The sequence below is a fragment of the Neltuma alba genome, unplaced genomic scaffold, assembly GCF_004799145.2.
Source record: "Neltuma alba isolate B1F8T4 unplaced genomic scaffold, ASM479914v2 tig00012187_pilon, whole genome shotgun sequence".
Classification (NCBI taxonomy): Eukaryota; Viridiplantae; Streptophyta; class Magnoliopsida; order Fabales; family Fabaceae; genus Neltuma; species Neltuma alba.
In genome coordinates, this window is record NW_021636728.1 from 362,024 (window position 1) to 433,133 (window position 71,110).

At 33.9% G+C, this 71,110-nt stretch overlaps 8 protein-coding genes across 10 annotated transcripts; 1 reads left to right on the forward strand and 7 right to left on the reverse strand.

The window, feature by feature from the left end:
• Positions 1–14,621: 14,621 nt before the first annotated feature.
• LOC114724430 (probable disease resistance protein At5g63020) lies at positions 14,622–17,261 on the forward strand. The gene has a single exon (XM_028910778.1). The coding sequence runs from the start codon at positions 14,622–14,624 to the stop codon at positions 17,259–17,261; it is 2,640 nt and encodes an 879-aa protein (XP_028766611.1).
• A 3,183-nt stretch (positions 17,262–20,444) lies between these two features.
• On the reverse strand, positions 20,445–25,564 carry LOC114724396 (MACPF domain-containing protein NSL1-like). 2 transcript variants are annotated; one of them, XM_028910729.1, is made up of 7 exons: positions 25,124–25,564; positions 24,222–24,460; positions 23,543–23,747; positions 22,893–22,976; positions 22,608–22,794; positions 21,766–21,938; positions 20,445–21,305 (listed from the first exon to the last, which is right to left on the reverse strand). In XM_028910729.1, the coding sequence occupies exons 1-7, from the start codon at positions 25,379–25,381 to the stop codon at positions 20,595–20,597; spliced, it is 1,857 nt and encodes a 618-aa protein (XP_028766562.1). In that variant the 5' UTR covers positions 25,382–25,564; the 3' UTR covers positions 20,445–20,594. The 2 variants fall into 2 exon arrangements, with proteins under 2 accessions (XP_028766562.1, XP_028766563.1); XM_028910730.1 differs by having other exon boundaries at positions 21,023–21,277.
• Positions 25,565–30,992: 5,428 nt separating this feature from the next.
• LOC114724431 (protein FAR1-RELATED SEQUENCE 2-like) lies at positions 30,993–32,259 on the reverse strand. The gene is made up of 4 exons (XM_028910779.1): positions 31,591–32,259; positions 31,290–31,514; positions 31,143–31,203; positions 30,993–31,000 (listed from the first exon to the last, which is right to left on the reverse strand). Exons 1-4 carry the CDS (start codon positions 32,257–32,259, stop codon positions 30,993–30,995), a joined length of 963 nt encoding a protein of 320 aa, XP_028766612.1.
• Positions 32,260–32,460: 201 nt separating this feature from the next.
• LOC114724432 (protein FAR1-RELATED SEQUENCE 5-like) lies at positions 32,461–33,615 on the reverse strand. Its single transcript, XM_028910780.1, has one exon. It carries the CDS (start codon positions 33,613–33,615, stop codon positions 32,461–32,463), a length of 1,155 nt encoding a protein of 384 aa, XP_028766613.1.
• Positions 33,616–38,422: 4,807 nt separating this feature from the next.
• On the reverse strand, positions 38,423–39,174 carry LOC114724404 (protein E6-like). The gene has a single exon (XM_028910742.1). The coding sequence runs from the start codon at positions 39,163–39,165 to the stop codon at positions 38,458–38,460; it is 708 nt and encodes a 235-aa protein (XP_028766575.1). The 5' UTR covers positions 39,166–39,174; the 3' UTR covers positions 38,423–38,457.
• A 3,716-nt stretch (positions 39,175–42,890) lies between these two features.
• On the reverse strand, positions 42,891–46,563 carry LOC114724402 ((+)-neomenthol dehydrogenase-like). Its single transcript, XM_028910741.1, has 4 exons — positions 46,173–46,563; positions 44,881–44,955; positions 44,130–44,306; positions 42,891–43,422 (listed from the first exon to the last, which is right to left on the reverse strand). The coding sequence occupies exons 1-4, from the start codon at positions 46,452–46,454 to the stop codon at positions 43,045–43,047; spliced, it is 912 nt and encodes a 303-aa protein (XP_028766574.1). The 5' UTR covers positions 46,455–46,563; the 3' UTR covers positions 42,891–43,044.
• A 3,228-nt stretch (positions 46,564–49,791) lies between these two features.
• LOC114724401 ((+)-neomenthol dehydrogenase) lies at positions 49,792–56,265 on the reverse strand. Of its 2 annotated transcripts, XM_028910740.1 has the most exons (5): positions 56,066–56,265; positions 53,194–53,515; positions 51,910–51,984; positions 51,153–51,329; positions 49,792–50,443 (listed from the first exon to the last, which is right to left on the reverse strand). In XM_028910740.1, exons 2-5 carry the CDS (start codon positions 53,473–53,475, stop codon positions 50,066–50,068), a joined length of 912 nt encoding a protein of 303 aa, XP_028766573.1. In that variant the 5' UTR covers positions 53,476–53,515; positions 56,066–56,265; the 3' UTR covers positions 49,792–50,065. The 2 variants fall into 2 exon arrangements, with proteins under 2 accessions (XP_028766573.1, XP_028766572.1); XM_028910739.1 differs by lacking the exon at positions 56,066–56,265 and having other exon boundaries at positions 53,194–53,611.
• A 5,096-nt stretch (positions 56,266–61,361) lies between these two features.
• LOC114724408 (nicotinamidase 2-like) lies at positions 61,362–62,316 on the reverse strand. The gene has a single exon (XM_028910755.1). It carries the CDS (start codon positions 62,114–62,116, stop codon positions 61,511–61,513), a length of 606 nt encoding a protein of 201 aa, XP_028766588.1. The 5' UTR covers positions 62,117–62,316; the 3' UTR covers positions 61,362–61,510.
• Between the last annotated feature and the right edge of the window lie 8,794 nt (positions 62,317–71,110).

The following is a 71,110-nucleotide window of genomic DNA, read 5'->3' on the forward strand; positions in this document are numbered from 1 at the left end:
AATGGTAATCAGTCTGGTAGCACTTGTCCCTATAAAGGCTTCAAAAAATGGTCAGCTTTGTGGGCACAAGAGAAAAAGTCAGGGGTCCGCACCTTTGAAAAATTATTCAGGTCACATGCAGTTTCTTCGAAAAAGTTAAACTTTTGCAGAGGCCTTGCAGTTTGTGGGTTCCATTTTCCATCTTTTTTTTTGTCCTTTCTATTTTTCTCTTCAAGATAGAGTCGCGTAAAATGCAATTTCTCTCTGTTTTTCCCAACTTTACTTTTCTGTCTCCTCCACTTTAATTTTCTCTAAGCATGCATAGAAAGAACAAAGATTAGACTGTCCATTAATTTATTTTAAAATATAAAATATCTTCTTTATTACACAATATAGACAAACAAAAGGAAAATCAAATGCCAACACGTAGTATACTACAAAAAAATCTCGTCGAGTAAAAAGTTCTTAAGGGATTTTACCGATACAAATTCCCAAAAGTGGTTTTCACTCAATAAATTAAAATATTAGCATATATAGAGATATTATTTTCTCTTAGAGGGAAGGATAGCCATCAATTTAAATAAAATTAAAATAAAACAAGGAACGTAGTTTTAGACCATTGATTAGGAGTGTTCAAATTGTCCTTCCCGGTAGGTCTGTCATGGTCTCGATAACTTCGGAACGGGACGGGACAAAAAAAATTCCAGAACGGGATAATTGCTGAATCTAAAAACATATGGATAAACATTCTATTAATAAGTGCTTTAAATAATAAAAAGGCATTATTTAAATAGGAGATTAGTAATTTTTCAGCTTTTGAATAATAGTCCCTTTCGGAGTATCTTTTTATCAAGAATTTAATTTAATTTTTTTTTGGTTTGCTTAAGTAATTAAAATTACGCCCACCAATGGCGGTTCAACTTCATCATATTCTTCAAACTTCAAAATAAATTTAACCAAAATTAATTCAAGACAATGAGAATAATTTTAAATAATATCTTCACAAGCGGAATTACCAGTACAAAATATAAAAATAATATAATGAATCATCCTATAAGTGTAACTCCTTTCAATTTTTGTGTAAAACCACGGAAGCCGCACCTTAGCTATGCAACAGGTGACAAGATACATGTCATTATAATTTAAGAGAATTATATTGAATATACATACATACACACACATATATCTGTGTGCATGTATATATTAATTAACAGCTTTCAATTTATAGCATAATGTACTTGGCTCAAGTTTCACATAAAGTAATTAAATGAACAGAAACCAAATCATCAATTAATTTATTTTAAAATATATAGAATATCTTGTCCAGTCTAAGGTTTTCAAGAGAGGTTTTATAAAAATAAATTCCACAATGTTGTTTTAACTCAATCAGATGTAACTTTATAGAAATATTATTTTCTTTTACAAGGCTACCCATCAACTTAAATAAAATTAAATAAAATATGTATCACTGTTCTATATTCTAAAAACCAATCCGAGGCCGGAGCAAAGTCCTCAAATCGCAATTCCTCCTTTTCAATGTTCGCTTTTCCCTTTAATAAAAGAGAAGAGGAAGAATTTAAATCTTTTTCAAAAAAAAAAAAACAGAGAGAGAGAAGACGACAAGACACTTATCGTGCATAAATAATAAAAGTAAAGGAGCAAGAGACTAGTCAAACATTGCTCTTCACCAACCTGAAACATTATTCATCGCATTTGTGTCTTTGTCCTTCCCAAACAAGTGAATATATTGTTCGTGACAAGTGATTTTATAACTTCATATCAATGATGATTGACTTTTAATAACTATTCTATATCATATTATAAAAAATGGATTAGTTTTGAGGAATTAGTAATATTGTATGACGTTGTATAACATTATGTAACGAAAATTATATTTTTTTAAAAAATTTATATCAGCACATTAATTGACAACTGATGGTGTAGTGAGTGACAAGTGATGAAGCATATATTGACAATGAAGGGTGCGGATAATGACAAGTGACTACGCATCAGAATGTAATACACAGCTAACTTTCGTTTACAACTTCATATACATGTAATTATACCGATTTTATAACTCCATTTAAAAAAAACATATAGTTGCATATATCTAGTATCAAACTAATTATTTGTGTGTGTTGTGACATCTACCAAAAAAAAATTTATATCACTTCTACTTACAAAAAAATTCTTTTGCCATCATTTGTCTAGGATCAAAGTGGCTTTTTTTTTTCCATGTTTTTTTCTTTTGCCTCATGTAACTACTCACCCTTCTTTGTTGCCTCTTCTTCCTCTTTTTATGACCTCTACCAATGAGTCAAGGGTACAGAAGGTCATGGCTTGTGTGTAAAAAATTTAAATAATCAGTTAATGTAAATCTATACAATGCTGTTACTATTGACAAGTCAAAGAGTTATATTGACAACTGTCGCGGCCCACATTGACAACATATTTTTCTATTTCGTAGTGAGGGTTTCTAATCACATCAACCTTCATCTTTCTCGTCAATTCCCCTTGAACCATGTCCAGACAGAGCAAGCCCACCTTCAATCCGCCCACAATATACCCAGAAACAGAACACCCATAATCACCCTACCCATCTATAATAAAACCCCAACTTGAATGACCAAACACACACCAAACCAAAAACACAAGTGATTTTTGCCAATGATTGACATTAATGGAGTGGATGAGATTTTCAGATGGGAATGGGGGAAGAAACAAAATGAAGTTTGGGTTTTTTTCCTCTTGCTTCTTGTGTATAGAGTGCTTATTTTCAGATTGAAAAACAGGGCAGCTTTCAATTAGTGTGGGTGCATCTCACCAGGGGCAAAGGTGTCTTTTTATAATTCACCAAATGGCACTCAAGTCCCTTTGGGACTTTAGAATCATTACCAGATTTCCTGGGACATTTTTGTAGTATTTTGTGTTGCATGGGACCTTAGTGTCATTTTCCTTTAATTGAATTTAGATGATAGATTTTGAGGCCGAAGGCCCTGCTATTAAAGTATGATTATTTGCTTATATCTGTGATTGATTAAGCGCATGAAATGCTTAATAACCATGTTAGATTGACAGTATTCCTATCTAACATGATTTTGCATACGATAATTCTTATGAGATAATGATAATACATGGTGTGATAAGCCAACTTTTAATATTCATGATAGGTGATCATGTTAGTGAAATCATGTTCTAATTTTGATAGTGTGTTTGTGTATGCAATGTCATTTTCTTTTATCAAGGTTAGCCAATGTGTATTTGTGTTTTATTAAGTTATTGTGGAATTTTAGAAAGGGTGTTACAATGTGAGTGAAGCAGAAGCATATGGGTTTCCAAAATCAATGACGGCCAGCCTTCTTTAAGTCCCTAATCTCCTCGAACAAATATGCAAGTAAAGAGATCCCACAAACTAGATTGGTGCAGTCCTCGGCTAATGCATGTCATCCTTGCTTGCATATGTCTTGTTTATAGGCTTCAACACAAAAATGAAGAAAAATAGTAAATCTGCAAATATTTTAACATATAAAAATAAATCTGCTTGTGCTCTATTATTTGGTTCATAGCTTCTCTGAGTTACTGTGAGCTAGCTGGTAGTGGCTTTTGTGCCATTTTGTTTTGTTTTAGCTTGGGCCTTTGTAAGATCTGTTTTTATTATTTAGTTGAAAAAAGTTTGCTGAGTATCAGGCCGAGAAAAAGTGACATGAATAATTCTTTTTCATGCCTCACTAATTTTATTACATGCTTTTTTTTTAATTTTTCCATGGTAAATTTTTGTAGATTCATTCTGACGGTCCACTCCCAAGAAATCTCTGCCCCTTCATATCCTATGGCCATCTACGGTTTCGCATTCGCACTGCCTCCTTTTCATAAAACTAAAATCTAATCCCCATTCACTTCCTCCATATAGCTGCCTTACCTAAGGACTTTCTGGCAAGTTATTTTCCTCTCTGATTAACCTTCGTTCATTGTCCCATGAAATCCTTGAGCTCAAAGCCATTTTCTTGTTCTCTCACCTACTCTTCAAGTTATTCCATGCTCCTATGCCGGCGGGAAAGTGAAGATTTCTCGCTGCTGCCTAAAGGCTGACAAAGTTTTCCGTCTCGCTTCAGTGATGAGTTGCGATTTTAGACAATGGAAATTTTTCTTGATTCCTTGATTTTGTTTTTGCATTTTCTGCAGGTAATAGGAATAGTAGCTGGTGACTGTAGTTTTCTTGTTTTAGTAGTCTCATTGAGTTTTCTGGAAAAAAAAAGAAGGAATTTTATCAATTTGATTTGCACTATGTGAATTTGGGTTCCACTTGTATTTGTGACACATGCTTCTTTTGGTAAATTCATATCCATTGAATTCTGAAAATGAAGTAAACCTGCACAAATTTAGTACTCCAAAGAGATAGTTTGCTTGAAATAATAGAGAAGATGAAAATGATTGTAGAGCTCATTTCCTTCTTTGTTAATCTTCCCTCTCCCATGCAGCGGCAAAAGATGCACAAAGTGAGTCCCCTTCCCGTATCTGTTTCTTTTTCAATCTATGAAACCAAAATAGTCTTTTTATAATTGTAATATTTTGCCCTCAAGTTCCTGGAAACCTAAGAACAATTTAATGATTTCCAGGCCCCTTGGATGAATAAATTATGTTCCTTAAGACCTGTATGTAATTTTTCTTAAATTATTTTTTAAGTGACATTCAATATTCTAAAGAAACTTTTTTATGCATCCGACTTTCTGAAAGATTTTTCACTTGCGCTCGATATCCTAAGTTTAGGATACACATTACTTAAAAAAATATTTTAAGATATTAAATATACTAACAACTAATTTAACACATTGTGCGCTACTAAAAAAATATTTTACAGGCTTATGAATAATGAGTAATTTTTATTATGGTAAGCCAAAGTGTATAAATTGCATTACACATATTTATGAATTAATAAGATAGAAAATTGAGAAACATCCATTTAAATTTTATTAGGTTAAAATAAGTAATTTTTTATTAGCTCCCTCTGATACTCTTCTAAGCAAGTATCAGTAACAAAGCCCAAACGCACAAATAAGGACCCAAATCAGGGAGCTGCCATGTGAATCAGTAAATTACCTCGAAACAACGATATTTTCATGAAAGATTTCTGGAAATTTCATTTAGAAGGTACGACGGATTGAAGGGCCACGCAAGAGCCTAGGGGAGCTCGACTAGGCGAGAATTAATGTCTTTTTATTTAAATACTCTTCCGCGAACATGTGATCAATCGAAAATAAAGAAGTGAGGTTTAAGAATATGCTGCTCTCTACCGGGAAGACCGCTCTCATTCCTTCTCCTCAAGAAGACGATGACCTGCTAGTGCGAAGCTCTAAAAAGATTAAAAATGCAAGGAATGTTGGTGCGATGAATATTCTCGGTGGTCATTGGCCTCAACTTGGTAGTAAAGTTCCTGAGTACTCTGTAGGAGGCCCTTCCTTTGCTGATAAATTGAAAGGTGTCGATAAGCAAAGTGAGGAACAAGATGACAGTGAGAATGACTCTGATACTGATTCAGAAACACATATGTCCTAGGATTCCAATCATGATAGTGATAAGGAACCTCTGGTCAAAACTATTGAAAACCCCGACAAGAATTTTCCAACGTTCTGTTTCTTAGGGAGGATGAAGAAGAGGCTGTACAAAGCCTGGAAGAAAGCAGTCATCGTGAAGTTGCTGGATAAAAGCATTGGGTATAAAGCATTACTGGCTAGATTACAAGTGCTATGGGCAAAACGAGGAGTCATTAGCCTTATTAACATTGGTCATGGTTTCTTTGTGGTTAAGATGACCAATAAAGAGGATTACTTCAATGCCTTAGTTGATCTGGGGAAACAACTCATGTCGGGGTTCCATCTTGATGGTGAGGATTATTATCTTGAATACGAAGGGCTTCATATGCTCTGCACAAAGTGTGGATTCTATGGCCACCGAAGTGAATCTTGCCCAAACAAAGTGAATTCCACGGAGAAGAATGCTAGCAGTGAGAATAAAGAAGACAATGAGCAATTGCAGGGAGAACAATTGTGGTCCAATCCAAATGTTGCCCAAGATCATTGGCGAGTTGTTCAAAAACCTCGCCGGCAATGGAAAGCAAGGATGCCAAGGCAGAGTCGTCGAAGCGGAAAACAGGGGATCAAGATTTGGCATTCTAGCTGACGTGGCAGCAGGGGAGAAAGATGAGGATTTGCCTATTATTCCGTATCCCGTACATGAGGTGGAGCAGCAACTATCTTCACCCCAACGCACTACCCCCTTGCGTCTCCAGAGAGCAAAATCAGGGAGTGTTGCAAAAAAGCAAAATGGGACCAGTAAAGGTACAATGGTAGTGGTTCCAAGCAAAATAGCAGAGGAGCTGCGGGAGGAAAAACGAGCCAAACGCTTGGAGAAAAGGACAAGAGAAATGATGAGGAATGAAATGCGAAGCGGTGAGATTATGATGTTAACACTAGAGAGTCAAAAGGAGGATAGTCAGCTGGAAGGTGTGAATGGGCAATCAATACGGGCTACAGATGATGAGCCAGATTCTGTTATGGATGACTAGACCCAATATATTAACCAGCATTATGACCCAGGGCAGACACAAATGCAAGTAGATCCTGGAGATCAGGCTAATGGGCTGCGTGATGAAAGCCCAACGGGGAATGGAGTGGGCGAGAACTTCAGTGGTATAGGAACAATTGTTCCAGAAACCCAGTTTGAGGCCTAATAGGCCGAGATTCCTCCTCTCTTTCCTTTCCAATTTTTTTTTTATGGATAGTCTCCTATATTGGAATATTAGAGGAGCAGGCGGTAGAGGACTCCTCCATAATATTAAGCCCATTTATGATGGGACCAAGCCCATTATTATTTTCTTAGCTGAAACCAGGTGCCAAAATGAAGAAAGGTTTCGCTGTCTATCCTCCCTAGGATTTGACAAAGTGCGAGTAATTCCTAGCAATGGCCAATCTGGTGGAATCGTGATGGCGTGGAAGAGTCACTTGATCAGAATCTTAGTCCTCGAGGAAAATCACCAATTTTTTCATGTTGATTGTCAGATACCTAGGCGAAATTCCTTTATCTTGACTGCACTGTATGCAAAACCTCACCATGACTACCGACAACAGCTCTGGCGAAACTTGTTCAATCTTTCACAGTCCATTTCTAATGCATGGGTTGTACTTGGCGACTTTAATGATATTCTAGCTACCTCAGACCGCATAGGAGGTGCTCAAATTCCTTATAATCGAATTGATTGGTTTCAAAGCAGAATCAGGGACTGTGGTTTAGTTGATATGGGATTTAAGGGCCCTAAATTCACCTGGAGGGGTCCTCGGCTCAGCGGATACAGACGGCTGTATGAGAGATTGGACTGAGCTTTGTGCAATTCTGAGTTTCTCAGTTCCCTTTCAAACTGCTACTTAAAGGTACTTCCAAGAACAAATTTTTCTGATTATAACCCAATCTGTCTTCATTTTCATTCATCTCACTCTGGTGATGTTGTAAAGCCGTTTCGCTTTAAAGCTATGTGGCTTGAGCATGATGATTTCAATCGCTTCCTTTCCAGTGAGTGGAATAGTTCGGACAATTTAAATGCTTCCCTTGAAAAGTTCAAAACCTCTATTGCCAATTGGAACAGAAATGTGTTCGGTATTGTAGAAAAAAAGAAAAGGATTATCCTGTCCAAGCTTAATGGCATTCAAAATTCTCCTGCTTACCCCCATTCTTCCTTTTAAACAATCTAGAGACGTCGTTGCAAGCTGATTTAGAGGAAATTCTTAAATTAGAAGAGATGAAATGGTTTCAGAAGTCTCGATCAGTTTGGATTACTAAGGGGGATAGGAATACCAAATATTATCATATGAAAACTAACATGAGAAGAAGAAGGAATAGAGTAGTTACTCTAAAGGATGCTGGGGGTAACTGGTTAAATGATGATGAGGAGCTCAAGGCTCTAGTTGTGAAATACTTTAAAGAACTCTTTGAAGATGATAATGTTACTTCTTGCCTGCTTCAAACGGATATGCAATTCCCGCAGCTCAGTGGTACTCAGATTTCACAATTAGGGGCTACCCCTACTGATGAAGAGATAAAAGAAGCTTTATTTGCAATGGGGCCTTATAAAGCTCCTGGAATAGATGGTTTCTCCCTTATTTTTTACCAAGCTAATTGGAATACTGTGGGAAAATCTGTCTATGATTTTGTAAAATCTGTCTTCCAGCAGAATTGTCCTTTGAATGATGCTAGTAGGACCCTAATTTCTTTGATTCCTAAAAGAGATACTCCAGAAATAGTGAGTCACTTTCGTCCCATATCTCTCTGCACTGTTCATTACAAGTGTTTAACCAAAGTGATCACTAATAGATTGAGAGGCATGATGGATGATCTGATATCCCCCTTTCAATCTGGGTTTCATCAAAGGAAGACATATACAAGACAATATAATTGTGGGGCAGGAAATTATTCACATTATGAAGAGAGCTAAAGGAAGAAAAGGTCTCATGGCTATGAAAATTGACTTAGAGAAGGCATATGACCGTCTAAGATGGGCTTTTCTTCAACAAGTTCTAGTGGATTTGGGTCTGAAAGAAAATTTCGTGAGACTAATTATGAATTGTGTTGCATCGGTTTCTTATAACATACTCTGGAATGGGTCGCTTACAGAATTCTTCTTTCCTCAAAGAGGGCTTCGTCAAGGTGATCCAATCTCGCCACTCCTTTTTGTAATCTGTATGGATAGGCTTTCCCATATTATTAATGATGCTGTCAACAGGGGTACTTGGAAGCCTATTAAAATCACTAAGAACGGGCTAGCTATCTCTCATCTCATGTTTGCGAATGATATACTTCTTTTTGGGGAAGCAACTGAAAGACAAGCTGAGCGTATGATGACTTGCCTGGAGTCTTTTTGTGCAGCTTCTGGTGAAAAAATCAGTAAGGATAAATCTTCAATCTTTTTCTCCCCTAAAGTGCCCACAGACTTAAAGAATACTATCTGTAGTATTACTGGAATGAATATTTCCTGTGGAATAGGAAAGTATCTTGGGTTTCCAATCTCCAGAAGGAGGAGACCCAAAGATACTTATCAGTACATAATTGATTCTGTCAAGGCCAGGTTATCAAATTGGAAAGAGAATTGTTTATCTATGGCAGGAAGAATTGTGCTGGCCAAATCAATTATTGGTGCCATACCAATTTACCCAATGCAAGTAGCAAAAATTCCTGTTACAGTCTGTCTAGAAATTGAGAAATTACAAAGGAACTTTATTTGGGGAACATCTAATAAGAATCATGGCTTCCATCCAATTGGATGGGAACAAATTATTCTTCCAAAACTACAAGGAGGACTTGGCTTCAAAAGACTCACTAGCCTTAATCGGACCCTTGGAGCTAAACTGACGTGGAAACTTATTTCAGGGGAGAAGGGATTATGGATTGACGCTCTGTTCAAAAAATATATGCTTAGAAGTGATTCTAATCTTTTAGAAGCCCGAAATGGTGACTCTCCAGCTTGGAAATTCATTGCACAACAGAAAGATATTGTTGATATGGGCTCTAAATGGACTATTAGGAATGGTCAATCGGTAAGGTTCTTTACTGATCATTGGATTTTTCCAGATAAATCCATCAAGGAACTTTGCCTTAGACAACTCTCAGTGGAGGAAGAAGAGAGTAAAGTGGCGGACTGGGTAAGCTATGGCACATGGGACTTCTTGAGTTTATCTTTGCTAGTCCCACAGAATGTATTACATAAACTGATCGCAAGAATACCCCCAATGATAGAAGCTGGTGAGGATTTCTTATCATGGAATGCAACGACTGACGGCTCCTTCACGGTGAAAAGTGCTTATTACATGCTGGAGCGTTTCTTTGACACAACTAATAGCAGTGTTTACAAAGCTATTTGGAAATGGAAAGGCATAGAAAGAATACGTGTGTTCATGTGGCTAGCAGTCCAAAATAGATTACCTACAAATGTGTGGAGGAGTTTCTGGTCATCTAATTCTCCTTTATGCTCCCACTGTAATCTGGTGAGGGAAGATACTATACACATCTTGCACGACTGTGAGTACGCTAAATACTTATGGAAGCAGATTTTACATCCAAGGTATCACTCCTCTTTTTTTGCTGCTAACATTAAAGATTGGTTCGCTCTCAATTTGAAAAGAGACTTGGGGGTATTTAATGATGGTAATTGGGAGTTGATTTGGGGAGTATCTATCTGGAAGCTCTGGAAATGGAGGAACGAAGCTACCTTCAATCCAAACTTTGTTAAACCTGATGAACCAGCTCTTGTTATTCTGAATAGCTGGAAGCACTTTGTTCAGTATGAAGTTGAATCTCACAATGAATACTCTGCTAGTAGCACTATTTTCTTAGCTTGGCAACCACCCCCTAGAAATTGGATCAAATTGAATGTAGATGGTGCTGTGTCTAACTCGTCTGCTAGAGCAGGATGTGGGAGAGTCATCCGAGATCATAATGGATTATGGATTGCTGGATTCTCCCATTTTTTGGGGTCTTGTTTGGCATCAGATGCAAAACAATGGGCTATTTATAAGGGCCTGCAACTTGCTTGGGATATGGGTTTCAAAAACGTCATCCTAGAGTCTGATGCTCTGAATCAGATTAATCTTCGAAAATCTAATGGACCCTCTCATAATAGTGGTCTTTTAGTGTTGTAAATTCAGAAGATGATTAAACTGCCCTGGAATGTGGAGATTACTTTCATCGGCAGAGAGAAGAATCGGATTGCGGATCACCTTGCGAAAGAAGGACTCTCTACCAGCTCGCTGTTAGACTCTTGTTCGCCTAGGCTTCAAGACTTAGTAGCTTCTGAGTGTATGGGATTCAATCCCCTAGATGTTTGATTTTTAAGTTTTTGGGCTTTGCCCTCTCTTGTTACCAAAAAAAAAAAATACTCTTCCGGTTCTTAATATAAGACCCAATTCTTGAGTTGATTTTGGTCCTTAATATAAGACCCATTTTTCATATTTATTAATTTTTTCTAAATTATCATTATAAATAATATCTCAACCATAATTAAGTAGAAGAGGAAGATGGGGTATTAAGAAAAATGATTATGGTGTTTTAGGAAAAATGTGTTACTTTTCTCATAATTAACTAACTTACCTAACTTCATTAATCTAATCAAATTAGTTAAATGGGTCTTATATTAAGGACCGAGGAGTATTATTTTTATTATAAAATAAAATTAATTGTAAACATTTTATATATTATATTTAATCATATTATTTTAATTATGGCAGGTCTAGTTGTAATTGTACTGTTGCCTGGACCGATTGAATGATGAATCCAATTTTCAATAAAATGTTATCCCTGGGTGAAATTACATCCCGATTTCGATTTCTTGAGTCATTTTTCCTGTAAATAAATTCCAAGAGGATATATATAGTCAACTAAATTTGTACATAATAGTTAATAATCGTATGAATTATAATCCTGAAAATATATCTGTGTAATCAATGTAAAATCCACTTCTCATAAGCAGAAAAAATGTAACGTTACTTATAATTTTAAGATTTCTTGCTTGTGCAAATTAGTCGATCGATGTTCCCCATACAGGAGTATATATAGTTTGAATGAGAGATTATGTTTGTATAAAGATTAGTTTATTTCAGGTAATTTTACACCAAGTAATGTAAATATTTGGGGGAAAAAACTGGTTTCACAAAGTACAAAAGATTTTTTCCCCCCTTAGCTAAGGTGAGCAAGGAAGTCCATGTCGTCATCCCATCATTGAGAAGCCTACTGAAGATAAGCAAAAAATCAAAAGCGGGGCCCACACCTTGGAAAAATTATTCAAGTCACGTGAAGTTTCGTTGTGTTTTCCATCTTTTTTTCGTCTCATTTTAAAATATAAATTATCTTTTTATTACATAATATAAATGAACAAAAGGAAAATTAAATGCCAACACATGCTAAAAAAATCTAGACCTATTCAAAATGCTCGTAGTATCAGCTGCGAGACATTACAGATTTCAAGAAGGATATCGAGATTTTAATGGAAATAACTTAGTATAATCTTGTATAGTAAAACATTTTTAAGGGATCAATACAAATTCCGAGAAAAGTGGCTTTTCACTCAACAAGTTAAAATATTAGCATATAGAAATAGTATTTTCTCTTACAGGGAAGGATACCCATCAATTTAAATAAAATTTAAAGAAAACAAGGAACACTGTTTTATGCAACTTCTGATTAGTTCAAATTATCAAAGACTGTTTTCGGTAATTTTTCAAAAGTTGATGGATATGAGACCATGACGTATCAGCATGAGAGGGAAGAGGTGACAGTCATGAACATAACACATGACCGTAATCAATAATAGTTACCAAGTGATATTTTAAAATTATAAAATAAAAAAATTTAATAATAGATTAGTAGCGAAAATTTTCGTCACCAATTTGTAACGGAATTTTCTATCACAAATCCGTCACTATTTTGTGACAGAATTTTTACGAAATATCCGTCACTAATTAATAACGGAAATTAATGACGACAAATTTATGTCACTAGTTTCAATCGCTAGTCTGTTAATAATTAGCGATGAAATTTTAAATTCTGTCACTAACTATTTAGTGAAAGTGGAATTAGTGACACAAATTCCGTCGCTAACTAAATTTTATTACTAATGTATTACTAATTTTGATTAATGATAGAAATTTCGTTATTATATTCAGTCGCTAATTTATTATTATTATTTTTACAGTGATTTAGTTATAACATACTGCCGGGTGATATTTACAAATCATGCTTTTTGTATTGTGCCTTATTCCCTGGGTGTTATAGCTTCATCAGCGAACAGTAACGAAACATAGCGACAGAATAATATTTGGTCAGTAACAAGCTGTTGTTTTTTTTTTTTTTTTAATTGTGTGATGTGCCACTTCTATTCAAAACCATACCCTTTTTGTGTAAAATATTTGAGCTTTTTCAAGATAACATTCAACAATCTAAATTTTTTTTCAACAAAACCTGGTATGTTAAAATAATCTTTTGTGCACTCATCATAGAAAAATATTTTTTTTAATAACAGCTAGTATCTAGCAACTTACGCGTTGAAGTATATGTTGGTATAAAGATTATTTTATTTCAAGTAATTTTATACCCTCTAATGTAAATACTTGAGGAGATAAAAAAAAAACAGGTTTTTTTTTACCGGCCAAAAAACCAAAAAAAAAAAACCGGGTTCACAAAGTATAAAGGAATTTTTCTTCTTAACTAAAGTGAGCGCTGAGGTCCATTTCATTGTCACATTCTTGATATTGAAAAGTCTACTGAAGATAAGCATGAAATCAATAGTGGCTTATAATGGGAACAAGTCTGGTGACACCTGTCCCTATAAAGGCGCCAAAAAATTCTCAGCTTTGTGGGAACAAGAGAATAAGTTAGGGGCCCACACCTTTGAAAAATTATATTTGAGTCACATGCAGTTTTGTTGTCGTCTCCTTCTCCTAGAAAAGTTGATACTGATGCGTTACGGGTTGCTTTGCAGAGGCCTTGCAATTTGTGGGTTCCATATGTTGTTCTCCATCTTCTTCTTTTTCTTTTTCTTTTTTTTTTGGGTCCTTTCTAGCAACTTGTTCTGTCTGTTTTCCCCAACTTTTCTGTCTCTTGATCTCTTCCACCTTTTTCATTACATAATATACACAAACAAAAGGAAAATTAAATGCCAAAATATGCTTCAAAAATCTAAAACCTATTAATGCTAGCGGTGTCAGCTGCAAGACATCACGGATTTGAAGAGGGATAACGAGATTTTTATGGGAAAAACCAAGCAAACTCTTGTCGAGTAAAACACTTTTAAGGGATCAATGCAAATTCCACGAAGTGGTTTTCACTCGATAAATATTAGCATATAGAAATATTATTTTCTCTTACAAGGAAGGATACCCATCAATTTAAATAAAATTTCTGCGGAGGATTCCTGTGTGACAACAATGACCAATGGATTCGTGGATTTAGCTGCAAGTTGACAACAGTTCCCCCTCCGATTGCTGAACTAATAGGGTTCATCCATGGTCTCAGTATTTGGTGGACTAAAAAATATAGGAAAATTTTCCTCTTTTCTGATTGTATAACTGCTATTAATTTTGCTATTAGAGGCTGTGACATTAATCATCCTTTCACAGATGTTATAGATAATGTTAGACTTTTATTGAATAGGGATTGGCAGGTCATAATCTCTCATGTTTAAAGAGAGAATATGGTCATGGGTGATAGGCTAGCAAAGTTCTTGCATAGGATAGAAGGAAATTTTTCGCTCTTTGATTACCCTTCCCCTCTTAATCAGCAGGTGGAGGTTGATAAAGGATATGATTGTTGGCAGTCTTATGTTCTCTGATTTTTTTTTCCCAGTTAGTTATATAGTTCTTATTCCCAAAAACAAAAAAATTAAAAGAAAACAAGGAACGCCGTTTTATGCACGTTTCGAGTAATTCAAATTATCAAAAACTGTTTTCAGTAATTTCTCAAAAGTTGGGTTGGGTCATCCACTTCAATAATTGTCCTCCAAGCTCTCTCCAACTGATAGCCAAACATTGCTATTCGCCGTTCATTGCATCTCTGCCTTCTTCTCAATTTCTATATCCACTACTTCTTTGGTGCGTCCAAACCAAACCATGGCCGAATTTATTACTCCAGTCATTGACGTCCTGACTTGTTTGTGCAGTTGTTGCGCCAAATGGGCAGATCCAATATGCAATCTAGGAGACAACCTCATCTCTTTGAGAAATGCTTCTAACCAACTCAATGACATGTATCTTGATGTCAAGATGAAGGTCGAAACGGTAGAGAAGGCTCCAGATCCAGAGTTGACGGTTTTGAATCAAGTAAGGGGTTGGATGGGCAGAGTAGAAGCCCTACAAAATGATGTCCAGGCCATTCTACAGCAAGGTGATCAAGAAATACAATCCAAGTGTTTTGGAGATTGTTGTCCCAAGAATTGTTGGGCTAGCTACAAGCTACACGAGGACGTTACCCAGAAGCTGAGTGATGTTAATGATCTTATAAGCAATGGGCATTTTGATGTTGTCGCAGAAAAGTTTGCTCGTGATCAGTTTGACGAACTTCCTGTGGACAAGGCGGTGGGTATAGAATCAACATTTGAGGAGCTACGTTCATGCTTTGAGAACAACCGGTTGGGCATCATTGGTTTGTATGGGATGGGTGGGGTAGGCAAAACAACTCTACTGAAGAAGTTCTACAATGATTACCTCTCAACAATGCCACAATATGTAGTCATCTGGGTTGAGGCATCTAAAGATGTAGATCCAGGAAAAATACAAGAAGACATTAGGAAGAAATTACGCATCAGAGATGATATTTGGAATAACAAGACAGTGGATGACAGAGCTCGTTTGCTATACAATATCTTGAAGAACAAGAAATTTGTGTTGTTAGTAGATAATGTGTGGGAAAGGATTGACTTGTTGATATTAGGGGTTCCCTCTCCTAAAAATCATGAATGTAAGATAATATTCACAACTCGATCACAAGATATATGCGGCCAAATGGAAGCACAGAGAAGCATAAAAGTAAATTGCCTCACATCAGATAAAGCATTTGACTTGTTCAAGGAGAAAGTGGGTGAAACTACTCTTGAAAACCCTCAAATATTGACTCTTGCAAAGCAAGTGGTGAAAGAGTGTCAAGGCCTACCACTTGCTCTTTGTACCGTTGGACGTGCCATGGCTAACAAGGTGACTCCCAATGAATGGAGGCGTGCTATAGAAATTTTGAGGAGTTATCCATCAAAGTTCCAAGGTATTGTTGAACGTGTCTATTACTTGCTTGAGTTCAGTTATGACAAACTGCCAGATGATACCTACAAATCATGTTTTTTGTATTGTGCCTTATTTCCTAATGAGCATTTTGGCTGTCAAAAACAGAAGCTTATTTTGCTCTGGATAGCAGAAGGTTTTTTAGATGAATTTGACTATGATATACATGAAGCACGTAAGCAAGGAGAAGATATAATTTTAAATCTAAAGGATGCTTGCTTATTGGAAAATGGTTTGTTAGAAGATGAATTTAAGATGCATGATGTCATAAGAGACATGGCTCTCTGGGTAGCCTGTGATCATGGGAAAAAGGCAAAATTCTTTCCAGGAAATGGTTTTGGGACTAGTCGCCTTGAAGTATACAATGATCCAAAGTGGAAAGAGGTAGAAAAGCTGTCATTGTGGGGCAGGGGTGCAGTGAGCACAAACTTCTCACAAAAACCTCATTGTCCTAATCTCATCACTCTGCTTATTGGCCGTAGCGAAATACGAGTCTTTCCAACTGAGGTATTTGTTCTTCCAAGGATTATTAGAGTGCTAGACTTGTCAACAAGTTTCGAAATAAGAGATCTACCATCAGAAATTGGGGACTTTGTAAACCTCGAACACATGAACCTATCGCGTACTAGTATAAGAAAATTGCCACAGGAGTTGAAGAATTTGAAGAAGCTGAGGTTCTTGTTGCTGGACGACCTAGGAGAGCTTGAATTCCCAGAGAAAGTTATATCCGGTTTGTTATCCCTTCAAGCTTTTAGCACGAGAGGGTCAGAAATTCGAGGGATTGATGAAAATGTGTTGTTGGATGAGCTAGAAGGCTTAGATCATCTTCAGGATATGCGCATTTCTGTCTATAACACATCCTCTGTTGAAAAAATACTGATCTCCTCAAAATTGCAAAAGTGCATATGTGAGCTATTTGTTACAAGTGTACACTCATCAATCCACGACTTGTTCTCATCACTAGGAAATATGGAGCATCTTGAAACATTACGAGTTTTGAGTTCTAAGGCTGTGGATATTCCGAGGCGCTCATTTCGGGGACATGATTATACAATCACCCTTCGAGATTTGGTTCTCAATAGGTGTGATAATATAGTTGACTTGAATTGGCTTATAAATGCTCCAAACCTTGAAGTCCTTCAAATAAGCCATTGTGATTCATTGGTTGAAGTTGTGAGTGAAGATTTTGGGACTGCTGACATTGAGAGAGTGAAAAGGAATCTATTTTCTAGTCTCACTTGTCTTCATTTGCAATATCTGAGTAACTTAAGGAGCATTTGTAGAATAGTATTACAGTTTCCTTGTTTGAAGGAGATTCGAGTAGCACAGTGCCCCAATTTGAAGAAGCTCCCACTTAATTCTCAAAGTGCATTGAAAAGCTTACAATACTTTAGAGCAGATCCTGATCAGTTGTTTGATCAATTGGAATGGGAAGACGAAGCAACGAAGCATCTTCTTTCATCAAAACTTGCAAGGTAATATTTCTGTCAAGTAAAGGGAATCAGTTAAAGGCTTTAGAGTAAAGTTATTCTTACTTTGCAATTGCTAATGCTTTTTTATCGGTCACCCAAGCACGGCATGCATATAAATATTTATCATGAGATTATAATGTCTGTGAATAATTTATTTTCCCAATATTTCATATGGATCGTTGCACTTGAATTTCACAACCTTTTGAAATTTCTAGAATTTTTAATTAAAGTACGCACAGTATACTTCTAAGCCGTTTTCAAGATCTAATATTTTAGTAAAATAGTAAATGATATATGCGTACAAATTCTTTTTTACGTATTTTAAAAAAACCACATGTTTCTTTTTTGGTAAGAAAATTGCATATATATCATTGCACGCACACATGTTAAATTATATATACAAATAATGTAATGATATTTTATTTTAAAAAGCAACAAGTAAGAGAAAATTTACAAGAGAGTAACGGGCATTAAACCAATCCCTAGGAAATTTATTGATTTATAGAATATAAAAAAGAAATATCAAAGCATTAATTATTCTTCTTCATCTGCTGCAGTACTAGTAAATGGTTTTCTTTCTTTACTATCAAGAGCCTTCGAGGGTAAACTTTGCATGCAGGGAGGAAGAAAGTTTATGGAGTACCATTTATTGATATTACAGCGCTATGTGGTTTGAGTTTCAATTAAATATGCATCATCAAGGCATCAACTGCAATGCTTAATATCTAATTTTCGAATGAAGATTAAGTCTTTACTTTTATATATTCCACCATTCTTTACTTTTATGAACCATTCTTCACATTTATGAAGGGCACAAGTTTCTGTATGAATTTGCTATGTTATTGACAGCAAGATATTTAATTTGCAGAGGTACTTATATAATCCAAATCAATCAGCATAGCTTGAAGTACATGATTGATGAAAGGATGGTTATTGTACCATTTTAGCGTTTAGCATCTCCAAATGGCTTTGACTGAAACATTTGTCTCACTCCTTTTCCTTCTTTTTTTTTTTTTTTCACTTCTAAACATTTGTTTAGGCTCCGAAGGTTTAGAAGCTACTATAGAGAGTAGCAAAATATTGCCATATTAGGGACATGAATCAGTTGCATGACTTATTATTAATTAATTCTTTTTCATGCCTAGTTAAAACCATTAAGCTATTATATGCAATAAATTTATTAAAACTTATATATGGAATAAAATGATTTATCAAGTTTTCAAATTTTGGAATAATTAATTAGTTTGTTAATATAATTAAGGAAAAACTAGGTTGGAGATCTCTAGTTTGCCTCAGTTTTCAATCAGGCCTTTTTTTCTCCCCTTTTGACTGGCTCATTTAAGTTGACACCGTTAAGTCGCTTAGTCCCTAAAATTAAAAACTGTTAAATAAATATTAACAGTATTACTGTTACTGATAAATAATTTTATTGTATGCTTTTTTTTTCCCATGGTAAATTTTTGTAGATTCATTCTGACCTCAAGTAAGGTACTAATGCTATAGCATATGGCCCGCTCCCAGGCAATCTCTGCCGCTTCATATCCTACGGCCATCTACGGTTTCACGCTAGCACTGCCTCCTTTTCATAAAACCAAAATCTAATCCCCATTCACTTCCTCCACATAGTTCCCTTACCTAATGACTTTTTGGCAAACTATTTTCCTCTCTCTGATTAACCTTCGTCCAGTGTCCGATGGAAGCCTTGCACTCAAAGCCATTTTCTTCTTCTCTCACCTACTCTTCAAGTTATTCCATGCTCCTATGCCTGCGGGAAAGTAATTAAGTAAAGATTTCTCGCTGCCCAAATTCTGATGAAGTTTTCCGTCTAGCTTCGGTGATGAGTTGCGATTTTGGACGATGAAAATTTTGCTTGATTCCTTGATTTTGTTTATGCGTTTTCTACAGGTAATAGGTATAGTAGATGGTGACTGTAGTTTTCTTGTTTTAGTAGTCTCCTTGATTTTTCTGGAAGAGAAAAAATTTTTATCAATTCGATTTACACTCTGAATTTTGGCTCCACTGGTAATTGTGACACGTTTTTTTTTGGGGGGGGGGGGTAAATTCATATCCATTGAGTTCAAAAAATGAAGTAAAACTGCACAAATTTAATACTTCTCTCCGCCGCATGCCTTCAACTAAGATCAAACCATTGATCTAGATTCCCGAAAGCTCAGGGAAGCAGTGGTTCGAACTTCGAAATGATTTTGGCGAAGCTAGTTTTGAAGTTGTGGCCAAGAAAGTTGTTTTTCTTTGACAACTAATCTCCAAGTCTGTTGAGGAATTTCTCATCGGAGAAACTCGAAGCCACCAACGAATACTCATCCAACAGAGATGGAGCACGATCGGAGTCCGAGCTAGGTTCACTTCGCTCGCCGAAAATGGTGCAGAATTTCAATGAGACAGATGAGAAATAGCCGTCGGCGGCTAAATGCAGCCATAATCGCTGTAATTTCCTCTATAGCAGAACGAAGGAGGAATGAACAGAGATATTGAGCAATGAACGAACAAAGAAGGAGGAAGGAGGGTTTTGGTGAAACTTTTGGGGTTGTGGGGGGAAAGAGATAGATAACGGTCATTAGTTAAGGGACTAATAGATCTAATTGTGTAAAGTGAAAAGATCGATTCTTTTTTTTCGGCGGAGGGTTGGCGGGCATTAGGGACTAGATTCAAAACTGAGGCAAATTATAAGAACTTGTAAATTAGTTTTCCTTGTATATTAAACTCTATATACATTAACACACATATATGCTAAGTTATATATAAAAATAATATAATGATATTTTATTTTGAAAAGCGGCACATAAGAGAAAATTTACAAAAGAGTAACGGGCGATGATGTTGATTTTCTCAATTTCTGGTGCTAATGACTTTTATATATTCCACCTCTTGGAGCTACATTAATTTGTTACTTCCTGGTCTCAGTTATGTCTGTGAAACACATCCAAACTTTGTTCTTTGATATCCAAGGTTTCTTGAGTCCAAGAAAGGTGGAACCAATCCTATTTGACGTATGCCGCGTAATAAAATAAATCCCCTTTAACTTTTTTCCTCTGTTCTCCAATCCAATCGCGTCCAAGTGCTAAATTTCCAATATCAAGGCAGCAGCCAAATGATTCAGACGGAAGCCTATTGGCAGCACCAAACTAGAACTAACAAAAAACAACAGAAACAAAATACAACAGAACACAAAAATACAAAATTTTGTTCATACAGGTATTCATTAGAAAAGAATAAATCATACCGTGCAATTGAAGGACCAAAATGGAAACTAGATTAATGATAAATGAAGGTACACGTCAGATTTACAAATATCTAAATGTACAAAGAGATGTCTGTTTGCTCATGTAGTCACAAAATCTCCTGACATAATAGCTAACAATGAATACCTGGCCTTGATGGAGATTTTGCCTCCCTCTATACAGAGTTTGGCTCCAGTGACCACCCAATATCCAGGCGTGTCTTCTGGACCCCTTACTTTTTCCTTCGTATCCACAAAGCTGAGCATTTCTGGGGCCTTTATCGGAACAGGTGCCTCAGTACCAGACTCACCATTATAAACTATCGGTTTTATGCTATCTTCAGTCGGCTTTTCATTCTCAATCACGTCATGCAGTTCCTTGGTCAGCATTGTGCTCATCAATGCTGAAAAGAACCCTGACTTTCGAAATGGAAACGGAGATCCATCCCATTCTGATCTATAAATTTCTGCTGATTCTACCAGGGAAAATCCAAGCCTCAAGAAAAGAACTTTTCTCCTTTTCACATGCTTGACCTCAAGCCAGGCCTTCGTTACAATGGCTGGGGGCTCATCATCAAGGGAACTATTGTACAATACTGGCGCTGTGCAGACATGTGAAAACCTTTTCCACTTCACAGGTTCAAAGTAGGCTTTGTCAACTGGCTCATCATTAGATTCACAACCCATATCATAAGAGATTTTAAGGATTTGTGGAAGATTTGAAAGATGCTGCAGATGGATAGCCAGATGGTCACTCTTTCTGCCTTCCAAGAACAAGCGAATACCTGTAACAGGACAATATCCAGAGTCAACCTGCATATTTGTAAAGTTAAAAGGCAGAATGTCAGGTATTATTGAAAAGTAATGAAAAATAGATGCAAAATGATGCCTATACTCCTACTTAATAATAACAATAACAATAATAATAATAATCATCATCATCATCATGACAAACAATGTTTACTAATACCAATAAAGATATAACGAACACTAATTAAGAAGTAAAAATCAACCTTGTTTTCCATGATTACCTTCCTTTCCGTACACCAAACATGGCTTTGAAAATGTTTGCGGAGGAAAACTAAGCATGTAACGAGACCGCAAACAATCTTAAGAGTGAACCTTTCTACATTGCTTGGTGGTGTATGTGGAATTGCCGCAATGGTAAAGCAAAGACAAAATACATGAATACAATGTGATTTTTCCCCTCCTCTTTTAATGTAGGCTTACGCAACTTTCATTTCAGACTTTAAATAATGTAATAACAAATTACCTTTATGGTGTTAACATAAAGCTTGGATCCGAACAAGGTGAACTGGAGTGATGGCGCTTTGTTCTTTTGGCATCTAGGACGAAATCCATGAAGCACATCATCATACAGTGGAGACCATTGCCGAGGCAACTGAAATTCAAGAAATTGACGAAGTTCATCTATGTGGGGTTTATCTGCATCAAATAAAAACTCATTTAACACCCACACTAGATAAACCACATTTTTTGAATCCGTATGTAAGATTATTCTTATCTTAACTGCAGTATCAAAAATCAATGAATCCTCAATGGCTTAATCAGAATGTTTCAGAACAACTCTAGATGAATTTACATGAATTTATTTGAGATTGCTCTCATCAAATAATCTAAAATATGTTAATGGATGGGAAGTTTAATGCTTCCAAGGAATCAGGTCAGAATGTATATAGGAGTGAATGTGAAAGAATTGCAAATGAGTAATCATTATACGCATGCTCGCTAGGATGTTAATGGATAATGCTCCCCTAGTTGCATTCTACCCTTGAAAAACATTTCCGTCTCAAATATAGAATCAAATGGAATAAAATGCCATGCCAAAAGTTTAATCTTTACTCACAATAATCTCATTTTCCATCCTCCTAGAACAAAGACTAACTGGTCAAAATCAAAACCTTTCCACTTATCCTTCCAAGCCAGAGGTTTCAATGGTTCCAAGACACATGATAGATAAGGACAAGTTACATAATATCAGACTTGCCGAAATGCAGAGAAAATAGACCACACTAACTTAAGCAATAATAATGTCAAATGAAATTGAAGATAGTATATAGAGATTGAAATTGGCATCAAGAAATGTGTACACACATCTGAGATACAAACTCATTGCATGGCTTAGGAACCCATGGCCCAGACTGGAACTAAGCAGTGAAGTAATAGGCACAAACAGCATTGATATGGCCTCAGGTGACTGTGATATGGTAGAAAGCCAGTCCTTATGGTGCTGGTGAATGCCAACAACACCTCCCCTTCGAACAGAAATGCTTATGAGATCCTGTTGGAAGTATATTCAAATAACAGCCCAAATGTGATAACAGCAAGATGGTTGCTTGATGCGTTGAAGAAGCAATAACAGTTGAAACTAATACCAACCTCCTTGGTTGAGTGACTTTTTACAATTGGTCTAACTGCTGCAGCAAGAGCTACATCAACCTTCCATGGCTCATCTCCATCATCCTGCAAAGATTACAGAAAACATTTTTAATATTGAAAATTGTTCTTGAACGAACGAACGAACGAACGGACACACGCACGATGCATGATGCAAGCACGCACGCGCACAAAAATTATAGCAAACTAGCGTAGTCTTATTATCAACAAATCAATTTATGAAGAAAATATCAACATATTTCCCATTCCCATTCACCACAATGGTTCCTGGTAATTAAGATGAAATTCATAGTGTTACTATCAGTAAAAGCAAGAAGAAAAAAGGGTAAAACTGCATACCATTGAGAGAGCGAGAGAGAGAGAGAGAGAGAGAGAAACGAGATGAAATTGTTTCATTAAATTCAGAATGCTAAACTCACACTTATAATGGTTCTGAATCATGAACAGAAGCAATAAAAGAAAAGTTACGTGTGAGGAAACTCAGATAAGTGTGCAGGTAGACTATTTGTATTTAAAACTTAATTTTGGTAATAAGGTCAAGAAGAAAGGCTTGTGCATGGCATATTTTCCACAGTATATATAATCCTCTTTAGACAGCTAAAAACAATGGTGATGCATTTAATCTTCTGAACCTTGAATGTTACTGATATTCCAGCTTGATCAGAGCCGGAACATGCATCTCCGTCTTCAGAAAACCTCTTATCAGCTTCTTTCTTAAGCAATCTCTGCACTTCAGTGGGTTGAAGATGTGAGCTTTTGAACTGCTTCATATGAACCACATCCTTACCTCCCATCTTCACCCCAACAACAACATGGGTGCCATATTTCTCAATGAACCTGAAGAATTATGTCTTATTCAGCGTACCATTCAGGTGAAAGAAACCTAAAAATTTTCTATGGATGAAAGATAAGAAAAAGTAGGTTCAAAACTCTCTAGACTGCTAGCATCTTAAATATCTATATCTATGATGCTAGTCTTCCTAGCAAGAGCTTACAGTTTATTGACTTTCATGCAATATAAGTTTGAGTAAATTATCAATGATCAATTGTTACAGTCAGATTTTGAAAGTAAACCCCATCAGGTTGCAGGTCTATTAAAAGAATTTCCTGAAGGTATCAAACTGAATTTCCATGATTACACAGAATAGATTCTGCGGTCACATCAGAAATAATCTTATTCAAACAAAGGTTTATTACAAAAACAACAACAACAAAAGTAAAAATAATAACAATCAACTACAGTAGTAGTAGAAATCAAATGAATGAATGAAAGTATAAAAAGAAGGGGAAAAAAAAAACAAATATACTTACTCAGCAAGGGCAGCAGGGTTCCATGAAGTAGGCACTTGGTTTTTCACATGCTCAGAGAGGGTTAGGTGGGCTCTATCTAACTCAACACTATACAAAGTTAGGAACCAACCATCAAATGCAAGGGTTTTAGTAGAACCTGCATCTTTCTTCCAACTGCCCCTCATGTCAAACATGGCATTGAATAAGCCAGACGGAACCTTCCCAGATAAAGATAGTGCTAAATTAAATTGTTCAGACATCTGCAACAGGGCAAATTTGGAAGTATTTCCATGACTCAAATTGCACCAAATGTAGATATGAAGATATGTGTTATGTGCATGTTAGTCGATCAGGTATATCTCTCAAAAATTACAATTGTACAAACGTGGTTTCATGCAAGTGTAAACTAGAAAGTTAAATGATTTTCATTTTTGAAATCATATATGGATGCTAAAAGAAAATCAGAGGTAATAGTAGCGCATGGTTCTTCAACGAAAAAATAATACACATAAGAGACCATTTTTTTTCCAATTGGAAAGCTTGAGCAATTACTTGACATCCTTCAACCTCAATCTAGTTAGAGATTTAATGTATACATAAATTACTTCCCTTTAGTTTCAGTGTCTATTAGGAACTTGTTATCAATCATTACCCAGTCTTTTCTATTACTTCTTTCACAGTTACAAGTGTCGTTGACTGCCTCCAACGTTACCACTCTTTTTTCATTTTTATTTCATTCTATTATGTCTACTAAACGTTTACGTGGATTAAGCCAAAATTCGAAGTGGACGTTTACATACTTACAGGTGTAGAAGAAGCCGTTTACAAGTGTGGAATAGAAAAACTTTACAATATATTACAGGGATAAATCACCAGAATCACATGTTTATCCAAGGGAACAATAACGCCACTGGGAAAGTTACCTGATGGAAGGAAAGAACTTGGGAGAAATCTCTGAAGCTTTCCCCAGGATGGCACTTGATGGATGCAGAAACGTCGGGAACAGTAACGCCGCCGGGGAAGACGAGGGCCTTGCTCCGGTTATTGGGAAGGTCGACGACTCTGTCCTTGCATCCCGACAATCGAACGTCCCTGCAAACATCATATCCCAATCCAATCGCAGCGACCGCTTTCTCAGCTGCCAACTGCTTATCCAACCCTCCGTTCCTTAAGCTCGTCATTCAACTTTCCCTAATTCATTGAAGACAGTCGACGCGAGAAGTCAATAACAAACAGTTATTGACTTGCTCGACCAAAGTTTCTGAGGTCGTTGCCGGCCCCACCGCGAAACTCCCTCTACGCGGGACGGAAATTGCAGCTTCTCTTCCCCGCCGACTTCCATGACTTGGTACTGTCCCCATGGCTTGCCTTATAATTTCTTCACTTGATTGATGCCTCTAAAATGCAAATTAACTGTAGCAGGAAATAACCCCAGTAACGTTAAACATATTGGGAGACTAACAATAAGGCAGCAATATCTACCAATCAGCGGTTGTTATTTATTATCCTGCTCAATTTGTTACCTAGGATTTTTAGTAATTGTGCTGGTGAAAAAAAAAAAAAAACAGGATTTTTAGTAATTGTAGTTTCGATTTGGGAATTCATGAGAATTCTTCTAAAAATATATTAACTCCAAGGTTCATGGCAATATGAAAAGTCATTTGACTTTTATTTTATTTTTAAATATAATACAATGATCTATTTTATTTTTTATATTTATTTATTTTTTAAAAATAATTTCTGTAATAATAGTAGTTATACCTAATACAGTTGATTAATAAGGATATTTTAGAAAAGATAATACCTATTTATTACAAATAAAAAAAATTAACTAATTTCTTTAATTTATTCAAATTAGTTAATTAACTTTTATATGAAGGAATGGAAATAGTATTTCTTAACATAAAACCTATTTAATTAATTTGGAAATATTAACAAAATTAGTTATTTGTAAATAAATAAATGTCTTTTCTAAAATATTCTTATTAGTTATATATATATATATTTGAATTACTTATTGATAATAATTTTTTAAAATAAGTAATTATTATAAGAATTATTTCAGGATAAAATAATAAGTATTAAAAATAAAATGAATTAAATGAAATTAAATCTATTAGGTAGTAACATTTTAAAATTAATAATAATTATCTTATGACTTGATAATAATTTAGAATTGGCGGTACAGAGCGTCTCTGTCTCTGAAAGGCAGTGTAATTTTTTCGCTTCGAATTCTGGTTTTTTTCCTCAGATTTCACTTGGTTTAATCAGTTTTTGCTGTAATCCATAGTCTATTTTTAAGTTTATTTGCATATCTTTTTCTGGTTTTGTTACCTGCGTGTGGTTCTTTTCAAACATGTTGCTGCCTAGCTGTAGCGAAGAACACCTGTTCTTCTGCAAGAACCGCTACCTATTTATTCAAATTATGGATGATCGTCATGTTCATGCATCAAAGCTTCAATCTTTGATTAATTTATAGTGGATTGTCAGAGGTGGGGTTTGAGTTCCTCAGCAATATCTAAACTGCTTTCTGGTTTTCTTTGAGGATGAACAAGATGGGTCTCTAGTCCTTACCCATGGCTTTCGGCTGCTTCAAGAATTCACGTACGGGTTTTTGAGTGGCATCCGAATGTGCCTATAGCTAATGTTCACTTTCAGTTCATCCATGTTCGGGTTCAAATACTTGGTTTGCCTCTGAATTATACTACGCGGGGTCTGCTGCCAAGTTGTTAGGAAATGCAATGTTTTAGGATTTTTCTTGATTTTTGACAGTTCTTGCTTGTAGCCTTGCCAGGCTATTTTTCTATTTCTCAAGTCCTTCCGATCCAGACTCAGACTGGCTCTGAACTTTGTTTATCCTTTCTCATTGAAAATGTTAGCCGGCTTTCCAGACGCTGTGAACGGTTGGGTTTGGAGTCTGAACGTACTCTCGCTTACTGTTCTAAGGCCGTTAATGGTCCCAAATTTCATAGCTGGTAAGGTTATTGGACCTACGTCAGCCCAATTAACTTTTTCAATGTTTAAAGGCCACTGCACAAGGGACATTCGGCTTCTCGTCTGGTCCTATAATGTTGTTCCTCATGCCGCATGCAGTTCATCGGGACCGGGTTATTAGAAGCAAGGTCTTATGGATCGTTCTGGTCAAAAAAAAGGTCTTATGGATCGTAAATATGTGTTGTGTTTCGAAGGCAAACAAAAGCTTTGCCTGTGTTTTGGATGAGCACCCCATCAAGCAAACTAGGACAAGGAAAAGATTCGCCAGTGTCATGAACATTACGTCAAGCGAATTAAATTGGTTAAATCTAACTAAAGAGGAGTCCAAGGAGGCAAGGGTATCTCTGAAAAGGAAGTGTTGGTCATTATTGATTCATACTAAGGTATTCAAATGGGTGTTTAGATAAAACCAAACTATGATTTGGAGAATAACTTCCGGATAATAGATTTTTGGGGGAATAGATTTTATGAAGAATAGATTTTGTAAAAAAGTGATTATGATAAATTGAAAGTATTTGTATAATTGTTATCAGAAACACTTTTTATATATGTAAATTACTAAAAAAGACATAAGTTAATATAATAATTACATAAAAGATAGATTTTATAGTATATTTTAATTTGAAGAAATAAAATTGTTAATAATATATTTTTCACCAACATAAATATATAAGATAATGTAATTAATAAATAATTAATGTGTATATATATTTATAAAATATAAGATTAAAAATGTTTATAAGAAAATAATTGAAAGGTGTTAAAGTCATATTATCATTGAGATCGATTCTAACAAGTACAATCATACTCTCCAATTTGAACCAGAAGTAGAATGGATTTACTTTTTTTTTTTTTGAGTAGGATGTTATCGCTAACTCAGGGTATCTCAGCGTATCGGCCAGACTAATCCCAGGGTGCCTCGCCAGGAATCGAGCCCATGACCCGGTAGGAGAACGCGCCTTGCGCCCCCGTTTGCGACCAGTCGGACCCAACCCTTGCGACCAGTCAGATTTACTTTTTTTTGAAACCATAGTTTTGTACATTTTGCCTAAAATCATGGTTTGTTAATTTTCCTCCTATTTGGCAAATTGTTTGGGTCTCAAAAACATGGTTTCTTATATTACCCAAACAGGCCCGCTGGCAGCCTGAAAAATAGACGTTTGGAACGATATGACGAGACTGCTTTCAGCCAAAGTCGAGTAGGAGAGGCCAATCTAATGGGGGCGGTCAGTGTCAAGGCCTCTATTCTCTCTCTGTGGCTTTGTAAGCCTTCTGCCAAAAAGACCTGCTTTGAAGCCAAGTGAAAAATTGCTTCTTCGGCTGCTGTGGAATGAGCAGTGCTACAGCTGCTCAAATTCTTGAGCTACTCATGTTTAACTTATGGTTTTTTGGCTTTGCCTACGTAATGTTCTATTTCTTTTACGGTGCTTTTATTATCTTTGATCAGCTTTCCTCCTCAGCATCAATTCATCAAGGTTTTTGGCACTTCTTTGTGGCTTTTGAGCCATCTTTGTCTTCTCAACAAGGTTGTCGTGCTAAAACCCCTTCTAGTAGCTTGGAAGCTACCGTCAGTCATGTGTTAGATGGTGGTTCGTAGTGGCATTTTTTCCTATCTCTTGTCATATTAATGTTATGCATCTTGGGTCTTCGAACAGTGTCTGGATTGGTAGGGTTGCAGCTGATACAAGAAAGGACTCAAGTTTTGGCTAGTCTTTGAGGTGCTGATTTTCTTTATACTCAAGTTGGTTGGACGCGTGTTGCATATCTCTCTCTCTCTCTCTCTCTCTCTTCTTGTTGCGGTCGCTGTTTCCTTTTTTTGGCGTGTTGTTTTTGTTGTTGATCTAGGCAGGCCTTTTTTATGGGGTTATTTGAGTTACGTTCAAATGGGCCTCTTGTGATAGGCTGACATTTTTAATTTCAATGTTTTTATCTTGTTTTTAATGAAGTTGATCTTTTTATCAAAAAAGATAATAAGTTAGAATTTTAATTTTAATATGTTGATTTAAATTTTACTTTGAAATAAATTCCAATTCAAAGTTTTCTGATACTATTGGACCATTTGATCTTTGATTTCAAAATTGCACCTTTGTAATGCATTTCATATCGGGAGGGCTAGGATTTTATACAATGAAAAGATAATCAGTTACTCATCCTTACATACTTAATAAATTTACTTAACTAATATCATTTTGTCTTGCGTTAAAAAAATAAACATTGATTCAATCATCTATGATTAGTTATTTACCGATCGTTTGTATTAATTTTTTCATCAGCATTATTTCACCCTAAATGCTGACGTAGAAGGAAAAAAAGAAAACACATGATTGGAACAATGGACATAATAGTTTAATAATAAGAGTTTATTATATGTATAGAGAGAGAGAATAAATCATGTAAAAACATTCATAAGATTTTACATATCCATGTTTAGGAGTACTTTCTCCACCCGCTCATCTTAAATATAGATTAACTAATTTATAAATATTAGAAAAATTTGTTAAATTAATTATTTGTGAAAATGTGTATTAATTTCTTTAAAGCATGACTTTAATCCCTTACCCCAAAAAAAAACACGACTTTTAATCATTTATATTGAAAATTATTTTCTAATTAATTTTTTTTAATATATGCAATTAATAATGAGAATCCAAGAAAAAATTATAATTTAATTGATAAAGTGGATTGATGTTTTATATGCGCAAAATAAATTTATGGAACGCGTTTCCCTGCTCAGCGGGAGATGAGCACCGATAGCTCATCTCCCATGCGCACCGTTTCATTGAGTAAAAAAAATAACATGTACCCTCCAAAACAAAACGCTTCTGCTGCCCTCTTAGGCGAACATTATTTCAGCGCAACACTGGTAACTTAGGAACCTCCCAAATAATACTGCATTCCTACCTTAGGAATTTTACTCTTGGTGTATTCTTTGCTTCTATTCTTTAATCTCGTTGAACATTATTTCAGTTGATAAAGGCTCACAACTATTGGTGCATAATTTTTTGCATTGATGTGGTGCCAAACTAGACTTCATGTCAACTTTGTCATAGTTAATTGCAAGAATTAGTTGTTTTAGAAAATGAAGCATGCTGATTTAGTATAAAAACTTAAAAAAAATTTTCCTTGTGCGATGCACGGACTAGAATATTTAATCAACTTTTAAATTCTAATAAATTGTATTATTTAAAGTAGCTCAAAATTCACTTCTTTTAGAAGAGTGATTTTTTTTCATTCATTCAAATAAGATTTGAATTAAAAATTCAGAAATTAGGAGAAACATATAAAAATTTAAATTTATTCATTTATTTGTCCATTTAAGCCCCCAGTTGACATACTCCCTCTGGACCTAAATACAGACTCATTTTGTAGTGTAAATTACACTACAAAATGGGTCTTATATTTAGGACCGGAGGAGTATTATTTAATTATTATGCTTCTCATTTAATTGAATGTATTCAAATCCCAATTAAGATATTATTCAAATCTAAAATTAATTATTAACTTTTCTCTCCAATTGAAATCCCATTCAATAATGATACTCCTTATTTAATTCAATATATCCAAATTCTAATCAAAATATTATTTAAATCTCATCAATTGAAATCCCATCCTACAGAAGTTTGTCCTTTCAGCTTTGCAAAAAGCCAAAAAGCGCTCATTAAAGCAAAGTAGCCAAAACAAGCAAAGCAAACTATCTCCAAAAGTTAGAACTTGTTATGATAGGCAATGATAAGCCATAAAGTAGCGAGACGAACGCTATAATAGTCTCCAAAAGCCATAAAAAGTCATGAGTGTGTTTTACTCTCCTGTATGAAAAAAAAAAACCATGTAATATGTCAAGTCCGTAAACAGGCTAAAATGTACAAAAAAAGCAAATTGTATATGATATTGTTGAACTGAATAAAATGTTATTTTTAAATTGGGTGCATATATTTTTATATTTATTACCTTGCATATAGTTTGGCATGAGATCTATGGCTTCAAGTGATGGAATTGCAATACTTTGTGCCTATATTTGCAAAGGGAAATGACAGTGACATTAAAGTATAAAAGCTATATACAACACTTAGTGATAAACAGTTTATCAATTCATACCATCAATAAACTTGTATATGACAATGGTTGTGACCTAGAGGGTGGAAAACCATGTTGTGTTGGAGAAACAGAGAATGAAAAAGTTGAGTCTTGTGTTTGTGAAAGTTGTGTTGAAGCTTCTAAATGTGAGATTGTTGAAGCTTGAGTTTGAATATCCTTCATTTGTGATGAAGCCTTTTGTTTTTTCTTCGATGGCTTCTTAGATGATGAAGTCTCTGGAGGGTCCTACAAAACATAACTATAAATATAAATATAGAGTAAATATTAGTTTTTTCCTTATATATGAATTAAATTTTAATACCTTTGGTGCAACTTTTCTTCTTTTTTGTCGATTTTTCTCTTCCCAACCTTTGTGACGTTTCTTTCTAAATTTTCCATCTCTTTTCTTGAATCCCTTTGGCATATTTTCTGGCTCCATGACTGGTTCAAAAGTATCATTTTCATTATCTTGAGTAAACTCTTTTTGTAACTCAATAATACATTTATGAACACGAGCAAATCCCTCAGGAGTAATAGCAGCCTGTGTTGCCAATCTTACCATACTAATCACCAGTTGTCTGTATCTTCGTATTGTGTCAAGTCTAGGATCTGCTTGTATCTTATTTCCTTTGATATCATGGACAATCCCATTCCTTGCTTCCTTGGTCCACCGCTTGAGAATATATTGTTCAGGCATAACTCTTATATCTTTGGACTCATATACTTTCAATGCATGGCAACATAATATGCCAGTGGCCTCAAATTTCTGACAACTACAACAAATTTCATGTGTCTCAGGGTTAAACTCAATTCTCCATTCCCCCTCTTCATCTATCATATGGGCCGTGTATACAAACAATGATTCTTTCTCATCACGTTCAATTAATTTTACGGAGAACTGGAGGCCCCATTGTTCCTGGAACATATCAAAAGCAGCAGGGGTATAAAATTGCACAAGTTGGCGCAAGATAGGTGCACTTTGATTGACCATCCTCGGTATCTTTTGTCGAGATTCATACTCAAGTTGTAACTCTTTAAATCGTTTCTTTTCTACAACTTTATCAAATCTCTTGAAGAATCGATTAATATCTAATTTTGGCTTTGTGCATCTCTTCACCTCAGCATTCACACTTTCACTAACCTATGTGCTTCTCATACCTAGTGTGAAGGCATCTTTCATATAACACCTGGCCTATTTCTCCTTAATATTGTAAGTGGAGTTCAACCATCCATTTTCATGGACATTGTAAGAAGATAACAATTTACTCCAGGCTTCTTCAAATTTATCCACTTGGACATAATCAAACATACATTTTTTGAAGTCAGTCAAAAAGTGTGAACCTTCTTTCATCAAGTTCCCAAGGTGTTTAATGCCATTTTGTAATAAATGCCAAGTGCACAAACAATGTCTTGTATTAGGAAGTACTTCACTCAATGCTCTAGCCATAGCTTGATCCTGGTCAGTAAACACTGTTTGAGGCTTGTTTTGTGTGTGAGCATCTAAGAAAGTTTCCAACAGCCACTTAAAAGACTCAATGGTCTCATCATATAACAACGCTGCTCCAAAAATAACCACACTTCTATGATGGTTAAAACCAGAAAAAAGTGCAAGGGGCCGATGATCCCCGTTTGTACTATATGTCGTGTCTAGTGATACAACCTCACCAAAATGTGCATAATCTTTTAACATACGAGCATCTGCCCAAAACACATTGGTAACTTGGTGTTCCATATCCAATTGGTATTTGTGATAAAATGAAGGATTTTCAGCAATTCGTTTTTGAAAATATTCAAGAAGACATCCCACCTCTCCAAACTTTATATGCTTTCGCCTTTTCTTCATCAAGTAGTTCCTTGCATCTATCATGGTATAACCAAGATTTTCTTGACCACCAGCATATGTACTCATTAAGTCAAAAGCTTCCTTAGGTTCAAGCCCAGATTCTTCTGCAAGATCTACTTCATGAGCCTGAACTTCTGATAAATTTCTCTGTGATGGTAACAAGTGCACTGTTTCTTGTGTATGAAGGGGGTGATTGTGTTCTTCATTAAACTTGGTGATTTTGAATTTTTCATCTATACGAGATACAACCATTCTTGCCTTGCAATTGGTTCTTATCTCAGGCCGATATCTAGAAGTGGTTGTCTCTCTTCTATCTTTTTTCCGAATACCCTCCTTACAACATACATATCTATATGTAATAATGGAACCATCTTTTTTACTCTTTGTTCCATTATACTTTCTAACTCCAAACCCAATTTTACTCCCATATTCATTCCAAAAGTTCCAGGCTTCATCTAGACTTTCAAACTCTCTCCCTATTTCGAGTTTAAATTCATCTTCCATGATATGGTTCCTATATACGATAAATATATCACAATTTAAAAAATATCATCAATAGGAATTTGGAATTTTATGAACTCCAAATATACAAAAAAAGGATCAATTTTCAAATACCATTCTTCAAACAAAAATATAAACACAAGTTATAGGTTACTCACATAATAACATTAACAAGCTAAATCAGAAAACAAAACCATCTAAAGCCACTTTAAATTTCAATTATATATAATATATATATAATAATAACCTGCATATGACCCCATTTTAATATATATGAAAATATATAAATAAGATTGTTAGAGAACGCAAAAAAGATGAAAGATAAGAAACCTTTGATGCTTTCTTCTCGCAAAGGTCTGAAATCTGATGCCTTCTTCAATCTGAAATTTTTTCTGTACCGAAATTCAACTTTTTTCCCACCGAAATTCAGTTTTTTTCCAGTTTTCAATGGCACCAAGTGTGGTAATTCGCTTTCTCTTGCGTCGGCTGGAACGACAAATATTTTCCCTAGGAGCGCAGCAGAAGCGTTTTGTTTTGGAGCGTACAGGTTTTTTTATTTTATTCAATGAAACGGTGCGCATGGGAGATGAGCTATCAGTGCTCATCTCCCGCTGAGCAGGGAAACGCGTTCCATAAATTTATCTGTTGAGAGGATGAAGTGATATCTAACAATAAACCTCTACATGATGACTAGAAAGGTTTGTGGGTGATAAAATTAAAAAATAAATAACATTGAGAAATCTTTTTTTTTTTTTTTTGTGAACAGAAACTATAAAGTTTAGACCAATGGAGATTGGGTCTAGTAAAAGGGATTATTCTCTTATAACAAGACAAACCAATATTCAAATTTCCGCTAAAAAAAGTACTTATATGTAGTACCCGATAATACTTTGAATAAGACTGCCTCTAATAAAAGAATAGCTGTACATGGCAAAAAAAAAAAAAAAGAAACAATAAAGTTTAGATGGTAAATATTTGAGGATTAAGCCGCTAAATAACTTTTTAAAAAAAGAAAAAAGATGTAAACTCAATTCCAAATGTTGAATTAAGGAGACATGACACAATAGTCTTAATTATGAAGAGGGAAAACTTATATTAAGAGATTTTTAAATTATATTTTTATGTTAAGCTTTACATGATTAAAATTTAAAGTTTCAGTATTAATACTTAATAAGGCCAACAAATATTAATACTTAATAATGGTCATGACAAAAGAAAGTTAGGAAAAATAAAATTCAAAGTCTATATAATTTTATCTAACTGGGAATAAATCCTTATAGTTCAAATTTTCTTAGGCCACACCTTACAAGTTCTCTTTTTAATGCTACTGGTCATCATTGTCCAAAAATCCAGAAACAACATCCTCAAAACCACGTTCAGATTTGGATTACATGAAAAACAAAGATTGAAGTGGCATTTTAATTACAACACACACACACACACACACTCATATGCTTAACATTCAAGCGTACAAAATTTTACTGCCCTATGCCAACGTGAGAACGCAAAATCTAGTTTTGTAGATAAAAGAAATTATGATAAGAAAATGTTTCCTTTTTACGATTAGCCGTAGTTGAACATGAATTATTCAGTATTACTAGATGATAAATAAAAATCAGCTTCACATTATTATTATTATTATTTTTTGCCGATGTCATCTTCAGATATTTTATTAGCTAAAATATATTTTTAGTTCTTTAATTTTATAAAGTATATTTTTAATCTTTTAATGCTAAAATCATTAACAAAAAAAAAAGATGATAAGATCTTCAATGTTGATAAAACATTTTCCGATGTTAACATATTAAATTTAATTTTCAAAATAAGCATGATTCTTATAAAAAAAATATCATTTTAAACTAAAAATTTTATGGTTAAAGAACTAAAAGTATGTCTTTTAAAGTTAAGGGACCAAATCGAAATATTGTATAAAATTAAAAGACCAAATGTATATTTTTACTTTTTTTGAATTAAAAAGGTTCACATTAATGTTGGGGGGAAAAAAGAAAAGCTTCACATTAATCAAGATCCTTTGAAGTATAATTTTTTAGGAAAAATTAATCATTTGATTTTATAATTTTAACTCGATTGTAACTTAGTCTTAAATTTCAATTCAGTATAACTTAGTTCCTATAGTTTTAACTTAATCGAATTCTGGCAAAAAAACCAAATTGATGGAAACTTAAACTTTAACTCAGCACAACTATGTACGTATACTTTTAGCCATTTAAAACTGTAACTGGTGTTTGAAAAAATAACGTTAGTCTTTATAATTTTTTTTAAAATATAGAAACTAAGATTCTAAATGTTTTAAATTATAGGGTTTAAGTTGTATCAACTTAAAGTGTTTCGAGATTGAAATATTAACCAAATTAAAATTATAATTCTTGATTTATATCTCGTTAAAGTTCAAAAACTAAGTTACAAACTAATTCAAAGCCAAAGAGTCAAATGATTATTTTATTCCATTTTTAGTTAATTATAACGCAATAAACATTTTTAGTTAATTATTACGCAATAAACAATAAAAATGTGCAGAGAATTTACTAATTATTGTTCTTATATTCATTCGCTCCCTTTTTTTTTTTTTTTATAACAAAGGAGCTCAAATTAACTGCTACTAGCATGAGCAGAATTATTCGTGTCCTTAACTAAGAAAGCATCTAATTGAACAAAAAAAAGGTGAAGCTGCACCCTTCCAAATGATCTAACCCTATATGCCATAATCAATCTATATATCTCTAATTATTTATTACATTTAAACTCTACAATACAAAATTTAAAATCTGTCTCTCTAAACTAAATTAGAGAATCTATGTCCATAAAGAAAAAGTGCGAAGGGAAAAGTCAAAAAGAACAAGAAAGTCTAAGAATCCTTGCCAGCTGGTTTTTTTTTTTTTTTGGTTGCCAAACTTGCCAGCTGGTATGATTTGGTGATATCATCAGTAAATCGATGGTTAAATTTGTCTGATCTTAACAACTTCAATTTGTTTTATTTCATAATCTTTGAAAAACACAATCCTAATCTAGTGGTTTGTCCAAAATCGAAGGAAACTAACCCCTCAACCTCTCAATTCTAATGTAGCCTTTCTCACAGGGTTCAAAATTGATGGCAATCTCATTTTGTGGGGCCTGCATGCCAAGATAAGTAGATAACAACTGGCTAATCATCTTCATAATTAAGGTCTTCTCCTTCTACGCAATTTGTATAAATGAAGCACAAAATTGAACACAACTATGTTTATTTCTTTTTAATTTGTATAGGCTTTAAAGATAATCTGAATTTGTTGATCTCTAGTTTTCTTTCATCAAATTGAACCTACCTTTACACACACACAACCAACCACTTTTAATTGTCTATAGTTACAACAAGTTTGAAATAAATCTAGATATATTGATGTCTCTGTTCTTTTCACTATCTACATATCTCATTGTTGCTATTTGGTGATATAAATAGTAAGAGGGTATGTAAATATATTAACAACTCAATTTGTTTTATTCATCTAATCTTTGACTAACACAATCCCCTTTTTGGCCAATATGAAGCAAAAGGACATAAACTTATGGATTTTGGATGTTATTTAGTGGGACTATTTCGCCGAATCAACTAATTCTTAACTTAATATAAATTATAATTAATTTTAACTAAATAAATATCATATTTAATTTAAAATTCATCTTATCCAAATTCAAGATATCTTATTTAATTAAAATACTATATGTGATTGAAAAATATTCCTAATATCTATCACAATCGCTTATCCAATATTCAAAGCAAGGATAATATATTAGATTTTTTTACTATAAATATATCACACAATTACTCATTAAATATGGCCAGCCATATATTTTTTGAAAAACAAAGCGAGTGAAATTCTCTTTCTTTGCTCATGAGGGTGTATCTATTGTGTTGTGTCCAAATAAAATAGGCTCTATTGGTCTATTCATGTGTGAGTATACCAATAGATCCAAATTAAATCAGACGCGTCTTCTTCCTAACATAAACCATGATGTAAAGGAAAGTTACCACTCAACTTTTATAGTCTAATGCTCCCTCTGAAAGCGTTCAAAAATGATGGCAATCTCATTTTGTGGGGCCAACGCCATGATGAAAACCACTAGTTTTTTTTCTTTTTCATTTAAAATTTTCCCCAACTCTAATTAGAAAAAGATAAAAGTTTCATCGATTTTGGACATATTATTCTAATTTCCTTTTAATTGATCTCCTTTTCATTTTTTTTTAATCAAACTAGACTGCCCATTGCACAAATTGTATGATTGGAAAGAACTAGATAAGTTGGTATCTTCTACCCTCAAAATAGGCCACCATTATTATATGATCTACTTCTCTTTAATTACATGAATAATATATTGAAAATAATATATGCTCCCTCCTATCCTTTTTATAAAGTACAAATAACCAAATCACATAAATTAAAAAGTTGGCTATACATATCTCTTGCAAAGAAGAAGATGTCATTCCTTAAAAATTCTCATATATAGGACCAGAGGGCAGTATTATATCTCTCCTTCCTCTTCACCATATTGTTTTTCATTGGCATTATTAGGTTAATTAATTTGAAAAGAGCGACACAACCCCGCAAAGAAAGTTTTTTACACACACACACATCTATGGAACAAATAATAAGCAAGCTTAACTTGGCATTATCCACTTCACTGATAGCTCTAACAGAAGCTACACACAAGCTCTCGTACTTCATAACTTTTCCATATCATGAATATGACAGGAACTAGGTAAACCCAAAATGTATGCTTTAGTAGAATTTAACTAAAGAAACCATCATAATTAACCCTATCCTCTAACGTATCACTGATCTAATTAGATCAAGGCTGAAACTCATCTATGTTATTATTACCCTCAAGCCCCAGCTGGTTCTGATATCCTTGCATGGAGTTATTGTTCTCATAGTAGTATTTCCCACCTTCCATAAACCTTGTATCACTCATTCCTTGCCTCTCACCGTTATACTGACGATACCTATGATCATATCCGCCATTGTTGCCGTTGTAGAGCTTCTGGTTCTTCCTCATCTGATTACTCGACATATTCTCGTATCCTCCTCCTGTGTACCTTTTCTTGTCCAGATCATTACCATAGGCATCCTTGTAGTAGTTATTATTGTTGTTGTTGATGAAATCGTTCTGGTCTCTGTTATAGTACGAGTACTTGTTTGGATACTTTCTCATGTACTCCTCCTCAGACTCAGTCTTGTAAGGCTGGTATGTGGTGGTGGTAGTGGTCGGACCGGCGGACTCGTGGCCATAGAGGCCATAGTTGTTATCAATCTCAGGAATGAAGACGGGCTCTTGCTGATCTGGCTTGTTCATCATCACAGGTTCTTCTTTTTCGTTGGGGAGCTCGGTTTCTTCACCATTATTCTTGTCGATAACGGGATGTGTGACTTTGCTGAAGAACTGACTGTCTCTGGCGTGGATTTGCAGAGACGACAAGAGAAGTATTGTGAAGAAGAGAAAAGAAACCAAGTTTGAGGAGAGAGCCATGGAAGAAGATAGAAGATTTGGAGCGTGCATATTATACTTGTAAGTGTCTTTATTTATATAGAAGACCTCGAAACAGAATCTATAATATCATGTGTGTGTGTGTGTAGACAGACAGACTCAAATGGGACGGAGGCTTTTGTGATGATTGTGGTCCCCGGGCTGTGCTTGATGCACTTTATGTAATCGATGAAATGGGCCATTATTTTTCCTTCATGTTGTTTTTTTTAATCATAATTTACGATATATAATTAAATGACCTTGTCAGGACTCTGCCAATTTCTCGATGGAAAACATCACTACAAGTTGCTAATCTTTGCTAGTACAGTTTTGAGGGGTAAAAAAAGAAACAAAAGCACGCTTCTTTAGGTGCTTATCAGCTCATCAGATCTAAACTGTCTAAATCTGCCGTGGATAGTTCAAATTTAAAATTTTTAATTAATTATTTTTAAATAAAAATTATTTTTTAAAAATAATATTTAAGTACTTATTTTTATTTTAAATTCTATACACGTTGAAATAATCATTTTAAATTAAAAAAAATAAAAAAGGGATCAAATATGAACTATTAGAATCAAATTTGGACAATCTAAATTTAATGAGTTTGGCATGCTCATCAAATTAGTGATAGGCACCCAAACTGGTTCGATATTCAGAGCACTTTAGGTTTTTTTCCCCCTTGAAAAAACAATTGCTCAACAGAACTAGTTATCACAAAACCAGCACATTTACGTTTTTATGAGTAGCTATAGCGAGAGTTACAGAATTTTAAAAATAAGCAACTAGCTAGTGTAAGGAGTGTGTTAGAAGAGGAGTGAGATTAGAAATGAAAAGGCTTATTTTCGTAACGTGTAAGCAAATTTTTCGGTCATGAAGGCTTAAATAACTGCAAAAACTTCGCACGGTTTTGGCTTTAGGAACAATATGATCAAGAAAATCCCGAGGTTGATTACATTCAATGAGTTTGTTCATGTAAATCCCAATGGGTAAATCAAAATTGATGATTGCATGTCCTTAAATGGCGGGGCACATGATGGTGTTCTCAGAAGGGCAAGGGACAAATAAAACTAGAGTAGCATATGAAAATGGGTAAGAAGTACAGTTAAATTTTAACCAACTCAAGAAGTCTCTAATTTAAGCTGTTGTGTTTTATGTTGAGAGAGCTTTTCTTTAATTATCTCTTGCAAAAAAAAAAACCATCATTGGTCCTTAATATATGATCTAGTTGATTAATTTGTGGAGAATAAGAAAGTTACTAAATTATTTAATTAAATCATATGTTACATGAAATCTCTAAAATACTTTTATAAATGAGGAAAATTAGTTCCGAAAAAAACAATAAATATAAATATTTCAAAATAACTAATAATTGTCTTAATTTTTTTAAATTAGTCAACTGAATCTTATATTAAGAACATAACGAGGCAGTAGTAGCTGTGTACGATTAATAGACTCAAAGCTATATCCTGCAACTGATGCGGAGATTGTGGAGTGAGTGAGACGTGAAAATAGTGGGATTTCATTAGTGCACACACTCCATGTGCCCTCTAAGCTTTGTCCACAACGTGGAATGCAGCTATATACGCGTTTTTGTCATGAACGCCAATTCAGTTTCGGCCCTCTAATATTATAGATAATTGCTATAAATTAATATTTTTAATATTTTTATTTTTTGCCAACAAAAATTAGCATTTGCATTAAAACCTTTAATCCACTAACCAATAGGTGTTGGTCTTAGTAGTTTTAGCTCAACAAGTTTTGACCGCTTAAGTATGAGGTCTCAAATTTTAGTCCACGTGAATGAACGTAGATTCCAGTAAAGCCAATATAACTACCCATTATTTATGAAATACTACCTCCGGTCCTTAATATAAGACCCCGTTTGACTTTTAGTTTGGTCCTAATTATAAGACCCCAATCCATTTTGTCTCTCATATTAATGCATTTTTTCCCAAGATAGTCCTTCTAATAATTATAGTTCTAACCAACACACTTAATTAGCAAAGATATTTTAGGAATGACAATACTTATTTGTTACAAATAACTAACTTAACTTACTTCCTTAATCTCCTCAAATTAGTCAACTGGGTCTTATAATTAGGAACGGAGGTAGTATTATGCCTATATATGTAGATTAGTTAGCCTTCATAATCAAGCTGGCTACATGTAGCAAAACAATGCAAGAAGCATCCGAGGCTGATGATGAACTGGCAGGCATTTGCCAATATATTTATTTAGATCATTCTGAAACGAATGAGAAGCAAGGTTAAGTAACTCTAAACTACACAAAACGTGAATTGAAAGATCTAAATAGAGAGCTGATTTCACAATATTATAAAAAGGGAAAAAAAGTCTTAGAAAAGGAATGTTCAAGAAAGGGAATTGATAAGTTCCAACCCACAAAGGAGACAAAGGAGAGAGGCAAAAGGACAGAAAATAGTGAACAACTGGTGTAGAACAAAACACAAAAAGCTTTCGAGCGAAAAAGATAAATAAAGTGAATGAGCAAAAGAAAGTGAGTAATGATGAAGTGGGGTTCATAAAGAGATTTCAGAAGGATGAAGACAAGGGGAAATAATTAAAGTCCTCTCAAAAATTGGCAAGCTTGTTATGTTCTTGAGGATTTATTAGCTCCGTCTTTTTGTATCTGTGATGTGATTTTTTGCAAAGACTTTAGATCTCATGTTCATCTTATTTGCTGATGAACTGAGTTTGTAATACAGTGTCTGCAGTAGCGAACAATTTTTCCATAAATTTTTACAATCCCTCCTTTTCCCTTCCCTTGGCCCTTTATCTTGGATTCCTTAGGGACTGACCTGGCTTTTTATCATGTTTTACTCATTTATTTTTCTCCTAACGTAATTTAGAGTCAATTCTTTTTAATTTATTTGATATTCCTTTTAGTTACTTTGCTGACTCGGGGGACTGGTTTGGTTCTTGCTGTATTTAACTATTTATTGGATCATTTTATGCCTTCTTGTTGGTGCACTATTATCTTATTTTGTTTACTAGATGCTTTGGGATTTAATCAAGGGGCTAAATATCAAATTCACAAATCTTTTATCCCTAGAAACTAATAGTATGGTCCTAGTGAAACGGGTTTTAACCACTTAAATACGAAGTTTCAAGTTTGACTCCGTGTGAATACAGAAAATGCTTTTAAAAGAACTATTCTCAATTGGGCCAACAATGCTCAAATTTGACTTAAACACATAGCCGTATGAAAAAGTTTTGAAGCTATTGACAGAATTCCACTTGCAAATTATGTTACTGATCATAAATTTAGAGGCCTTCTTTAATAATTAATTTGTGAATTTAGTTCACCAGTACAGTTTTCCTTTTAGCTAAGTTGACTTCATCTCATTGATTAAAACAATAAATAAGAGTTCTATCTATGAGATACATAGCATTTTAATTATGTTCTTTTGATGATCATCCCCCACATTTCTGTGTTAAGGTGCAGAATGATAACAGGAGATCTAGAAATTTGATATGATTCACGTTGGTGAACCAGCCCCTTGGCCAATCTGGTCAAAAGTCTTGGATGAGTCAACTGAGTTGAATTTTATTTTATTTTTTGTTTTGTTATTGAGTCTGAAATGACATCATTTGGAGTTTTAAAAAAAAATAATAATAATCCATACTCGTGCTTTAGTAACTTTATTTTGTGGGGTTATACTTGTTGATAAATGACTTTTTATTTGAACATTATTTGATTGGTCTGATCCAGAGTTAGTGATACTTTAAACCATTGACTCTTGAACTAGTGCCTCAATCATTTTATTAGTCGATTCGATTTTCAATACCTTGATCTGCATACACATGATATGATTAAGGTGCCTATAACAGATCACCCAGCCATCTTCTTATTGTACATAGATTCATATGTTCATCATGCTATATATGCAACAATTAAAAGGGACAGACTTGAGTGCGATTGTTGAAGAGGCCTGATGGACTCCCATGAGGCAACAATGCTAATCTGATAACATTGGAAGCACCTTCTTCGACAGTGAAGAAGCCTGTGTTGGCATTAACATCTGTCTTCACAAAGCCAGGGCAGAGGCAATTGATGCACATATTGGGATACTTGTTTGCCACAATTCTTGTATAGCCAATCAAAGCAGCTTTAGAAACTTTGTAAGCTGCCATTATCTTTGGCCATCCTTTCCTCTCATGTGAACCTTCTTTCAAGTCTTTCAGAAACTCTTTCACTGCTTCATTCACTTTCTCTTCTGTCAGCTTACTTGCATCACTCAGCTCTCCTTTTGCCCATTCATTTGATAAATGCTGAATTTAATAATGTTGTGCAAATTGAAACAATGAACAACTGTCTCAGAAAATTAAAGAATACTGAGGATATATGATGTCAAACAACTATATAATACACATAAATATGAAGGTTGAAAATATTAATCCTGAAAGGTTTTAATATAAACTCCCCATAGGGTCTTATTCATAAGATACTTTCAGTAAACATTTTAATTGGAACAAAAAAAGAACCTTGAAATTTGATAACTTTAAAAATTTATCTTTAATTCTGGAAGTTTTTAATATGTGTATATATATATGAGAAACTTAATCTTTTGATCCCTATATTGTTTTACTCAATTGTAATTTAATCCTTAAATTTTAATTTATACAACAAAATCCCTATTGTTTTGATTCAGTTGAATGGTCATTGAACTTTAACTCATTATAATTCAATCCATTGAGTTCCTTTCAACCATTTAATTAAAACTTTAGTCTGTATTATGAAACTTATAGTTCTACATTCTCAAAAATAGGGACTAATATTTTAAATATGGTAAACTAGAAGGATTGAGCTTCATCCAATCAAAATTTAGGGACTGAATTGTAATAGAATTAAAAATACTGGGACTAAGTTATATTGAGTTAAAATTTATGGACTAAATTAAAATGAAATTCAAAATATAAGGACAAAAATATCAATTTTTTGTACCCTCACACAAACAGAATGAAATATTTGTGAATACCTCTTGCTTGCCCAAGAACGATGCCACATTGACAATTGTTGGTGAATCTGATAACTGTAGAAGGGGAAGAAGAGCTTCTGTTGTCCTTTTTGCGCCAAAATAATTTACTTCCAAGCATTCTTCCCCTAATTCATATGGTTCACTCATTGCTCTTTTCCTCTCATCCTCTGATAGTGCCTACAAATTAATAAGTTAAATGTCATAAAATAGCTGAGCATAATCTTGATATGTATATATTTCTAGATTTTTTTCCTGTGAAGTGCACGCAATGGTTAATTGTTAGAGAAATTTTTGACATACAAACATTAAGAAAAGTTAACTCACTCTTCCTTTTGAAATTTAATATATTCATTATATCGCTCAAACAATTAACAGTCTTAATTGAAGTAGACCAGGTGATAACTACAAATTAAGAAAAGAGGAGTAACGATATATTTTCTTTTTAACACACTAAAAAACAGTGAATTAGCAATGGAATTGTATTCCATCAAAATTTCATGGTTAATTTGCCTTTCTCCTGTAATGTGACAAGGATCAAATGAATGCTAATTTATAAAAAGCTTTGAAGAATTGAACTTCACTAACGGCATAAAGTTATAGGCAGAATCAAACTAACGAAGTTCTAATTACACGAGAACTTGCATATATGTCACTAGGTTACAAGACTATTTATTGATGAATTAAACTGAATGGTGTAAAAATAAATCAAAGGGCCAAAGAATTAAAGTCTATCCCGTGTATATAGTCTTACCTCTCCATTATTGATTGCTAAAGGTATCAAAGAAGTGTCACCATACATGACTCCAGAAATTCCTGCATTATTCACCTGCATTTTGCGACCAATATGATATCTTGATGGCATGAAACCACATATCCATATCAAGTAATGAGAATCCTCAAAGCAAATAAGAGGATTCATCACAAGGAAAACAAAACAAGCACAAGTTTATTGGCAATTGAATCATATATGCTTAATTTTTGGTCAAAAAATCATGCTTAAGTAGTACTTAAGTTTGAAAGAAACCGAGGTAACATTTTGAGCACTTGATACATATCATAAAAATCAATCACACCATTTCTTTTCTTTTTCAAAAAAAAAAGAATAGAAAAATAATACAAGAACAAGCCCCAGCAACATGCATAGACTGCACAATATCATTGACCTTATCAACAATTAAATATTGGCTAAAATACACAGAATTTCCCTAAATTTTAGTTGAGTTGCGCGTTACCTGCCTAACTTTTAAAAAAATTTAAATTAAAAACCCTGATTTTTTGTGTTTTGACTATTAACTCTCCCGCTGTTAAAATTAACGGTTTTGGTCATGTCATTTTTTTTTTATTATTATTATGTACCATTTCATCCAAAAAATAAAATTTGGTGTCTTATATATAATTTTAAGCATTTTTTGTTTTTTGTTTTTAAAAAGATATGGTCTAATAAGTATGTGAAACTTTTTTATTAAGTATTTTATATTTTTAAATATTTATTTTAAGTATACAAATATATAAGATGACGTGTCAAATGCCAAATATTACTCTTATAAATGAAATGGTATATAATAAAAAAATATAAAAAATATGACATGATCAAAATCGTTAACTTTAATGCCAATTTTAACGATAGGAGGATTGATAGTCAAAACATGAAATATCAAGATCCTTAATTTAAACTTTTAAAGGTCAGGGAGGTAAAGTGCAATTGATCTAAAGTTTAAGGGAATTTTGTGGATTTTAACCTTAAATATTTGAATGAGTTGTCATCTGCCCAATAACTTTCTGAGTATTGCAATGGATCCTTTTCAAAAGATCAACTCTATACTACTTGGTTTACCCTTTTCATCGACGCATCCAATGGGGTTTTTTTTTTTTTTTGAGTAGAGAAGTAATACAAGTAAATTTAAACACGTGTTTTCATGGTGGTGAATTCTTCTTTTGTGGTGAAATTTTGGAAAGCATGGAATTGGTGATTGAGTCAATAACTAAGAGATGCCAAGTTATCAGAAAACAAAACAAGTTTGGCAAAGGTACTCCAAGTGTTACCAAAATATCAAGTTTGCCGAAGTGGGATTTAATGAACTGAGCAAGAGAAGCCACGCTTGCAGCATCGGCAACATCAAGCTGATGGAAAAGCACAAGATCTGAAGAAACAACACCAGACTCTCTCAGCGTCTCCAAAGCTTCGAGACCCTTCTTCTCATCTCTTGCTGTGAGCACCACCTTCACCCCACCTGAAGCCAACTGCTTCACTGTCTCTAACCCAATTCCCTTGTTTGCTCCGGTTACCACTGCGCATCTGGCTTGAGTTGCCTGCGGCAGTGCCATTATTGAGGAGGAATATGAGCAACCTGCTTCTGCTCTATGCCTTCAATTAAATTTAAGTTTGGAAGGCTCTTAGAAAGGAGGATCCACACAAGTGTTCCGCAAGAAAATATCTTCAGTCTGTCACACAAGTCCAAAAATCAATAGTGCACCAGGTTCTGTGTGGGTGTTTTCAATTGGCAATGGCTATTATTTTAAGTGGCTGCGCCATGTGAGTGGATGCGTGTGGGGTTTGAAATGAAAATTCTATTTACCTGCCCTTCACTACGTATCTGAAAATACCACGTCTTTGCCATTCATGGGCCTTTTGAAGTTTCGTTAGAAGTCTGTGTGCTATGACTGGAATGGAAGGGGAAGGAAGATGAGGGGAAAAAAATATATTTTAATAAATTCAATTTAAAAATTTTTTAAAAAATGAGATTAAAAACCTTTAATTAATTTTTTTTCTTTTATCGTATATCTTATTTTTATCAAAACTTCATAACCCCATCTATCCAATCGTTTAAATCAAATTCATTAAAATTTTCTCACCCCTTATACTAAACATAGTACAAGTGAAAGTGACTTTTATTTCAACTGTGCATTTTGCAGGCTAAAGTTGTTTTAAATACCCATTCACTTTTAGATGATCCCAAAAACTCCAAATTCGGTTTAGTTCTAAACTGGGTTTTGGGGTAAAAAAAAATCATTTGATTCCAATACCAATCCAAAAATAATTTTTGCCAATTGGCTTTTGAGCTTTTAAACTAGATTTTAAAGCTGCAAAAGCCAACCCACACTAGTAGAATTTTGTCCGTTTGGTACAAAGGAAATCAAAAAGAGGGAAGAAGAGAAAAAATTTTAATGAGCTTATTTTAAAAAATTGAAGAATTTAAAAGCTTTTAATTAATTTTAATTACTCTTTTATCTTATATTTTATCTTTATTAAAAATTTAAAATCTCACTTTTCTATTTTGTTTTCTTAAATCAAGTTTTTTAGCATTTTTTTCTTCCCTCCTCTTCCCTGGCGTCAAACAGCAGGTTGGGAAAACAAGACGAGCTGGCCCTATAAAGTTGACCCTTCACAAGCTCGGACCTAAACAGACTTACCTTTTTTCAGGCCCAAAAAAAAAAAAAAAGACTTACCTTTTAAGAAGTCTACTCCTTGAACTCGCGGGCTTATAACCGATTGGGGTCCTCAAGCCTGTTCAACCTACAATAACTATTTTTATATTTCTTTTACAGAAAAAAGGTTAACACAATAAAATTTTTAATTTAAAACATGACTAATATAAAAATTAATACAAATTTTTATCCCTTAAATTTATCTTCATTTTAATTTTAATTCTTCAAGTTTTAAATTATAAATTTTGGCCCCTTAGCTTTTTTTTATCTAAAATATCAGTCCATATAATTTAATAAATACTTATGCCATTTTGTTTTTTGATGAATCAAAACTCATGATTTAAAATTTGATAGATTAAAACTAACCTTCGTATGAATTTGACGGTCTAAAGATTGACAATATTGTACTATGAATGAAAATTTCAACAGTTCCACTCACGAAAGCCATTTTTAGTAATAGCCACATGACTGTTACATTATGACAGCATATTTATCTTCCTTTTTTACCTAATTAAAATGCTCATAGTTGCAGGTACCTAATAGCTAAGAATTTCTCCTGGGTGATGAGTGAAATCCTAATGCAATAATTCGAGAAAAACTCAAATAATAAAACAATAAATTTTATAACCAAGTGATATAAACTACCTAAAAAATCATTTGTTGGCCTAGGATTAACATTGCAATAGAACTATCAGAGAGATGAAAGTTTCACAACTTACATTATTTATACTACATGCTCATATCATATGAGCTTTAATATGCAAATCTTCATTTTATTTCAAATAAACTTTGCTTTCAAATTTTACATTCTATTTATTATTTTGCTTTACTCTGAGATATATTGCTATTAAAACTCATAAATTTCTTATTCAAGTTATAAAAGTTATATAAGTATAAAAATACTCTCTTATTTAAATATATAGAATTTAAAGATATTAACACACAGCAGCATAAATTAAAACATTATGCAAAGAAAAAATTGCACTGAGGCCCCAAAAAAGAGAAAATACTGCAAAAAAAAGTCTCTAGAAATATGATAATTATTTTGGAGTTCGAAAGGAACTTGACTGCAGTAATAAAAAAGATTGAAAAGACCTTGTTGCCCCTAGTAATTTAGACCAAAAAAAGTGCTAAAAAGAGAGAATTGTAAATGTATGTTGGGATAATTTTTAATGTAGGTTGTGATAGTTGTCAATATTGTTGTTTCATCTGTTAATGGCAATTGTGTCGTGCACGTTTACATTAAAGATGATGAGTACATTCAGAAAGCATTTATTTTGTTTTTTTTCCCCATATAGGGGGGAAAGTTTATCAATAACAGAGTAGATTTATATACAATATGTTGAGGACGGTGTAAGAACAATAAATATAAAAAAAAGGAACAAGTTATGAGGAGTTGAAAGAAATTATATTATCAATTTTTTGAGGAAAAAAAGTAACTCCTTTATTTTGAAACTCCTTTGGATATGTCAATATTGTATGTCATTGTGTAATTTAAAATCATATTTTTTTAAAACTTATATTAGTAAATAAGTTGACAAGTGACAATGCAATTATTGACAAATGACGCTACAATCATTAAAAAGTGATGGTGTAGCTAAGAACAAATGATTTAATAATCTCATATCAATACTAATTGATTTTTTAATAACAATATCACATTATAACCAAAATGAATTAATGTAGAAGAATTGATGATATCATATGACATTATATTTATAACTTACTGGGTAACTTAAAATCACATTTTTTTTTAAACTAATATCAACAGATAAATTGACCAATCATAGTACAATAAGTGAGAAGTGAAAAAAGGTGTATTGACAATGAAGGATACTAATAATTACAACTAAAATATGACACAAAATCTAATATATCAGTTCAGAGCTAACTTTCATTTACAGCTTGATATACATGAAATTATGCCAATTTCAAAGCCCATCTAAATATAAAAAAAAACACATACAAATTGCATTTATCTAATACTAAACTACCCATTGGCGTGTGTTGTCACATCCATAAAAAATTTTATTCACATCCGTCCCCAAAAAATTTCCTTCACATACATTTTCAAAAAATTAGTCAGTCAAGCTAGTGAACCAGCCCCTTAGCCAATCTGGTCGAGAGTTTTATATGGGTCGACTGAGTTAAATTTTATTTATTCTTTTGCTTTCTTATTGTGCCTAAAATACACCATTTTGAGTTTTGTAAAAATAGCTATCCATCATACCCCTGCTTTAATAACCCTATTTCATGGGTAATGTACGATTGATGCATAAATGTGCTATATACTTGTTGATAAATGGCTTTTTATTTGAATATTTATGATCGCTCTGATTTTGGGTTAGCCTTAGTTTAAACCACTGACTTTTGAATCTTTGCCTCAATCACCTTATTGATCGATTCGATTTCCGGTAACTTGATCTCTTTCCACATTATATGATTAGGGTACCTATAACAGATCCCCCACTTATCTTCTTATTACATAGATTCATCTTCATACTATGCAATTAAAAGGGACAGACTTGAGTGCGAAAGTAGAAGAGGCCTGATGGACTCCCATGGGGCAACAACGCTAATCTGACAACACTGGAAGCACCTTCGGCAACAGTTAAGAAGCCTGTGTTGACATTAACATCTGTCTTCACAAAGCCAGGGCAGAGGCAGTTGATGCACATATTGGGATACTTGTTTGCCACAATTCTTGTATAGCCAATTAAAGCAGCTTTAGAAACTTTGTAAGCTGCGATTATCTTAGGCCACCCTTTCCTCTCATGTGACCCTTCTTTCAAGTCTTTCAGAAACTCTCTCACTACTTCATTCACTTTCTCTTCTGTCAGCTTACTTGCATCACTCAGCTCTCCTTTTGCCCATTCATTTGATAAGTTCTGAATTTTATTATGTCATGCAAATTAAAACAACGAACAAACCTCTTAATTAGCAAATTGAAGAATAGTGAGGATGATGACAAACAACTAAAATAGATATGAAGGTTGAAGATATTAATCATAAAAGGTTTTAACTCCTCCTCTGGTCCTATTCATAAAGTACTTTCAATACGCATGTCTAACTGGAACAAAAAATAAAAAAAATCTTAAACTTTATTGAATGTCTCAAAATTTAACAACTTTTTATATTCATTACCATTTAATTCTAAAAGTTTTTAATACCTATGGATATGGAAAAATTAATCTTTTGATTCTCAACTCAATTTTAACTTAATCCTTAAATTCCAACTTTGTACAACATAGTCCCTATTGTCTTAACTCAGTTGAACAGTCCTTGAACTTTAACTCATTATAATTAAATCCCTATAGCTTTAACCATTTAATTAAAACTTCAGTTTGTAAGGTTTATGAAATTTATTATTCCATTTTCTAAAATATAGGGATTAATATTTTAAATATGGTAAAGTGCAGGGATTGAGCTTCATCCAATCAAAGTTTAGGGACTAATTACAACCGAATTAGAAACACCAGGACTAAGTTTTACTAAGTTAAAATTTAAAAAATAAATTAAAATGAAACCAAAACTATAAGGACAAAAATATTAATTTTTTGTACCCACACACAAACTGAATCAAATATTAATGAATACCTCTAGCTTTCCCAGGGAAGATCCCACATTGACAATTGTTGGTGAATCTGATAACTGGAGAAGGGGCAAAAGAGCTTCTGTTGTCCTTTTTGCACCAAAATAATTTATTTCCAAGCATTCTTCCCCTAATTCATATGGTTCACTCATTGCCCTTTTCCTCTCATCCTCAGGTAGTTCCTACAAATTAATAGTTTAATTGTCACAAAATAGCTGAACATCATATTAAAATGTATATATCTCTAGATTTTTTTCCTATGAAGTGCATGGCATAGTTAATTGTTAGAGAAATTTTTGACGTACAAACATTAAGAAAAGTTAATTAACTCTTCCTTATGAATTTGATATATTCCTTATATCGCTTAAACAATTAACAAACAGAGAGTCAATTAAAGTAGACCAGATGATAACTACAAATTAAGAAAAGAGAAGTAACGGTATGTTTTCTTTTTAACACACTGAAAAACAGTGAATTAGCAATGGAATTGTATTTCATCGAAATTCCAGGGTTAATTTGCTTTTCTGCTGTAATGTGACAAGGATCAAATGAATGCTAATTTGTAAAAATTTTTGAGCAATTGAACTTCACTAACGACATAAACTTAGAGGCAGAATCACACTAACGACCTTCTAATTATATGAGAACTTGCATACATGTCACTAGGTTACAAAATTATTTATTGATGAATTAAACTGAATGAGTAAAAATATATTCAAGGGCCAAACAGTTAAAGTCTATTCCGTTTATATATAGTCTTACCTCTCCATTAGTGATTGCCAGAGCTATCAAAGAAGTGTCACCAAACATGACTCCAGGAATTCCTGCATTATTCACCTGCATTTTGCGACCAATATGATATCTTGATGACATGAAACCACATATCCATATCAAGTAATGAGAATCCACAAAGGAAATAAGAGGATTCATCACAAGGAAAACAAAACAAGCACAGCTTTATTGGCAATTGAACCATATATGCTTAATTTTTGGTAAAAAAAAAATCATGCTTAATTAGTACTTAAGTTTGAAAGAAACCAAGGTAACATTTTGAGTACTTGATACATATCATAAAAAATCAATCACACCATTTCTTTTTCTTAAAAAAAAAAAAGTGAATAGAGAAATAATACAACAGCAACAAGCCACAGCAACATGCATAGACTGTACGATACTACTGTACCTTATCATCAATTAAATATTGGCTAAAAGACATAAGAGTGCCCTAAATTTTAGTTCAATTGTACGTTACCTCCCTAACTTTTAAAAAATTTAAATTAAAAATCCTGATGTTTCATGTTTTAACTATCAACTCTCTCGCTGTTAAAATTGTTGTTAAAATTAACAGCTTCACTCAAGGCCTATTTTTTATATTTTTTTATTATATACCATTTCATCTATAAAATAAATAATATATACAATTTTAAGCAGTTTTATTTTTTATGTAAAAAGATATGGTCTAATAAATATGTGAAATGTTTTTTAAGTATTTTATATTTTTTAAATATTTTATTTTAATTATAAAAATATATAAAATTACATGTCAAATGCCAAATATGATTTTTATTTTTATAAATGAAATGGCATACAATAAAAAAATATAAAGAATATGACATGATCAGAACCGTTAATGGGGCATTGATAGTCATAATTCTTAATTTAAACTTTTAAAGGTTAGGAAGGTAAAATGCAATTAACCCAAAGTTTGAAAGAGTTTTATGTATTTTAACTTCAAACGTTTGAATAAGTTGCCAACCAAAAGATTCTGCTTAATAACTTTACAAGTACTGCAATTGATACTTTTCAAAAGATCAACTCTATATGTTTGGTCTACCTCCTTTATCGGCGCATCCATTCTCCTTGTTTGTAAAGTGATTAGAGAAATAATACAAATAGATTTAAAGCAGTGTTTTCATATGGTAAATTTTTCTTTTGGTGTTAACATTTTGAGAACACATATATAGAATTGGTGATTGAGTTAATAACTAAGAGATGCCAAGTTATCAGAAAACAAAACAAGTTTGGCAAAGGTGATCCAAGAGTTACCAGAATATCAAGTTTGCCGAAGTGGGATTTAATGAACTGAGCAAGAGAAGCCACGCTTGCAGCATCGGCAACATCAAGCTGATGGAAAAGCACAAGATCTGAAGAAACAACACCAGACTCTCTCAGCGTCTCCAAAGCTTCTAGACCCTTCTTCTCATCTCTTGCTGTGAGCACCACCTTCACCCCACCTGAAGCCAACTGCTTCACTGTCTCCAACCCAATTCCCTTGTTTGCTCCGGTTACCACTGCACATCTGCCTTGAGTTGCCTGTGGCAGTGCCATTATTGAGGAGGAATGTGAGCAACCTGCTTCTGCCCTATGCCTTCCATTAAATTTAAGTTTGGAAGGCTCTGAGAAAGGAGGATCCACACAAGTGTTCCACAAGAAAATATCTTCAGTCGGTCACATAAGTCAAAAATCAATAGTATGCCTATTATTTTAAGTGGCTGTGCCTCTGCCCTGGGAATGGGTGCGCGTGGGGCCAACCCATAAAAGTAGAGTTCGGAAACGAGACGGGCTCCACACGGTCTAAGGACGTGTTTGGATTCCGGCGTGTATTTGGATTGAGTTTTTTTTAAAAAAAAAAAATCAGCTTGGAAACCTATTATTTTAAGGGAAAATCACTAACAGGTCCCACAGAAAGCAATTTATTACTCTGAGGTCCCACAAAATGTCAAAATCACTGACAGGTCCCAAGGGACCTCAGAGTAATATTTTCGTTTTGTAAAATGACATTACTGCTCCTCATATTCCAGATTCACATTTGTTCTATCATTACGATTTACAACCTCAGCAGCGACTATTAACAACTTAATGAGAGGGCGTTAACAACCCTAGCAGTATCCGTTAACAACTTACTTTATAGAATTATATAACCTCTACATAAGAGTAAATTATAACCAAATAATATAATACAACAACTTTAACACTAAAATGGGAAGCTTTTTGATATCATTAAGAATTTTAACTAGATCCAATAGGATTATAGTAATATTTTAATGCGAATATCCATTTACAACCTCAACAGTGACTATTAACAACCAAATGAGAAGGCATTAACAACCTAAACAGTATCAGTTAACAACTTACTTTATAGAATTATATAACCTCTGCATAAGAGTAAATTATAACCAAATAGTATAATACAACAACTTTAATACTAAAATGGGAAGCTTTTTGATATCATTAAGAATTTTAACTATACCCAATAGGATTATAGCAACATTTTAATGCGAAAATCCTTTTACAACCTCAATGGTGAGTATTAATAACCCAAAGAGAGCTGTTGACAATCTAGGCAGTATCTATTAACAATTGACTTTATAGGATAATATAACCTCTAACAACTATATAAGATTAACTTTAAGACTATTTAGTTATAGTTTAGTTAGTTATAGTTAGAAGTTATATTATCCGATAAAGTTAGTTGTTCACAGACACTGCTAAGGTTGTTAACAATTCTCCTTAGGTTATTAATACTTACTGTTGAGGTTGTAAATGGATTTTCGTATTAAAATGTTGCTATAATCCTATTGGGTTTGGTTAAAATTCTTAATGATATCAAAAAGCTTCCCATTTTAGTGTTAAAGTTGTTGTATTATACTATTTGGTTATAATTTACTCTTACGCGGAAGTTATATAATTCTATAAAGTAAGTTGTTAACGGATACTGCTTAGGTTGTTAATGCCTTTTCATTCGGTTGTTAATAGTCGCTATTGAGGTTGTAAATGGATCTTCGCATTAAAATATTACTATAATCTTATTGGATTTAGTTAAAATTCTTAATGATATCAAAAAGCTTCTCATTTTAGTGTTAAAGTTGTTGTATTATACTATTTGGTTATAATTTACTCTTACGCAGAGGTTATATAATTCTATAAAATAAGTTGTTAACGGATACTGCTAGGGTTGTTAACGCCCTCTCATTAGGTTGTTAATAATCGCTGTTGAGATTGTAAATGGATATTCGCATTAAAATATTACTATAATCCTATTGGATCTAGTTAAAATTCTTAATGATATCAAAAAGCTTCCCATTTTAGTGTTAAAGTTGTTGTATTATATTATTTGGTTATAATTTACTCTTATGTAGAGGTTATATAATTCTATAAAGTAAGTTGTTAACGGATACTGCTAGGATTGTTAACGCCCTCTCATTAGGTTGTTAATAGTCGCTGCTGAGGTTGTAAATCGTAATGACAGAGCGAATGTGAATCTGGAATATGAGAGGCAGTAATGTCATTTTACAAAACGAAAATATTACTCTGAGGTCCCTTGAGACCTGTCAGTGATTTTGACATTTCGTGGGATCTCAGAGTAATAAATTACCTTCTGTGAGACCTGACCTGTTAGTGATTTTTTCTTATTTTAATTGGCAATGGCTTTTATTTTAAGTGGCCGCCCAGTGTGAGTAGGTGCGTGTGGGTTTTAAATACGTATCTGAAAATCCCCCATTTTTGCCATTCATTGGGGCTTTTCAAGTTTTGTTAGGAGTCTGTCTACAAATGGAGACCGACAATAGTACACAACAAATGCTCAAGAATACAAACCCCCAGATAGTGAAACAAATGCTCAATCCCCCCACACCGTTCAGAGTAACATGAATATTATGCAAAATCTGATTCTAATTTTCTGGTTTTGAAGGGAAAAAATAATTCATAGCAGAGAAAGACAGAATCTACCAACAAAATACACTGTAGATCGGGAGACCCACAAATATCTAATAAAACTAAATGTACAAATAAAAAAAAAAAGCTGAAAATGGAGATCCGTGGCAGAAACCCATGCGTTTTTTCATCATTCAATCCAGTAGCAGCCAAGAAGAAGCAGAAATAGGAACAAATCTAGGTTAAAAAACATTTGATCTCTTACTAGGTGAACAAAGGTGGCTATTAGTAGAGTAGATCGGGAGCAGAGGACACCGCCAGCAACGAGAGAACAGACCACGACCACCACTTGCAACGGACAAGCTACCTGAAGAAGAAGAGCGAAGAAGAGCACAGGCACGACTTGCAAAGAACGGAGACCAGCAAACGGACATAGGCCAATAAACGGCGACTCCCAAACAAGAACCAGAACAGGGAGACGGTGGAAGACGGCGACGAGACAATGGTGAGACGGTGAAAGATGCTGCCCTCTGTTCTGCTTTTTTTTTTTTTAACCCACGAATAGAGAAAGAACGAAGGAAAAAGTGCAAATAAATACCACCCGTATATAAAATTATGACGTGGGATTCTTAATTTAAAAAATAATAAATAAAGAACCGGTTTTATGTTTGTAAATATAAAATTATAGTGAAATGTCTAAAATATTCTTCAGTCAAATAACAAATTGATTATAAAAAATGATAAATTTATTTCAGTAAATGACAACTTCAATATACCAAATCACAATTTAGCTGAGGATATACCAAATGACGAATTAACTATGAGAAATGATAAGCTCACTTTAAAAAATGACAATTTCAGTAGACTAAATAACAATTTAACTGAGAGACATTTTAAATATTTTATTCATATTTCATATTTTACAAAAATAAAATCAGGTCTTTATTTATTATTTTCTAAATTTAAAGTCATAAATTATAATTTTATATATTAAGAGTTTTTATTTTGTCAAGAAAGAACATGGGTAGGTAAAAATTTTAAAATGTAATTAATGCTCCAATCCTTTTTTTCACCGTACTAGTGAAAGAAAAAATATGGAGCCCCCCCCTAAAGACCCATTCGCTGTCAGAAGTCAGATTACAAAAAAATATCCCAAACACACCATCCCCCAAGCACATCTTAACTTGTTTAGGCCTAACTTTCGTAAACAGTCCTATTAAGAAGTCTAGTCTTTAAACTTTCCGGCTCGTGACTAATTGTGGTCCTCAAGCCTGTTTAACCTACGATAGCTATTTTGATATTTTTTTTAAAGAAATAAAGTTAAAACAATAAAATTTTTAATTTAATAAAAATTTGGATCATTTTATTCTTTAATAGATCAATACTTATAGTTTCAAATTTAAAAACTAAAACCAATATTTATGCAAACGTGAGAGTCTAAAGATTATGGTTATGTTTGGATTGTCATTACAAAAGCTAAAAGTACATGGGAAAGGCTGTAACCGAGGTTGGTGGCTTATTTGAGGGAAAATGATTGTTTAGATGAGTTGCTTTTGGAACTGACTTGTAACCAAAAGCTACTTATTTTCGGACGCTTCCTGCTCCAGCTTTTCCACCGTTCATAATGCAATTTACCGTTGCAGGGCAATTAATGGGGTATTATTTCTCTCACCTATCATTTTCCAAAGCCTCAGATACTCGACCCCTCAAAACACTCGACCGAGCAACAAGGAGGCTTCTCTTGCTCTGCATTCGGCCTTTCCGTCACTCTCGGCACTGTCTCGCCTTCTCCATCCGTGGGTCTCCGTCCGTCGCTCTCTCCGGCGTCTCCGTCCGTCGCTCTCTCCGGCGTCTCCATTCGTGGATCTCGGCGGCTATTCTCCCTCCGCGACAAATCTGTGTCATCCTTCCTTACCAGCTTTAATATTTTCCCTGCTCCAATTAGTTCACCGAGCTCCCTCCCTCAGAACTCCCTCACTGCACTGGCCGTTCATCCCTCCCTTATCGTCGCCGGCTGCTCTCCGTCTCTCCCTATCGTCGACTGTTCTCCCTTAGTGACTGTCGTCAGCGCTTCTCCCTCATTCACTCTCCACTTTCCCCCACACGACCGAGCCTCCCCTGCTCTTGTTCCCCGTGCACGTCTCCCATTGTCTCCGTTTGAAGTGGCAACGAATGGCGATGGTGAGGATGGAAGGGAATGATGGTCTCGGGTTCTGCTCTGCCACTCGCTGTCGAAGACGATGAAGGAGGGAAAAGGTGGTGGAGTGATGGAAACGGTGAGGTTGGGTCTTTGGTGTGTGCGAGTTTTTTTTTTCCTTGGAAGGCTACGTGTGTGAGGTCATATATATGGGAAGGGGTGTTGAAGAATAGTCCTCATTCTTCCACCGTTCTGCTCCCTCCAGCTTCTTGAGAAGATGATAATGATATCCCCTGGCCCCAAATGAAAATGCACAGTTTTATTTTCTTTTTTTTTTTAAAAAAAAAATCTGAGGTCCTCCTTTATTTATCATAATAATTATCTACAATGTGTTTTTAAATTTTTCTCGGCAACAAATATTCTTATTTTAGAATTTTACAAATAAATGATTTACATTTTATCATAATAATTTATGTATTTTTAAAACTATTATCACATTAAAAACATAAAATTTCAAACACTACTATTCAATAAAGTCCATGCCCTTTTCAGTCATTTTACAACTAAACTAACTTTTCTATTAATCATCCAAACAACTTTTAACTTTTTCAACTGACTTTTTAAAAGCATCTATCCAAACATATACTAACTGACTTTTACTCTAACTTCAGTTATAAAAGTCAGTTTGTCCAGAAGTCAGTTTTACCTAACGCCAATCCAAACATACCCTACGTCAACCTTAAAGTTTAAACAATACTCCACTCAATATTGTCGTAATCTACTGTGCATACCCCCCAAAAAAAAACAATAATGTACTATGAATAAAAATTTCAACATTTCCACACTTTTTTTTTTTGACCGGAAACATTTCCACACTTATACATACTCACACACGAAAACTATTTCTAGCAATAGCCATATATATGACAGTGTTACTTTACGACAGTAGATTTATCCTTTTTTTTTAAATGAAAAAAAATCCCTATAGATATAGGTATCTGTACCTAAGAATGTTGTCCTAGGTGATGAGTGAAGTCGTAATGCAATAATTTGAGGAAAACTTAACTCTTTTTAAGAGAAAAAAAAATTAAGATGCATTATATATGTTTTAAAATAATAAATATTATAAAATTGTTAAATAATAAAGCAATAAATTTTATAACCAAGTAATACAAACTACTTAAAAAATCATTTGCTGGTTTAGGATCGACATTGCAATAGAACCATAAGAAAGATTAAAGTTTTACTACTTATATGAGCTTAATCTACCAATTGTAATCTTCATTTTAGCTGAAATAAAATTTAATTTCAAAATTTGTAGTGTATTTATTATTTTACTTGATTTGAGATATAAGTATAAATATACTCACTTATCAAATATATATATATAATTTAAAGATATTAACACATAGCATAAATTAGATCGTTATCTAAAGTCTAAATTAGTCTATTTTTTAAAAATTCAAATGCATAAACCAGGGTCCAAAACCAAACAAATCAAATTATTTTATGAAATTCAATTCTAAGAAAAACCATAATAAAAAACTTAATTTTGCTGGGCCATTAAGAGTTAGGACTCGCCCATATGGGCCCATTTACAATTCAAAGATCAAGATCGCAAGCTTGGCCTTTACAATTTTTGGCATAAACAAGGGGATCCGATGGCCTTTGGCATTGTCAGTTTCATGACTTGGCCACAATCCTTAGTTATTTTATTCCCACGAGAGCTCTTTTAATTAAGTCCACTGACTCTAACTTTAACGGAACAATAATCATGGTAAAATATCACTGTACTAATTTTTCCCTTTTTAATGTAGCAAGGCCTATGTGAACGGAACAAGGTCATAAACCAATTCACCAAAAAGAAAAAAGGTCACAAACCAAAAGGAATACGAGGAGCGTTAGGCCAGAGAACTATACACATCCAAAGTACAGCGTACGCGCTAGGCCCTTCTCTTCCTTTCAAGGATTATCCAGAGATAATTAACACATAACACCAAGCACATGAGAATGAAATACTCCTCTAATCCTTAATATAACACCTATTTAATTAATATGATTAGATGAAAAAAGTTAAATAAGTTAGTTAATTATAAAAAATGACATGTTTTTTTCTAAAATACCATAATCATCTTCTTTAATATCTTTCTTCTCTTTTTTGCTTAATTATTGTTGATAGAGTATCCATAAGGATAATTTAAAAAAAATTGATAAATATAAAAAATAAGCCTTATATTTAAAACCAAAATCAACTAAATATTTGGGTGTTATATTAAAGACTGAAAGGGTATAAGGGAATGAATGAAATGAATCAAATTCCAGTTCCTATGTGAATTAATCAACCTGCCTTTCTAAAATAATTGGCATTTCTAGTAGAGATTTAGTTAAACTTATTCTATGTACCAAAGAATGTTCTTGCTAAATGACCTCAAAGATACACAGAATAAGAGGTTAGGTTCAATTATATATGTTTGGAAAATTAGGCTTCAGAGCATAGATGAATTACCTCCTATCCATGAAAATCTTCTACGTAAAACATGAGATCATGTCAACTAGTTCTACTAGCTAGTAGAATGCTAATCATTCTCCCTGTGAAATCTTGATGGCATGTATTTACCAAAATTTACAACATAAATTCCTCTGCAGCGTCAGAACCCCATCTATGAATGCAAATAGAACTGAGATCCTCTAGCGCCATGGAAACATCAAGAACCAATGTTCCAAAAAAAGTTCATAGCGAGAAACAAAGAAGGAGGATCCAAGTCATTTGGGACAAATTTAAATATAACATCCAAACTTATCCGATGATTAAGAATTCCAATTACTGGATATGTGGTTTCTGCTGTAAACTTACCATTGTTCCACCTACTATTGTCAAAATGTTTGGTACTACTTTCTGTCTCATTGTGTGTTGGAACAGAGGTTTTAGGAAAATTACTCTTGAAACTGACTGTATAAAACCATTACTCCGCTAAATAAGGGATTACAAGTAATTACCCTTTTAGAGACATTGTTAATGATGTTAGACTCCTATATTCATAGGGATTGGCGGGTGAAGATCATGCATGCAGAATGGGTAATCAAATTGCCAACTTCCTTTCCTTGCCAAGTTATCTGATAACTACTGATCAAAGCAATTTTGTATCCTTAATCAATCTCTACCTCTGCGCCTAAAGGCAGAGAGTGATGAAGAAACCAAATGTAATCTTTTGTCTCTATGGTAATGATATGCAGCCTTCTAAACTTAACAAGCAGTGATGCCATTCATGAGCCATAAATGAGATGGATAGACTCCCATGTTATTTAATTCAGAGAAGTAAAGTTGTGCAGTCCTGTGGGGAACATATTTGTAATGCTAGTTTATACCATTTCATCCAACGATAGACCAGGCTCAGTTTCTTAGGTCTCAGCATGAGAAATATTTATACTTCCAATTTCGGCCCTGTTTGGATCCCCTGCATTTAGCATACACTAGTAATTTGCTTCCATGAGCACAGTTATTAGCAATCCAAAACGTTCTTTTGGAGAAGGAAAGAAGTTTTATTTAAAACATAGAGAATCTGTCTCGAAGGTTTATTTTACAGAGAGAGCATGCCGAAGCCTCTGACAACATACCAAATAAGCAAACCCATAAGCCATGTTCTTCAAAGTGGCCTCGTGGAGCTCCGAATTTGACGTCGCCGTGGCATCCGCAGAGAAGAATACCCTAAAACCTCTCACAAACGCCTCACGCGCCGTCGTCTCGCAGCAGAGGTTCGTCATCACCCCCGTCACAATCACCTCTTTTACCCCCATCTCCACAAGCTTCTCCTCAAAATTAGTGTTCCTAAACGCGCTGTAAGTGTTCTTCTCCACCACCATATCCGCGGGCTTCCGATCGAGTGTGGGAATAAGCTCCGCCTCCGGGGTGCCATCGAAGACGAGGTCGTCGTTCGACCACTCAGCGAGCATGCCGTAGTCATCGGGGGACTTGTGGCAGTGGCGCGTGAAGATGACAGGGATGGAGGCGTCCCGGCAGAGATGGATTGTGGTGGAGAGGTTGGAGAGGATGGGCTTGGCGATGGAAGAAAAGTAGTTTTGCATGTCAATGACCAGAAGAGCGCATGATTTAGGGTCTGGATTCCTCTTCCTTATCTCATATTTATTGTATGGAGATAATTTGTTGAGAGAAGACGCCATTGATGAAGGCTCCCTTCCTTCTGAGAATCAGAGTTCTCCCCACTCACTTCCCTCTTTCCTCTTCAGTCTGTTTCACCGTGCTCCAGTTTCACTCCTTAAAATTTTGGAATTCATTTACATAGAATTATTTATACCAGATGTGGATGACCGGACGTTCTCTGTTCTCTTCCCTCCAATCACCTTCTAGGCTCTAGAGACTTCTTCGCTCTGTCCTTTTCCTCTCAACTCTGCGAGAGTCTTCTGACAAGTTTTCTTCTTCTTTTTTTTTTAATGAGAAAAATAAAAGAGAGGGTGAAAAAAAAATTTAATAAGATCAATTTAAAAAATTTAAAAAAATAAAATTCAAAATTTTTAATTAATTTTTAGGAATAAGATTTATTTTTATTCCGAAAATATTCACTAAAATATCTTATTTTTGGAGTAATGTTATCTTAGAAGTAACAAAAATGTAGTATCTTTAAAGCTGGAAAAACGGGTTAAACCCATTGGACTGACCTGTTCAAACCTGAAAATTACGAGGATCGAGTTTGAAATTTTTCCTCTCAAATGAGAAACATGACCTATAAGGCCAGTCGATTGGCTTAAACGGGCCGGTCCTTTTAGGCTTTTTTATAATTTGTTTTTTTAATTTTTTGTGTAATTATAATATTATTAATTTTTTACATTGTTAATAATATTTCAAATATTTATTTATTATTATCATTTTAAATTTAAATTTCACATAATGGTTTGATTTATTTAGTTTAAGACAATCATTTTTCTAATTAAATTTTTAAAAAAATGGTTAATTTAGACTTGAATAATGATTTGATTTACATCATATACATTGATATTTTTAAACTATATATATTTGATAAAAGAGTATTTTTATGCTTATATAACTTATGATTCTATGATTTAAATTAGATGAGTTTTAACAACAATGTTTCTCAAACTAAAGTAAAATAATAGCTAGATTGCAAAATTTAAAAGTAAAATTTTTATAAAGAAGAAAAACTTGATATTTTTGTTACAAAAAAAATACTTATGAAGAAGACAATTAATTATAATAATAATGAAGTTTCAAAAAATTAATGATAGTGTTTGTTTATTGCACATTTACACTATAGATAAAACTTTTGGATGTTATTTTGTTAATAAATATTTTAGATGTTCTTAGATATTAATAGATATTTATATATGATAATATTTTATATTTATAACTTAATTTTATTCACATTTACGTCTTTTATTAATAATTTTATTGATTTATTTTTATTTTTTATAAAAAAATATGAGAAATATAAAAAATAATATTTTTTTTAAACAAGCCGAAACTCACAGGCCTATGAACCTGTTAGTTTAAAAATCAGACCTTAAAAATTAAAATATTTTTAAAATTTCAACCCTATAAATCCTGTCCTCAACCGTCATTCCCACCTCTATCTTAACAAACACAACGTATGTTAACCTAAGCATTATGCTTAGGCGGCTTTGCCACGGACAATATGTTAAGCCACGTCATCATTACCCTCACCGAACGAAAAAGAGAGGAAATAAAATAAAAATAAAACTACCCCCTCGCCCTTCATCAACATCGGTTCATGAACAAGAAAACCCAAAACCAGATAAAAATCAATGTAAGGGGAAGAAGAACAATCTGGAAAAGACAAATAGCTTCCCCTTTATCGCCCATCAAAGAGACGATTCTGATTTTAATATGCTTCATTCTTCAAACTTCCATTACCGATTATTTAATAGCTTTCTCTTATTTTCCCTTGCTTTGTTCTACCCAATCCGTTTAGCTTTTTGTTGAATAAGTTATTACCACCCTTGGACGTTTCAGGGGAAACAGCTCAGGCTTTCATCTTTCTTTCAAAATCAACGATTTTTTTTTTTGGTAATTGTTAAATTTCAAATCTCAAAACCACTTGAAATATGAAAACCAATCTTTGAAAAAACAAAACAAAGAATCACCTGATTCAGATTGAAACCTCATAGCAATCGAGAAAAAAAATTTAAACCAAGCACTAGATCAACAATTACACTCGGATTTATTGGCAGGAAAAAATTAAAAAAAATTAATGAAAAGGAGTGAGGTTTTTCAGTTAGCCAATCAACTTAGCTCACGGGAGATGACATTGTCAGCTAGTGAGAAAACCTGAAACTTCGGAGAGTTGAAAATAGAACTGGGTAAAGAGCCACGGAAAAAATGTTCGGATAAATCGAGACATCGAAGGTATGAGATGTTTCATAGTTCTTCCGAAATCGAACCCAGAAGCTGGCTGTTGGGAAGAACCAAGGAAGTCAATCTCGACAAGGCACTTGGGCTTTTGATTTCATTGCAGGTGACTCCATTCCATGAACAGAGCAGAGGCAGGAAGCGGAAGAAGAAAGAATGAAACTTTACTCAGTCGCCTCCTGCTGTCATCAGGAACTCTGCATCTCCTCACGCCTTCTTCGATTTGGCGGTCTTCTTCTTCAGTTCCCTTTCCATTTTGATTTTTGGAGGCTTTTATCTCTGCCATTTTTGTCACTGGGAAGGCAAAAGTTGACGTCTTGAATTTCTTCAGTGGAATAAGGCAAAAGTCGCCAAGAACTTACCAGGCGCATCATTATTTTTTTTTAATTTTTTTTCTCGCTTATTAATCCCACTTGGAAACCGGAAAGAGAGGATGAGCTGGATGGATACCACGTCGCCTTGCCGCCTAAACATAATTTAGTCAACAAACGTTGACCGTTTAAATCTGGTAGGATAGATCCACATTGCTACATTTTTGCAACTATAATGTTATTTCAAAAAATACTTCCGGATACACACTGCTCTTAAGTGAATATTTTCAGGACAAAAATGGATCTTACTCCTAATTTTTATTAATATTTTATGTTACAACTTTCTTTTGTTAAAATTTTAAAACTTTACTTTTTTACTTTTTTAAATGGAGTTCATCAAAAATTTTTCTTCCCAGTTCCCACCTCTCCCCTCCATTTCCTCCGTATCAAACATAGGGTTGGTGTTTCCTTTTAAAACCCCATTTAAATTATGTAATTTACCTCTCTTATGCATAATATAAGAAGTTGGTTTAAAAAAATTATGATTTAAAATATAAATTTTTTTGCTGTTGCCCCTATTAAATATAAAAGATTGAGGAAAGAACTGAAAAATAATAAAAATGTAACATTAAGTACAATTTTATTATCTTTTAGGGATAAAAAAAAAAAATTATCATTTTAGAACACATTTAATGAGTAGGGGTGTTTATGGGCAGGGCATGCCCCTTGCCTAATGCCAGCCTGCAAAACCCTTGCCCTGCCCATAAAAACCCTAACCATTTCAGGCTGGGCAAAGTGAGCTTCCAAGCCAAAATATAAATTTTTCTACTGTTACCCCTATTAAATATAAAAGATTGAGGAGATAACTGAAAAATAATAAAAATGTAACATTAAGTACAATTTTATTATCTTTTAGGGATAAAATAAAAAAAAATATCATTTTAGAACACATTTAATGAGTAGGGGTGTTTATGGGCAGGGCATGCCCCTTACCTAATGCCAGCCTGCAAAACCCTTGCCCTGCCCATAAAAACCCTAACCATTTCAGGCTGGGCAAAGTGAGCTTTCAAGCCAAAATGGTGACGCCTTAGTAAAAAAGTTTCTAGTTAAAGTAAGGGTATTTTGTGACAACTATAAAGAAATGAATACTTGAATAAACAACAAATTTCACAAAGTAATAGCTTTGATTTCCCTTAAATAGATATATCTTTTAATAAAACACCAAAATGAGCTTGCTTTTGCATCTTACAAACCAGGGTTTTAAAAGTCGAACCGGACTAGACGGTCTGACCGGTTGGATCGTCGCTTAGTCCACGCAACGACTAGGACAGAGGCATTGGGCTGCTTAAGTGGTTTACCTGTTTTAGATCGTCATTTATCTGCTTTTGGGCCGGAAACCGTTCTGAATTTCTTAAAACCAGACAGGATGAAGGATATTATCATAAAATTAAAAAAAAGCCCAAAACCTGTATATTTAATTTATTACAGGTCAAAAAATATTTTTTAAAAAGAAGGAAGACCCCTCTTTGGCTCTTTGGTGTTTTGTCGTGACCGAATTCGTGAGTGCCCTAGGTCCCCACCACCACTGTTGAACTCAAACTTCTCCGTCTCTCTATCTTCTTCCTTCGCCCGCCATGCTCCACCGTGCTCTGTTGTGCTATGTTCATACGTGCCGTCGTCCACCAGCATTTACGGTCATGTTTTATTTTCTGGTTCTGTCCATCTTCAATCACACGTTCCCATGGTTGAAGCTTTAAAGGTGTTGGAAAAATCCAAGTCAGAGAAGTAAAGACCTGAAGGCAGAGATGATCATAAATTTGAAGTCATCACAGTCCAAATCTGTTGGATTCTAAATAGGTAAATAATTATCTGTTCATTAGTATTTATGAAGTTTTTGCTTAAATAATCTTTGAAGCTTTTGTATCGGTTGTTTCTTTGGTGAACCTCCATGCTTTGTTTACTTTGCCAAAGCCAGAGTCGACTACCAGTACCAGAAATGGACTGGATAATCCATTTTTGTGATCATAGGCCCTTGAGCTAAATGGCAAAGAATTGCTTCAGCGTCCCGTCAAACTTGATTTAGCTCGTGAAAAGAGAGCATATACCCCCAATAGCAGGTATTTAAATGATATTTATATTGAGTGGTCTATTTGATTTTGACCGACATATAACTGTATAAGCTTTTAATATATATATATATATATATTGAGTGAGTTGTAACCGAGGAATCCATGTTGGAATCTATTTTTTGTCGCAACGAGAGCTAAACAATATGATAAAACAACTTGTGTTTACTTCAACTACATGTGTGTTCTGTCTCCTAAAGTAGTGTTTAAACCAGGTTGAATGTGCTGAAAAATATGATAAAACAATTTGGAAGCATGTAACTATCATATACATATGTAGATATATATATATATATATATATATCTGTTTCCATCTGTAACCAAGAGGATTTTGTTGAAATACTTTGGAATGAAGTTAGAAAGAAATATAAAAATAAATACTGGGAAAAATAAATAGTGGGACCTAGCTATATGTACAGAGTCAGAGACTTAATATTCTAGCTATCTTCTTATCTTGGTATTCAAATATGGGGCATTTGAATATTTAGCTATCTTTTTGGTTGTCATATTTTATTTGTTGGATTATACTTGTATATTTGTTACCATTTTGATAGTGCTCGTTTAGTGTATATCACTATATCTAATAATTTGCAAGTTTATGCCTTATGAAACAATGATGATTGATTCTTTATTCTTTAACTTAAATAAGCTTGATGGGTTAAAGAAGGCTATTGGGGGCTCTAATTTGACGAAAAAAAACTAAATATTACTTACAGTCCTGCATGATCTATAAATTATAATTAATTGTTTAAACAATTGAGTGCTTAAATTCAAAATCCTTTTCTCAATTAACATGCTCTCTAAATATGTTTACTAGTTATAATTAATTGATACTATTGTATATTTGTATTGTAGAAATTAGAAGATGTCATCCCAATCCCAACAAGTATCCACCAATGCTCCCTCTACACAATCTGTGAGATCGAAGGCTGATCCTGCATAGGAACATTGTGTTCAAGTAGCTAGCAAAAACCCAAGGGGCAAACCTCACTTGAGATGTTTGTATTGTGCAAAGGAATTTGGAAGTGGAGGGATACATAGAATGAAACAACATCTTGCGAGAATAGAAGGAGATATAATAAGTTATAAAAAGGTTCCAGGTGATGTTTGCTTTTGATTGGGAGAAAATTTGAAAGAAATTGAATACAAGAAAGGTAAGAAACAAGGTACATATGAAGAGGACAATCCTTATGGTCTTAGTGTCACACCATTTGAAGGGGATGCTCCAAATTTGCTAGAGGTTCCTTCGACACAGATTCAAACTCCTACTCCAACTTCTTCACAACAAAATATTCAAACTTCTACCTTAAGACCATCTCAAGCTGTGAGAAGAAAGCCATCTGCACCTATAGACAAATTCTTTGCTCCAAGGACAAGTCTAGTGACAAACTCAATTATTTTTATATATTTTGATATCTTTTATATGGGTTTTGTCAACTTAATTAGTCCCTTTTGACCTTAATTGATTGTTAATTGATTTAATATGTTTTATTTTGAATTATTATTTTATAGGGACAAAATTGTCATATTTTGATTTAATTATGATTAATTGATTTTTAAGGACAATTAATGCTACCTTATTCTTAAATTTTGTTTGCAGGTTTTTAGAAGATTTAAAAATAAAAATGAAAATTTAAAAAAAAAAAAAAAGAAAAAAAAAAAAAAAATTAAAAAAATATAATAATAAAAGGGGAGTAAAACGCAACGTTTTGCCCCCCAACCTAATATCCAATAATCATCTTCTTCATATTGGACGCGAAAAGGGAGCTGACGGCGGCAAAGAGAAGAAAAAAAACAAAGAGGACGCACACACGTTAGCTTGACGGCGCAATAACAATCCAATATTCTCTCCATTCTCCCGCCAGTCTTCTTCTTCGTTGAATCTCCTGGTGGCAGACAGATTAGCGACAGCAAGGGGAGCAAAAACTAGAGCTGAACAGAGTGATGGCACGAGAGAGGACATGAGGAAAAAAAGCAGAACGCTGGACGGCGAAAAAGCAAAGAAAGAACGACTTGGCGGCGAGCGTTCAGTACAGAGGTGAGAGGCACAAACAGAAACAGTGAACCTGAGGCGTGAAGGAAGAGGATTCAGCGTGAGCAACACGGACAAAGCAGCTGACGGCTGAAAGGAGACGCGAACAGCGAACCAAAATCACCATTATCATCGTCTCCTCCATGGAATCCTGTAGCAGAGTTCTGAATATAGCAGTCCTCATGGCAATCCGCGGCTAAGGATTTAATTCTCCAATTCAATAACAATGGCAGGAGCTCAAATAATCAAAGGGGAGTTTTAGTTGCTTTAATTTGTTGCTCAATAATTGTTTAACAATTCCTAGGTCTTAGGATAGTTTTTTTGATTGTTGGGATAATTGTATTGTTTAATCTGATTATATTTGGAGATTATTGTGACTGGATTATTGTTTAGCATTTGACATTAGGCTGTTTATAGCTTTAATTTCAATTATAATGTTGTGGTTATAACATTTGTATTGATTTTGGAGTTAATATATTGTGATTTTCTAAGGTGGCTTGGAATCTTGGATCATATTGTCTCTTGCTAACTTTAATTCTGTTGTTTTGGATTTAAGAGTTCTAATTAAGCATTGGTTTTTAGCATCCTTAATCCCATTTTAATATTCTGGTTGCAGTTAGTAAGTTGGGATTTTAAGAAAATATTTTGTGGCAATCCGAGGTGGCTCGGTTGTTGGATTAAAAGCTTAATTATAATTCTAAATTCATTATTTTGACTCCTGTATCTTTTAGAGTAAGGATTGCCTGTGTTATTGAATTGGAGGATTGATTATTATCATTGTTATTTGTGTGTTTCATTTTCATTTCTTTAATCTTCATTCATTTTGATCATTTTTATATATAAAAAAAAGTATTTTAATTTCAATTTAATTCATGGTGTTTAATTAGAAATAATCAAATCAAAAATCCTTTTTATAGTTTAGGTTACTTGCATTTATTTACTAGGATTTAATTTCATTTTCGGCTCCTCAAAGTGAATACGACCCGGATTGTGCATTATATTACATTAATTCGGTTAATTTTTGAAGTAATCCCAAAGAGACAAATTAAGGGCAATTATTTCATCCAGATGCACAACCGGGAATTAGAAGCGCATTTGCAGGTAAGGAAGCCGTGCATAGAGCAGACTTAGCTATGGCTAGGTGGCTCTACGATTGTCTATGATAGATGCTATTACAGCTATTGGACCTAGTTATAAAGGGCCATCTTATCATGCTTTTAGAAACAAATTACTGCAATATATGAAAAAGGAGATGCAATTGTTAGTTGATGAGTGTAGAGGCTTTTAGGCAAAAACTGGTTGCACAGTAATGGTTGATGATTGGCAAGATCAAAGAAATAGACAATCGATTAATTTTCTTGCTTACTGTCCTAGAGGAATTGTGTTCATTAAGTCTATTGATGCCTCAGATATTGTGAAGGATACCCAAACTCTTTATAACTTATTCTTGGAAATGGTTACATTTGTTGGTGTGGATAATATGGTTCATTTGGTAATTGATAATGCAGCTAATTATAAAGCTGCTGGGAGGTTATTAACTAACAAGCATCCTTCTATATATTGGTCTCCATGTGCTGCCCATTGTTTAAATTTAATTTTAGCAGACATTGGCAAAATAACTATTGTTACTAATTTCGCATCAAGAGCTTCAAAGGTTTCAAAATTCATTTACAATCATGTATTTTTACTTGCCTAGCTAAGGGAAAGAGAAGGTTGGAAAGAAATCATCTGTCCAGGGCCAACACGATTTGCTACTACATTTATTGCATTAAAAAGTCTTCTTAATCACAAGCATGATTTATAAGCCCTGGTAACTAGCAAGGCATTTTTAGATTCCAGATACTATAGAGATCAGAGAGCCAAAGATGTAACAATGATTATATTAGATAACAAGTTCTGGAATGATTGTAAGATTATTGTTGAATTTGTAAAACCACTTGTTTGGCTGTTGAGAATAGTTGATTCTCATGATAGGCCTTCATTTTGATATATCTATGAGGGTATGTATAGGGCAATAAAAGCTATCAAGAGTACTTTTATGAACAAAAAAACTTTATACAAGCCTTACACAAGAATTGTTAAGAGAATGTGGCATACACAACTTTGCCAAGATCTTCACACAGCAGCTTATATCTTAAATCCTGCTTTTTTTTAATGACCAGACTAACTTTTCTCAAAAGCCAGAGGTTATGAATGGATATCTTACGGTTATAATAGGAAAATAGCTTCCAATAAGACCAAGTTCTTGCAAGAAGGCACACAATACCAAAATTGAAGTGGTAGCTTTAATCATCCTTTGGCCCT

What these genes read in the sequence shown, in the direction of transcription:
- LOC114724430 (XM_028910778.1), top strand. Translation starts at nt 14,622, where the DNA reads ATGGCCGAATTTATTACTCCAGTCATTGACGTCCTGACTTGTTTGTGC.
- LOC114724396 (XM_028910729.1), bottom strand. Translation starts at nt 25,381, where the DNA reads ATGACGAGCTTAAGGAACGGAGGGTTGGATAAGCAGTTGGCAGCTGAG. An exon ending in AAAGTCACTCAACCAAGGAG is followed by an intron (nt 22,795 to 22,892) that starts GTTGGTATTAGT and finishes TACTTCCAACAG; the next exon opens with GATCTCATAAGCATTTCTGT. An exon ending in TTTATGTTAACACCATAAAG is followed by an intron (nt 21,306 to 21,765) that starts GTAATTTGTTAT and finishes ACAAATATGCAG; the next exon opens with GTTGACTCTGGATATTGTCC.
- LOC114724431 (XM_028910779.1), bottom strand. Translation starts at nt 32,259, where the DNA reads ATGGTCAATCAAAGTGCACCTATCTTGCGCCAACTTGTGCAATTTTAT. An exon ending in GAAGAAAAGTTGCACCAAAG is followed by an intron (nt 31,515 to 31,590) that starts GTATTAAAATTT and finishes TATGTTTTGTAG; the next exon opens with GACCCTCCAGAGACTTCATC. An exon ending in CATATACAAGTTTATTGATG is followed by an intron (nt 31,204 to 31,289) that starts GTATGAATTGAT and finishes TTGCAAATATAG; the next exon opens with GCACAAAGTATTGCAATTCC.
- LOC114724432 (XM_028910780.1), bottom strand. Translation starts at nt 33,615, where the DNA reads ATGGAAGATGAATTTAAACTCGAAATAGGGAGAGAGTTTGAAAGTCTA.
- LOC114724404 (XM_028910742.1), bottom strand. Translation starts at nt 39,165, where the DNA reads ATGCACGCTCCAAATCTTCTATCTTCTTCCATGGCTCTCTCCTCAAAC.
- LOC114724402 (XM_028910741.1), bottom strand. Translation starts at nt 46,454, where the DNA reads ATGGCACTGCCGCAGGCAACTCAAGCCAGATGCGCAGTGGTAACCGGA. An exon ending in TAGCAATCAATAATGGAGAG is followed by an intron (nt 44,307 to 44,880) that starts GTAAGACTATAT and finishes ATTAATTTGTAG; the next exon opens with GCACTATCAGAGGATGAGAG. An exon ending in CGTTCTTGGGCAAGCAAGAG is followed by an intron (nt 43,423 to 44,129) that starts GTATTCACAAAT and finishes TATTAAATTCAG; the next exon opens with CATTTATCAAATGAATGGGC.
- LOC114724401 (XM_028910740.1), bottom strand. Translation starts at nt 53,475, where the DNA reads ATGGCACTGCCACAGGCAACTCAAGGCAGATGTGCAGTGGTAACCGGA. An exon ending in TGGCAATCACTAATGGAGAG is followed by an intron (nt 51,330 to 51,909) that starts GTAAGACTATAT and finishes ATTAATTTGTAG; the next exon opens with GAACTACCTGAGGATGAGAG. An exon ending in CTTCCCTGGGAAAGCTAGAG is followed by an intron (nt 50,444 to 51,152) that starts GTATTCATTAAT and finishes AATAAAATTCAG; the next exon opens with AACTTATCAAATGAATGGGC.
- LOC114724408 (XM_028910755.1), bottom strand. Translation starts at nt 62,116, where the DNA reads ATGGCGTCTTCTCTCAACAAATTATCTCCATACAATAAATATGAGATA.